We start from the raw sequence: 72,089 nt of genomic DNA, 5'->3' as shown, positions 1-72,089 counted from the left end.
ACCGGATTATCAAAAACCCAGCCACAACTTTAGGGCAGGGAACACATTATTTTTGTATTACCTTCTCTTGGGTCTTTTATTGTTCTTTAAGAAGGTTCCTTTTTTTAAATTTTAACTTAGTTTACTTTCTAAAACCCAATTCAAAACCTCCAGAGGGCAAGTGCCAGGGTAACTGATGAACACTGGCAGTTTGAGAGGCTCTTCAGGGGCCTGAGAGAAATTAGTTGTTCCTAAGTTTTTGTTTGCTTGCTTGGGTGTTTTTTTTTTCCCCCCTTTTTTTCCTTCTTTCTCCCCCACCCCACTTTTTAAAGTTAGATGTTGCTGGCTTGTTTCTTTTTTGCTGTGTTTCCCTCTTCCTTTGTTTCCCCCTCTTTTTTTGGTATACTAATTTTATCTACCTACATTATTGCTTTACCTTCAACTTCCTATCTTCTGCTTTCTGTTTTTCTTGTTACAATACACCTCTCTTTGTTTAGTCTTCAATTTTTCTTGTTTTTATTTCAACTGCATCTAATCTCTGTTTCCTTTTTTGTTTGTTTTCTTTTTTTTTAAATTTATTGAAATATATCACTCATACATAAACATAAATAAATAATGAGTGTATAATAGTTCTGAACTTACAAACCAAACATATATAACATCAAATGTACATATTTAACATCTCACCCTACCACCAATAACTTGAATTGTTTTTAAACTTTTCTCACTAAAGATTAAAGAGAATTGTCAAAATATTACTACTAAACAAAGTAGTTTTCCCCTAACCAATTCGATTGTTGTTATTATTATAATATTTATATATGTACATACATAAACAATTAAGTGTATAGTAAAAGTTGTGAACTTACAAGCAAACATGCATAACATCATACAGGGGTCCCACACATCAACCCTACACCTTGCATTGCCATGAGATGTTTGTTATAAACTATGAAAGAACACCATCAAAATCTTACTACTAATCATAGTTCTTATCTTACATTTGGTGTGTTTTTCCCCCAACCCACCCTATTATTATTTTTTAAATATATTTTTTATGACAGAAGTAGTAAACTTATAAAACAATCATGCACATGTGCAGAATTCCCAAACAACATCCCTCCATCAACACACCACAATGTGGTGTGTCATTTGCTACAGACAAAATACTATCACCTGATTATTGCCATGTCCATAGTGTACATTTGGCTCACATTTTCCATACTGCTTCAGTATCAACACAGTATATCTTTTGCATGGATGCAAGAATACTATATTATTACTACTAACCATAGTCCATAGGTCACTCTAGCTGTATTTTTCCCATGCTTTCCATGTTCCCATCACCCTGCAGTAGTGATATACATTTGTTCTAGCTAACAAAGGACACTCTTGCATCTGTACCATCAACCACAATTCTCACCCACCTCTTGGTTTACTGTGCTATCCAGTTCCTAGATTATTCTCAAGCATTCTATGAATTGCAATTTGCATAACTAGACTACCATTTTCAGTCACATCCCCATTTATAAACTAGCTCTTACTTACTATGTTATCATCTACTCTAAACATTTCCACAATTTTACAGTAAAGCTAATTATAAAACTTCTACATATTTTAAACATCGGTAGTCGACTCAGTCCTTCTCTTATCTTATTCATATTAAAGAATCCACCACCTACCACCAGGTCTTGAAGATATTTTCCAATCATTTCTTCTAGAAGTTTTATGGTTTTTGCTTTTAGTTTTAGTTTTTTGATCCATGTTGAGTTAGTTTTTGGGAATTGTGTGAGATTGGGGTCCTCTTTCCTTCTTTCAGCTATGGATGTTCAATATTTTCAGCACCATTTGTGGAATGGACTGTTCTGCCTGAGCTGTGTGAATTTGACAGGCTAGTCAAAAATCACTTGACCATACCTGTGAGGGTCTGTTTCTGAACCATGATTTTGGTTCCATTGGTCTATTGTGTCTGTGTTTAGGCCAGTACCATGTTGTTATTACCACTATAGGTAGGTAGGTAGATATTATGATTTAAAGTCTGGAGATGAGGGTACACTTTTCCTTTTTATGTTTCTGGCTATTCAGGACTCCTTACCATTCCAAATAAATAAAATGATCGTGTTTTCAATTTCTTTTTAATGCTGGTGTTATTTTTATCAAAGTTGCATTAAATCTGTATATCAATTTGAGTAGAATTGACATCTTAATGATATTTAGCCTTCCAATCCATGGGCATAGATTGTTCTTCCAGTTATTTTTTATTTCTTTTAACATTGAATTGCAGTTTTCTGAATACAAGTGCTTTACATTGTTGGTTAAGTTTATCCCTGACTACTGGAGTTTTATCTGTTATATTTTATTTTCACCCCTCTTTTGACACTTCTAGTTATTTTTATTGATATAATCTTCATTTCTGGACTCTCTTCCAGGCCTCTCTCTCCTGTCTTTTCTTTTCAGGATCTGGCACGACCTTTAGTATTCCCTGAAATTCTGGTCTCTTGCTTACAAATTCTCTCAGTTTCTGTTTATCTGTGAATATTCTAATCTTGCCTTCATTTTTGAAAGACAGTCTTGCTGGATATAAGATTCTTGGCTGGAAGTTTTTCTCTTGCAGTATCTTAAATATATCAGATCACTGTCTTCTTGCCTCCATGGTTTCCTGTGAAAAATCAGCACTTAAATTTATTGGATATTCCTTAAATGCTATGCTTTGTTTTTCTATTGCTGCTCTCAGAATTCTCTTTTTGTCTTTGGTATTTGACATTCTGATGGGTATGTGTCTTGGAGTTGGTCTATTTGCATTTTTTTCTGATGGGAGTATGTTGTGCTTCTTGGACATGGATATGTATGTCCTTCAACAGAGTTGGGAAATTTTCTACCATTATTTCTTTAAATATTCCTTCTGCCCCTATTCCCTTCTCTTCTCCTTCTGGGACACCCATGACGCATATGTTTGCATGTCTTTGTTGTCATTTAGTTCCCAGAGAACGTGTTCATTTTTTTTCCCTTTCTTTTCTTCATCTGTTCTTTTGTATGTGCACTTTCAGAGGCCATTTCTTCAAGCTCACCAATCCTTTCTTCTGCCTCCTCAAATCTATTATATGATTTCAATGGTTTTTTTTTAATTTCATTGATTGCACCTTTCATTCCCATAAGATCTGCTATTTTTCTACTCACACTTTCAAATTCTTCTTTGTGCTCATTCAATGTCTTCTTAATATCCTTAATCTCTTTAGCCATCTCAGTGAATTTATTAAGGAGATTTGTTTGAACATTTATGATTAGTTGTCTCCACTCCTTTATGTCATCTGGAGGCTTATCTTGTTCATTTAACTGGGCCATAGCTTCCTATTTCTTGGTGTGGATTACAATTTTTTGTTAATAAACATCTGGCTTACTAGAGTATTTCTTCTGGGTACAGTTTTTCTTTATAGTTTGGGGCTTCCTATTATTTCTCCCTTGCTGGTTGAGCAGTAGGAGCCAAGCATGTAGTTGGTGCTGTAAGTTGTGGAGGCTCAAGCTGTCCCCATTTAACCAGGGACCAATGAAGCTTCTTCCAACTTCCTTCTTTTCCAGGGATAGGGACAGATTCACACTATGTGGAATAATCCACGTACAGGCCTAGACTATAGTTGCCCAGAGAGAATGATGAAGATTCACATCCCCTTCTTCCCTGCCTGGGGCAGGAATTGGGCTGGAGGTGTGGGCAGCAATCTATGCAGTGTGGGTCCAAGATGACCACAGTTGTCCTGGTAGACTTCTGATTTTCAGTCTATGCCAGTCTGAAGATGTTCCTGCAGTTACCTGTACAGTCTGGGTCATGGCTTCTCAGGCTCCTCCCTGCCAGATGCTGGTCTGAATCCTAGGCTAGGGCTGCACACTGATCTGGATGAAAGAAACTGGTTCCTGCCAACACTGAGAGTTTTAGTCAGTCCCACTTCCCCTCCAACTGGAGGTGGAGTCAGAATTGTGGCTATTGGTTCTAACCCCAGCTGTTCCCAGAGTTATCTCTTAGTCTGCTTAGTCTATCAATCAGTAGCTGAAATTAGCAGCCAACTGTCTCCTCCTCCCCTGGTTCTGGGAAATGGAGCTTCCATTTCCCATCACAGAACAACTCCTGGGGTGACTCATGCCGCCAGAGGACAGTCACTGGCCTCCACAGCTTGACCAGTAATTTCCCAGAGAGGCTGGTACAGGTCCCCACAGCTTCCTCCCTGCTGGACATGGCACTAGGGCCTAGGCTAGACCTGCAATATGATCTGGATGGGAAGAAACCAGTCCCCACCAGCACTGGGATTTTCAGTCTGCTCCACTTCCCCTCATGCCAGGTGTGGAGTTAAGACCACTCCTCCCTGCCTTTTTCTGACTTGGACAGACTCAGACTTTAGCTGTTCTCAAGATTATACTGTAGCCCACTGAGTTTACTCATCAATTGCTGAAATTGTTGCACAATCATCTCTTCCTCTCCTGTTTTGGAGAAGTGGAGCTTTTGATTACAGCCACAGAACAGCTCCCAAAGTGGCTTGTGCTCAGGGGAGGATGGGCACAGTCCTCTGGGGAATGGAGCCTTTACTTATGAGTCTTCTCTGCAGAGGAGCAGTCTCATCCACTCCCGCAAGGACATTACAAGATGCTCTTCTGGTATCCTGGAGCCCCCAAACAGGTGCTTCAGCTAGCTCCAGAGAGCTCTAGGTGTTTGCTAACTGCCCTGTAGCAGTATCTGACTGGAGGAGTTCCTTCCTCTGCTGCCATCTTGTTAGTTGTTACTTTCTTTGCTTTTTAGCCTTTTTTTTCTTAATGTCTTCTCTTTCCCTCTTTTCTTATCATCCTGGACTTTCAATTCATTCAAGATATTTTTCTCTATTTGCCTTTTCATTTCTTTGTTAGGGCCCCACTTTTTCACTCTTATTCCTCTGCACTTCTTACATGAATTAATTATTCATATTCCTAGGTCTTATACAGTTCCTCTTCTCCTTTTTACTACCAATATTAATATTAACCTTTTCCTCTCCTTACATCTTTCCCTTTCTCTGGCCCTAATCTTTTCCTTTCAAGGGAACATAGACAAAAGAAAGGAAAAAGAATAAGAGGAGCAAAGTGGCAAAGAGAAAATTTCCCCCCCACACAAAAAACAGCAACTAAATAAAACCTTACAGCAGAGAGGGAAAATAATTAACTGAATAAAACTACCATGTTAAAGAGATGCTTAAACACCAACAAAAAATTATAAACCATACTACGAAACAAGAAGACATGGCTGAGAACAATGGAAAAAAAACACACAGGAGTAGATGCAGAACATTGAACAACTAATCAGAGCTGACCAGATAAGTATCATGAACCAATTTAATGAAGTGAAGGAAGAGATTAAGGATATTAAGATAACACTGTGAGTACATATTGAAGAAACTGTAAACATACATAAAGAACTAATAGATATGATGGTGATGAAAGCCACAATCTAAGAAGTCAAAAATACACTGGAAGCACATAACAACACATTTGAACAGGCAGAGGAAAGAATTAGCAATATGGAAGATGATACATCGGAAATCAAGAGATAGTAGAAGAGATAGATAAAAAGATAGAAAAAAATCCAACAGGGACTTAAGGATATGGATGAAAACACAAAATGCACAAACATACACATTACAGGCATCCCAGAGGGAGAAGAGAAGGGAAATGGGGACAGAAGGAATATTGGATGAAATAATACCTGAAAATTTCCCAACTCAAATAAGGGAGATGGATATACATGTCCAGGAAGTGCAGTGAATCACAAACAGTATTAATCCCAACAGGTGTACTCCAAGACATATATTTTTCAAATTGTCCAATGCTCAAGACAAAGAGAAAATACTGAAAACACCTAAAGAAAAGAGAACAATCACATATGAGGGAAGCTCAATACAATTAAGTACTTATCACACATCTGAAACCATGGAAGAAGAAGGCCATGGATTGATATAATTAAGGTGCTAAAAGCAAAAAAATTCTCTATCCAACAAAGCTGGCATTCGAAAATGATGGAGAATTCAATATATTCACAGATAACAGAAATTAAGAATGTATGCCAAGAGGAAGCATGCCCTTCAAAAAAACACTAAAGGGAGAGCTGCAGGTTGAAAGTGAAAAAAGGAGAGAGAGTGAGTTTGAGGAGAGTCTAAGAAAAAAAACAAAAGAAATAAAAATATGACATGCATAAACTCAAAGAAAATATGTCTAATGTAAGTAATTCCTTGACAGTATTAACACTGAATGTTAATGGATTAAACTCACCAGTCAAGAACACAAATAGGCACAATGCATAAGGAATATGAACCATCTATATGCTGTCTACAAGAAACCCACATTAGACCCAGGGATTCAAGGAAGTTGAAAGTAAATGGCTAGAAAATCATTTTACAAGAAAACAACAAACAAAAAAAATCTGAAGTAGCTATACTAATATCAGATGAAACAGACTTTAAATGCAAAAGAGAAAAAGATGGGCACTATATATCAGTAAAAGGGGCAATCTTTGAAGAAGAAAGAACAATCATCTGCACCTAACCAGAGTGCCTCAAAATACATGAGACAAACACTGTGGTGAAATAGATGCCTAAGTGGAGAAATAGATGCCTCCATAATTATAGTGGGTGACTTTGATACACTATTGTCAACTTTAGAACGTATCAACAGAGAATCAATAAAGAAACAAAGACTTTGAATAATACATTAGAGTAGCTGGACCTAATAGACCTATACAGAACACTACACCCAAACAAAACATGATATAGTTTATTTTCAAGTACAGATGGAACATTCTCCAAGATCGACTACCTGCTAGATCACAGAACAACTTTCAATTAATTTGGAAAACTGAAATTATACACAATAATTTCTCTGACTACAATGGAATTAAGCCAGAAACCAGTAAGACCCAGAGAAACAAATTAAGCACAAAAATATGGAAGATAAACAACATGCTCATAGACAAATAGTGGGTCAAGGAGGAAATTGCAAAAGATCAGAACTACCTTGAAATGAAAGAAAATGAAAACATAACATAAAAAAAAAACCTATGGGTGCAGTTAAAGCTTTACTGAGAGGAAAATTCATTGCCATAAATGCACATATCAAAAAAGAAAAAAGAGATAAAATTGAAGACTTAACTGCACACCTTGAGGAATTAGAAAAAGAACAATGAACTAACCCCAAAGGAAGTAGTAAGAAGGACATAAGAAAGTTTAGAACATATCTAAAGGAAAGAGAAAATAAAAAAGCACTAGAAAAAATAAACAAAATCAGAAGCTGGTCTATGAGATTAATAAAATTGACAAACCCTTAGTTTGACTAACAAAGAAAAAAAAGAGAAAAGATGCAAATACAGAAAATAAGAAATGAGAAAGGGAGTATCACCATTGACCCCTTAGAAATAGAGTATCATCAGAGGATACTTTGAAAAATTATATTCCAGAAGAAGGATCATTTTGAAGAGACTACACTGAAAGAAGAAATTAATAAACTCAGCAGACAAATCATAAGTAACAAGATTGAATTAGTCATCAAAAACCTCCCAAATAAGAAGAACCGAGGACCAGATGGCTTCACAGGTGAATTCTACAAAACATTCCAGAAAGAAATAACACCAATTCTGCTTAAACATTTCCAAACATTAGATGTAGAAAGAACTTTGCCTAACTCACTCTGTGATGCCAACATTACCCTAATACCAAAGCCAACCAAAGATGCCACAAGGTAGGAAAATTATAGACCAATCACTCTAATGAAGCTAGATGCTAAAATTCTCAGCAAAATATTGCTAATTGTATTCAAGAATTATTATCTTGCAATGAATTATACACTATGATAAAGTGGATTTCATCCCTGATAGGCAAGGATAGATCAGCATAAGGAAATCAAGCTCTTGCCTTCACCATGCCCTGGTGCCAGTCTGTGTGCTTGTTCCTGCCTTCTGTGTCATTCTTTTGCCATGTCCCCCCACTGGATCAACATGTCAACCCACAGGTGGCAGTAATTTCTCAGCCACATACAGTGTAGAATGCCCCCAGCCTCCCAGTGGTATTTGCAATCCCTTCTTCTCTTCATATCCAGGAACTACTGTGGCCTGCATGCCTGTATCCAAAAGCATCATAAATGCCACATCAATGCTGACTAATTTAAATGAGATAATGAATCTTCATCCCAAAGCCATATAACTCAACTCTGCCTCATCTTGTATGGCCACATGACTTGTGATAAGTGCACTGCTCTGACTGAAAGCTCACTAGGTGCATGCATCCCTGAAGGTGCTTGAGAACTTACCTTACTCTCTCTAAACCTGACTAACATTATCAGGAACCACTTCCCCCCATTTCATGAAACAAGAGAAGATGTGAAGACTATATTCTGATAAGACTGACTTGTTTTATCAAAGATCATCTCACTTAAAACAAGAAGCTAATTTGTTAACAAGTCTGAAAAAAAAATTATTGAATCTCAATTAGGAGTCATATCAACAAAAAGAGGCTTTGTTAATCTAGGTTAAATAGATTTTAAGTATTCATTTATGGAAAGAGATATTATTTTATAATATATAAAATTTTGCCTATTAATAATATCCATCAATATAATACACCACATAAACAGATCAAAAGAAAAAAAAATCACACAAACACCTTTATAGATGCAGAAAAATTATTTGACACCATATAGCACCCTTGCCTGATAAAAGCATTATAAAGAATAAGAATAAAAGGAAACTTCCTAAACAAGATAAAGAGTATAATTTTAAAAACCACAGCTAACGTCATATAAAATGGTGAAATCCTGAAAGCTTTCCCTCTAAGATTGGGAACAAGAAAAGGATGAGCACTATCACCACTCCAGTTTCATATTGTGTTCAAAGTACTTGCTCATGCACTTAGGTAAGACAAAATATAAGAAGTATCCAAACTGGAAAGCAAGAAGTGAAAATTTCACTATTTACAGACAAAAAAATACTATACATAGAAAGCCCTGAGAAATCTTCAACAGAGCTTCTACAGCTTGTAAATGTGTTAAGTAAAGTGACAAGTCATAGGATCAATGCACAAAAATCAGTAACATTTCTGTACACCAATAATCAATCTGAGGAGGAAATCAAGACAAAAAACACATTTAAAATAGCAACTAAATGAAACAATCACCTATGAATAAATTTAATTACAGATGTAAACAACTGATACACAGAGAACTACACAACACTCTTGATGAAATCAGAGAAGACTTACATAAATGAAAGAATATTCCTTGCTCATGGCTGGGAAGAATAAGCATCATTGAGATATATATACTACACAAACTGATCTACAGATTCAATGCAATCCCAATAAAAATCAACAGTTTATTTTTAATGACTTGGAAGAACTATGAAATTTTTTTTCAAGGGCAAGAGGTCCTCAATAGCCAAAGACATATTGAAAAAGAAAAACGAAATAGGAGGAATCATATTACCTAAATTTAAAACACACTACAAACTATAGTGGTCAAAATGGCGTGCTATTAGCACAAGGATAGACATATTGACCAATGGAACCAAATTGAGAGTTCAGATATAGATCATACATATACAGTCTTATATTTGACAAGGCAGCAAAGCCCACGCAACTGGGAGAAAATGGCCTCTTCAACAAATGGTACTTGCAGGACTGGATATCCATATGCAAAAGAATGAGAGAGGAATACCATCTCACATCTTACACAAAAATCAACTCAAGATGGATCAAAGATCTAAATATAAGAGCCAAGACCATAAAAACCTTGGAACACAATGGAAGGAAGCATCTACAGGATCTTGTAATAGAAAATCACTTCATAAACTTCACACCCAAAGCATGAGCAATGAAAGAGAAATAGATAATTGGACCTCCTCAAAATTAAAGTCTTTTGTACCTCAAAGGAGTTTATCAAGTAAGTGAAAAGACAGACTATGGGAGAAAATATTTGGTAACCATATATCCAATAAGGGCATAATATCCACCATATATAAAGAAATTCTATATCTCAAAAACAGAAAAACAAACAACTCATTTGAAAATGGGCAAGAGATTTGAACAAATGCTTCTCCAAAAGGCAAAAGACACATGAAGAAATGCTCAACATAACTAACTATTAGGGAAATGCAAATCAAAACCACGAAGAGATACCATCTTACACCCATTAGACTGGTAGCTATTAAAAAAAGAGAGGAAGAACCAGCAATATGGCAGTGCAGTAAGGAGCCCCTAGAGTCAGCTCCTGCTATGAGGCAGTTAGTAAATGCCCAGAGCTCTCTGGAGCTAGCTGAAGCACCTGTTTGGGGGCTTTGAGTATCCTGCCACATCCTTAAGACTCATAAGTAGAGCACTCCACACCATAGAGGCTGGTACCCATTATCTACTGGAGCTACAAGCCACCTCAGGAACTGTTCTGTGGCTGGAATTGAAAGATCCACTTCCCAAAAACAGGGGAGGAAAAGATGGTTGGACACCAACTTCAGCTACTGATGAATAAATTCAACAGGCTAAAGTATAATCCTGAAAACAGCTAAAGTTTGAGTCTGAACAATTCAGAAAGAGGCTGGTAGCCACCATTTTCTCTCTGTGCCTGGCATGGGTGGCCTGAAAATTACAATTCTGGTGGGAACCAGCTTCTTTACATCCAGGTCAGACTGCAGCTCCAGCCTAGGACCCAGCCCTGCTTGGGCAGGGAGGAAACTACAGGTACCTGCTCCAACCTCTCCAGGAAATTACCAGCCCAGTCATGGAAGCTGGTTATTATCCTACTCTGGCAGCACAAGCCACCCCAGGAGCTATTCTGTGGTTGGAATTGGAAGCTCCATTTCCCAAAAACAGGAAAGAAGAAGACAGTTGGCTGTCAAATTTGGCTACTGATTGGTAGACTCTGCTGGTTAAGATATAACCTGGGAACAGTTCAAGTCAGAAATAGGCTGGTGGCTGTCATTTTGACTCCTCCCCCAACCTGAGTGGAAGCCAGGCTGACTGAAAATCTCAGTGATGGTAGGAAGCAGTTTCTTTCACCCAGAAAAGCCTGCAGCCCTAAGCTAGGTATCAGATCTGCCTCTGGCAAGGAGGAGACTGGTGGGCCCTGCACCAGCCTATCCAGGTAACTACAGGCAACTTTGAATGGAACAGACTGAAAATTGGAAGTCTACTGGGGCAACTGCAGTGATCTTGGACCTGTACCGCATAGATTGGTGCCCACATCTGTAGCTCCACACCCACTGCAAGCAGGGGAGAAAGGGGCATGAAGCTTCTTCAGTCTCTCTGGGCAACTACAGTCTAGGCCTGCAGGACTTAGATTATTCCACACAGCTGTGACTCTGTCCCTACCCCTGGCAAAGGAGAAAGTTGGAAGAAGCTTCATTGGTCCCTGGTGCAATGAAGGCAGATTGAGCTTCCACAGCTTACAGCACCAACTATATGCTTGGCTCTTACTACACAACAAGCAAGGGAGAAAAGGCAGGAACCCCAAAACCCCAAATTAAAGATAAAAACTGCACAGAATAAATACTCTAGTAAGCCAGATGTGAAGACGCCAACAAAAAATTGCAATTCACACCAAGAAACAGGAAGCTATGGCCCAGTTAAATGAACAAGATAAGCCCCCAGATGACATAAAGGAGTGGAGACAACTAATAATAGATGTTCAAACAAATCTCCTTAATAAATTCAAAGAGCTTAAGGATATTAAGAAGACACTAGATGAGCACAAAGAAGAATTTGAAAGCAGGAGTAGAAAAATAGCAGATCTTATGGGAATGAAAAGTGCAATCAATGAAATTAAAAAAAAAACATTGAAATCATATAATAGCAGATTTGAGGAGGCAGGAGAAAGAACTGGTGCACTTGAAGAAATGGCCTCTGAAACTGGCCAGATGAAGAAAAGAAAGGAAAAAAATGAACACGTTCTCTGGGAATTAAATGACAACAAAGACATGAAAACATATCTGTCATGGGTGTCCCAGAAGGAGAAGAGAATGGAAAAGGGCAGAAGGAATATTTAAAGAAATAATGGTAGAAAATTTCCCAACCCTATCGAAGGACATACATATCCATGTCCAAGAAGCACAATGTACTCCCATTGGGAAAAAATGCAAATAGACCATCTCTAAGACACATACCCATCAGAATATCAAATGTCAAAGACAAAAAGAGAATTCTGAGAGCAACAAGAGAAAAACAAAGCATAACATTTAAGGGATATCCAATAAGATTAAGTGCTGATTTCTCACCAGAAACCATGGAGGCAAGAAGTCAGTGGTCTGATATATTTAAGATATTACAAGAGAAAAACTTCCAGTCAAGAATCTTATATCCAGCAAGACTGTCTTTCAAAAATGAAGGCAAGATTAGAATATTCACAGATAAACAGAAACTGAGAATTTCTAAGCAAGAGATCAGAATTTCAGGGAATACTAAAGGTTGTGCCAGACCCTGAAAAGAAAAGACAGGAGAGAGACCTGAAAGAGCATCTAGAAATGAAGATTATATCAGTAAAAGTAACTAAAAATGTCAAAAGAATGGAGAAAATAAAATATGACTGATAAAACTCAAATAGGAATAAACTTAACCAATGATATAAAGCACTTGTATTCAGAAAATTGTAACTCAATGTTAAAAGAAATCAAAAAGTCCTGAATAACTAAAATAACATTCCATGCTCATGGACTGGAAGGCTAAATATTGTTAAGATATCTGTAGCAGTTTAATATTATTGATAAATTCAAAAAAGAAATATTGGATTATGCTTGTAATCTGATCTGTACCTGTGTATGATTTAGTTATGAATAGGGCAGATAAAAGGCATGGCAAAGAACAGAGTTGAAGCTTTCTCATTTTGGAATTTTGATGTTGGACTTTGATGCTGAAGACCCAGGAAGTAAGCTCACAGAGGAAAGAGAAGCCAACCCCAGGAAGAAAGGAACCTTGAACCCAGAGGAAAGCAAGCCCCAGGAATGTAGGAACCCAGGAAGCCTGAATGCTCACAGACATTGGCAGTCATCTTACTCCAAATAGACTCTGGTGAGGGAAGTAACTCATGCTTTATGGCCTGGTATCTGTAAGCTCCTTCCCCAAATATATACCCTTTTATAAAAACTAACCAATTTCTGGTATTTTGCATCATGACCCTTTTGGCTAATACAATGTCATGCTACTCAAATTGATGTATAGATTTAATGCAATCCTGATACAAAATCCACCAGTATTAAAGAAAAAATTGAAAACCCAATCATCAAATTTATTTGGAAGGATAAGCATTCATGAATAGTCAGAAACATCATAAAAAGTAATAGCGAACCCTCATCACCATGCTTTAAATCATATTACTTAGCTATAGTGGTAAAAAACAGCATTGTACTGGCCTAAAGGAAGACACAATAGACCAATGGAATCAGATTTATGGCAAAGAAACAGACCCTAACATATATGGTCAAGTGATTTTTTAAAAAGATTTATTTATTTATTTATTTCTCTCCCCTTCCCCTTTCCACCCCAGTTGTCTGTTCTCTGTGTCTATTTGCTGCATCTTCTTCTTTGTCCACTTCTGTTGTCAGCGGCATGGGAATCTGTGTTTCTTTTTGCTGTATCATCTTGTTGTATCAGCTCTCCATGTGGGCAGCACACTTCTTAGGCAGACTGCGCTTTCTTTCACCCTGGGCAGCTCTCCTTACAGGGTGCACTCTTTGCATGTGGGGCTCCCCTATGTGGGGGACACTGCTGTGTGGCACAGCACTCCTTGCACACATCAGCACTGTGTGTGAGCCAGCTCCACATGGGTCAAGGAGGCCCAATGTTTGAACTGTGGACTTCCCATGTGGTAGAGAGACGCTCTAACCACTGGGCCAAGTCTGCTTCCCAGGTCAAGTGATTTTTGACAGGCCTGTCAAGCTCACACATCTTGGGCAGAAAAATCCATTCAACAAATGGTGCTGAAAAAATTGGACATCCATAGCTGAAAGAAGGAAAGAGGACCCATATCTCACACCTTATCCAACAATTAACTGAAAATGGGTCAAAAACCTAAAAGTAAAAGCAAGAACCATAAAACTTCTAGAAGAAATGTTTGGAAAATATCTTCAAGACCTGATGGTAGGTGGTGGAATCTTAAAGGAGATAAGAGGAGGACTCAGTGGACTATTGATATTTAATGTATGTTGAAGTTTTAATTCAATTTCCTGTAAAAGTGTGGAGATGTATAGAGTGGATGGTAACACTCAGTGAGTAATAGGTAGTTTATAAATGGGGATGTGATTGAAAATAGTAGTCTAGGTATGTAAATGCCAATTGACAAAAAGCTAGAGAATAACCTAGGAACCAAATAGCACAGTAAAACAAGAGGTGGATGGAAATTGTGGTTGATGGTACAGATGCAAGAGTGTCCTTAGGGAGCTAGAGCAAATGTATATCACTACTGCAGGGTGTTGGAATTGTGGAGAAGTATGGGAAAAATACAGCTGGAATTTCTTGCATCTATGTGAAAGATGTACTGTGTTGGTAATGAGGCAGTATGGAAAATGTGAGTCAAATGTATACTCTGGACCTGGTAACAATCAGATGATATTATCTTATCTGTGGCAAATGTTCCACCACAGTGTGGTGCATTGATGGAGGGGTGTTGTTTGGGAAATCTGTACAAGTGCATGATTGTTTTATAAGTTTGCAACTTCTGTCATAAAAAATATATCTGAAAAATAATAATAGGGTGGGCTGGGGAAAAACACACCAAATGCAAGATAAGGACTATAATTCATAGTAATATTTTGACAATATTCTTTCATAATTTGTAACAAACATCTCACACAAATGCAAAGTGTTGTTGGAGGGTAGATGTATGGGACCCCTGTAGGATGTTATGCATGTTTTCTTTGTAAGTTCACAACTCTTACTATACACTTAATTGTTTATGTTTGTCATATACAAATGATATAAAGATAATAATTGGTTTGGTTGGAGGAAAATACATTGGTTAGTATTAATATTTTGACAATGCTCTTTAATTATTGAAAATGGTTTAACAACAAAGAAAGTTATTGGTGATAGGGTGAGTTATGAGAGTCTTGTATAAATTATATGCATTTGCTTTGTAAGTTCACAACAATTATTATACACTTATTTTTTATGTTTATGTATGAATAGTATACTTCAATAAATCAATTAAAAACAAAAAAAAACACAGATGACTACAAGTGTTGGAGAGGATGTGGAGGAATGGCAAATCAAATCCACTGCTGGTGGGAATGTAGAAGGATTCAGCCATTTGGAGGACAAAAGAAAACTAGCTATAGATTTGCCATATGACCCAGCAATTCCACTACTGGGTATATACCCAGAAGAACTGAAAACAAGAACTTGAAATGATATATGCACACCAATATTCATAGCAGCATTATTCACTAATGTCAAACATTGGAATCAACCCAAATGTCCATCAACAGATGAATGGATAAACAAAATGTGGTATGTACATAGAATGTAATACTACTCATGGGTAAAAGGGAATACAGTACTAACACATGGAAAAATTTGGATAAATCTTGAGGACCTTATGTTGAGTGAAGCAAGCCAGGCATGGAAGGACAAATACTGCATGGCCTCTCTGATATGAATTAGACAAACAAAGCTGTTTCAGAGAGCCAGAGACTGGAAGATGAGCTTACATGATATAAGGGTGAAGAGGAAGGAGGTGAACCAAGGCCCACATGGGTGAAATCTATGATAAAGTGGAGGTAAGTAGTAGTTCAATAAAGTGAGAACACTGGAATATAGGGATACATTTGGGTTGGGCTTTGCAGGCTTGAGGGGGCTAAGGTTGGGAGGATGAAGCAGCAACAATCACCCACATACAAGGGCAAAGACCAATGAAGAATATGGTCCAATGATGGGCCCTGGATACTGATGACTATGCTTAGGAGCCTGTGTGCTAGAAATTTCAACTAGGCCTAGAGCTGCAGGGTGCCTAAGAGTTACCTCCTAAAAACCTCCATGGTGCTGCTCTCTAAGCCAAACTCAGCATGTAAATGTATTACCTTCTCCCCAGTGTGGGGCCTAACTCCCGCGGATGAGCCTCCCTCGTGCAGAGGAATTTCTACCAAGCACCATCAGGTGATGCAACTAAGAAAATACACTGATTTAAAGTGGGAAATGGTAAGGACAAATATGTTTATATGAGTAAGAGACTTAAAAGTGATTTGGGAGTGCATCAGAGGGGTTGCACTTATGCACATCTCAGCAGGATCTCAGAGACAGCCAAAGTAGATACAACCCCAAATAGTGGTGCTCCTGAGGGCCTACAGTCATGACAGACAGCTCTGAAGTTCAGTGCCTTGCCAGCGGGCCCTAATTTGGAATTTGTCCTATTTAATATGATGGAGTTGGACTCAGATGTGAACTCTCTACACATGCCTCTTCCGTCACTTTTACTGAATGTGTGGTTGGCACTGGGGTTGGTGCATGCTTGGGAGACTTGAATCTCTGGAATGACTGTGCTCTAACTTGGCCCTGATCCTCAGCAGAGTTGCCACACATATTCTCCAGTTCATCGGACTTGCCCATGTCGGCTAATAGGGAAGTGGGGATAGTCAACCACCACATCTTGGAAATGAGAGCATCTACAATTGCAAGCAGAATAATTCCATCCATCAACCATGTGGGATCTAAGTTCTCTCTCGAGTTAGAGGCAGAGTGGGCAACACCATCCCAGGGGCCTCAGGATGGAGGAATAAAATATGGATTAGAGCGGACTTACTGGTATTCTACTACAGAATTATTGAAACTCTAACATTGGAAGACATTGTATCATTGATGTGGATACAGTGGCCATGGGAGTTGCTGAGTGCAGGGAAAGGGCAGAAGAGGTGTGATGTGGGGGTATTTTTAGGACTTGGAGCTGTCCTGAATGATATTGCAGGGACAGATGTAGGACAACATAGATCCTGTCAAAACCCACAGAATGACCTAGGAGAGAGTGTAAACTACAATGTGAACTACACTCTATGCTGTGTAGCAGTTCTCCAAAAACTATTCATTAAATGCAATAAATGTGCCACACCTATGAAATAATTTACTGATGTAGGAGTAGTGGGGGATGGGAGGTGGAAGTATATGGAATCCTCTTGTATTTTTAATGTAAAATTTTGTATAATCTATATATCTTCAAAAATTTTTAAAAATCAATTAGTGAAAAAAAGAAAAGGAGGGAAAAAAATCACTACAAAGCCACAGTGGTCAAAACTGCATAATAGCACAAAGATAGACATTCCAATCAATGGAACTGAATTGAGAGTTCTGCTATAGATCCTCATGTATATAGTCATCTGATATACAACAAGGCAACCAAGCCCATTCAACTGGAATGAACGACCTCCAACAAACGGTGCTTGGAGAACTTGATATCCATATCCAAAAGAATGAGAGAGGAGTACCATCTCACACCTTATAGGAAAATTGACTCAAGATGGACTGAAGATCTAAATGTAAGAGCCAAGACCATAAAGACCTTGGAAGATAATGTAAGCAAGTATGTACAGGACCTTGTAATAGGAAATGGTTTCATGAACTTCATACCCAAAGCACAAGAAATAACAACAACAACAAAAAGATAAATGGGACCTCCTCATAATTAAAAATTTTTGCCCCTCAAAGTAGTTTGTCAAGAAAATGAGAAGACAGCCTACCCAATTGGAGAAAATGCTTGGTAACAATATATCTGATAGGGGCCTAATATACAGCTTATATAAAAAAAATCCTATATCTTGAAAATAGAAAGAAAAACAATCCATTTAAGAAATAGGCAAGTAATTTGAACAGATGCTTCTCCAAAGAGGACATGCAAATGACTAAAAAGCACATCAATAGGTACTCAACATCACTAGCTATTAGGGAAGTGAAAATCAAAATTACAGTGAAACATCATCTTACACCCATTAGACTGGTGGCCATTAAAAAAATCAGAGGACTACAAGTGTTGGAGAGGCTGGGAAGGAATGGGAACCCTCATCCACTGCTGGTGTGAATGTTAAGTGTTCCAGCCATTGTGGAAATCGATTTGACATTTCCTCAAAAAACTAACCATAAATCTTCCATACTATCCATCAATTCCACTACTGAGTATATACCCAGAAGAACTTAAAGCAAGAGCATGAATTACCTATGCACAACAATGTTCAAAGTGGCATTATTCACTATTGGCAAATCAGTTCAAATGCCCATCAACTGATGAATGAATAAACAAAATGTGGTAAATACATATAATGGAATATTATTCATTCATAAGAAGGAATACATTACTAACATATGGGATAACATGGATGAATCTTGAGGACATTATGTTGAGTGAAGAAAGCCAGGCATTGAAGGACAAATATTACGCGAGCTCACTGATATGAATTAAGCAAATCAAAAGGACTCAGAGAGCTAGAGTTGGATTATAGGTATACAGAAAGGGTATATAAGGTTATATAAGGGTAAATAAGGTTGTGAGAAAACACCCATATGGAAGAAATCTATGATAATGTGAAAATAAATAGTTGTGCAGTGACAGTATATGACAGGGGTGTAGTGATATTATTGGGTTGGGTGGTCCATGGAACTGGGAGAGGGTTGGGGGAGGAGGCAGGTGGACACTGGGGATTGGCAAGTATGTGGTTGAAACTATAATGTTGGGAAAGCTCTTTTGGCAATGTGACAAGGAAAGGTTGCTTGTTTATGGTGTTGGATGGGAGGGGGCATTTGGGAAAGGGCACACCTGGAGTGGGCTTCTGAGGAGTGTGTGGTAAGTGTTCATTATGCCATAATGTTATATCAGTGGGTGGAGATCCACATAATTAACAGGAAGGAATATGACTGCCTTCCAGGGAAGGCCTAATAAGTTCTCAGATAAATGGATGGGTATCTCTCGAGACCATAAGTGGTTCATAATAGGGGAGGAAGACCAGTGTGTCAAGCCCTCAGTGTTGTTGCAAGTAACTATGAATTTTGTCCTTCAAGGAGTGAAGCCTGTTACTTGAAATTGACCCTGAAGGGAGGAGAAAGGAGAAATAGAGTAGATGGAAGAGAGGGAATTTAGGGGGCAGTGGAAGTGTTCTGCATGATCTTGCAATGATGGATACAGGCCATGTTGCATTTCCTCAAAATTTATAAATCTGTTTGGTCTACATTGTAGACCATAATGTAAACCATTCATTATGGTTAGTGGCTATGTTTCAATATCTGTACATCAGTTGTAACCAATGTACCATCCACATATAAAAAGTTATTGATAATGGAAGGGGGAAAAGGGGAGGACATTGGGTATATGGGAGTCCTCTTGATATTGACTTTGCTTAAGAGCCTTTGCTCTTGAAATTGCAAATTAGTCTAGTTCTGTGGTGTGCCTAAGAATTACCTTCTGAGAGCCTCCATGTTGCTCAAATGTGGATCTTTCTAACCAAACCCAGCATATAAATGCATTACTTTCCTCCCACCTTGGGTATGACTCCTAGGGATGATCCTCCCTGAAACCAAGGGATGACTCCAAGCACCAACTAGCAATTCAACTGGAAAAAGTCCTTGAATAAAAGGAGGAAAAGGTAAAGACAAATTAATTTATATTGCTAAGAGACTTCAAAGTGTATTGAGAGTCATCCCAGATGTAATGCTTATGCATGTCACAGAAGGATCTCATAGACTACCAAAGTAGATAATATCCCAAACTGTGGGGCTCCTGAAGACTCTGGAGACACCCAGGTCCAATGGTCATGGCAGATTGCTAAAGATTGTTGCCTTCCCAGTGGGCCTTTCCTTGGAGTGTGTGTTCCTGAATGTGACAGAGTTGGACTCAGTTGTTGTTTCTCTGTGCATGCTTCTTCTCTCCATTTGAGCCTGTGTGTGGTGCTGGGGTTGGTGGGTGTGCAGCCAAGGGACTTGAGTCTTTGGACTGTCCAATTGTAAGCTGGGCCCTAAGCCTCAGCTGAATTGCAAAACCTACTCTCCATTTCACTGGACTCACCCAGGGCAACCAACAAGGAGGTTAGGATGGACAACCATCATAACAAGTAATTGAGAAAGTCCACAACTGCAAGTAAGAGAGTCTCATCTCTGATTGGGGAATAAAATGTGGACCAGAGTGGATGTACTGGTATTTTTTACTATAAAACTTTTGTGATTCTGACAGTGGAAGAAATTGTGTCATTGGTGTGGAGACAATGGCCACTAGGGGTTCTGGGGGTAGGAAGAGGGAAAAAGGTATAATGCAAGGGCATTTGCAGGACTTGGGAATTGTTCTGGGTGGCATTGTGGCAACAGATAGCTGGCAGAGTTGAGTGAAAGAGTAGACTGCAATGCGGACTGTAATCCATACTTAGTGGCAATGATCTAGGTGTGTTTATCATTTGGAATGAATATATCACACTAATGAAAGAAGTTGTTAATGTGGGGAGGGTGGAGGGTGTGGGGAGTGGGGCATATGGGAATCCCTTATATTCTTTTGTATAAAATTTTGTGTGATCTAAGTATCTTTAAAATATAAAAAAAATTTAAAAATGGAAATCTTTGGCTGCCAGACTACCTGGTTCACTTTGGTGCTCTGTCAACTTTTTCGAAAAGTTGCTTCATGCATCTGTGCTCCAATCTCTTCCTCTGTAAAAAGAGATGTTGTAGGTAATTGTACCACCTACTTACAGTTGTTCAGAGGATTAAATGTATATAAAGAGTATACAACAAGACTTTGAAAAGTTAGTACTCTTGTGCTTAATGGCATCATCAAAATAAGCAGAGTAAAAATTTCTGAGGCTAACCTATTTCTGCAATAATCACAATTTTAAAAATCCTTCCTCATTTTTCTTGTGTTTTCTTAATTTTCTTAATACCTGAACTTTACTATGTTTGGTTTCTGACTTTCTTAGTTTCTTTACCATATGAATGTATAATAATACTTTATACCAGTCACCTGCCCTCCTGCCATATAACTAACTTGCAAAGATCTTGAGGAGACTTTGAGTCCAAATCCTAAATTAATTGCTAATGAAGGGCCTAAGACTTTTCCATATTATTATTATTAGGAGAAACTGTGTGAGAGTGTAAACAGAGAATCAAGTTTTCTGCAAAGATCAAAACCTACTCTACATTAGGCAGTGAGTGGTCCATTCTAAAAGTGTATCCTTCTGGGACAACAAGGCACCAAAAATCAAGACACAACAAAAACCTGGGTGAGAAGATACTCTGCCATTTTCTAACTTTATAAAATGTCTGAATTTCTGTTACCTTTTTAATTTTTTTTCAACCTTATTCATATAAGGTATAAAATGAGCAGAATAAATATCTCACAGAGGAAACTTTAAAAGTACAGACAACACAAAAATCCTTACTACATTGCTTGTAGTGCAATGTTAAATAAATTATAATTAGCAAGTAATTGTATGTAATTCCACAATTATTATTTATCTATTCATCAGCTGATGAACTTCTGGGTTGTTTCCAACTTTTGACTATCATGAATACCACTGTTATGAACATTGGTGTATAGATGTCTATTTGTATCACTGCTATCAGTATTTTTGAGTATATCTCTAGCAATGGTATTGCTCAGTCCAATATCAAGTCTATATTTGACTTCCTTAAAAACTGTCAAACAGTTCTGCACAGTGACTATACCAATCTACGTTCCCATCGACAGTGAATAAACATTCCTATCTCTCTGCATTCTCTCCAACATTCATTATAGTTTTCCAACTTTTTAATAGTGGCCAATCTAATAGGTGTGAAATGATAACTCACTGTAATTTTGATTTTTCCCTAGTTGCTAGTAATATGGAACATTAGTTCATGTGTTGCTTCACCAATTGTGTTTTTTCTTTAGACAATTGGCTTTTCAATTTTTTTGCCCATTTTTAATCAGTTTATCTTTACATTGATTTCCTAATATATCATGAATATTAAACCGTTATCAAATATGTGATTGCCAATTTTTTCCATTGAATTGGCTGCCTTTTCTCATTTTTGATAAGTCCTTTGAGATATTCAGTATTCCAATTCATGAACAAAGAATGTTCTTAGATTTATTTAAGGCATCTTCAGTTTTTTTTTAGCAATGTATTGTTGTTTCCTGAATACCTCTCCTTTATATCCTTGGTTAAATTTATTCCTAAGTGTTTAATTGTTTTAGTCACTATTATAAAGGAATTTTTTTCTGGTTTTCTTCTCAGATTGCACATTAGTAGTGTATAGAAACACTATTGATTTTTGTGTATTAATCTTGTATCCCATCACTTTGCTAAACTCATCTATTATTTCTCGTAGCATTGTGGATTTTTCAGGAGATTCTAGATATAGTATCACATCATCAGTGAATAGTGAAAGCTTTACTTCTTCTTTCCCTATTTTGGAGCCTTTTATTTCTTTATATAGTTTAAATACTCTAGTTAGAACCTCTAGTACAAAAATTGAATAACAATGGTGACAATGGGCATCCTTGTCTTGTTCATCATAACAGCGGGAAAGCTTTCGGTCTTTCAACATTGAGTACAATGCTAACTGTAGGTTTTTTATATATGCACTTTACCATGTTGAGAAGGCTTCCTTCTATTCCTATGTTTGGGATGCTTTTTTTTATCAAGAAAGTGTGCTGTATTTTGTCAAATGCCTTTTCTGCATCAGTCAAAAGGATCACGTGATTTTTCTTCTTCAATTTATCAACAATATTTTTACTTGTGATTGATTTGTAGAGGCCTTTCATTTCTTCTAAGGTCATTGTAGGTGGTTTGTATGTTTCAAGGAATTTGTCTATCTCCTGTACATTGTCTAGTTTTTTTGCACACAATTATTCATATTATCCTCTTATGAACACTCTTATTTCTGTGTGGCAGTGGTAATGTCCCCCATTGCATTTCTGATTTTATTTGTGCTTCTCTCTTTTTTTCATTGTCAATCTAGCCAAGGGTGTGTCATTTTTTTTTTTCACTTTTCTCAAAGAACCAACTTTTGGTTGATTCTATTGTTTTTTGGTTTTTTCCCCCCCTTTCTCTTTGCTATTTCTTTTTTTCAGTTTGGTTTGGGATTAGTTTGCTGTTCTTTTTTCTAATTCGTCCTGGTATGCAGTTAGATCTTCAATTTTAGCTGTTTTTTTTTTCTTTTTTAATATAAGTATTGAGGGCTATAAATTTCCCCCTTAACATTGCCTTTGTAGTATCGCATAGGTTTTAACATGTTGTGTTCGCATTTTCATTCATTTCAAGGTATCTGCCAAATTCTCTTGCAATTTCTTCTTTGACTAAATATTTGAGTGTGTTTACTCATATATATATTTATGAATTCCCTCTTTTTCTGTCCATTATTGATTTCTAGCTTCACTTCATTTTGATCAAAGAAAGTGTTTTGTACCATTTTAATCCTTTTAAATTTATTGAGACTTGTCTTGTGATCCAACACATGATCTATCTTGTACAAGGTTTCATGGGCACTTGAAAAGAATGTGCCCCTGATGTTTGGGGGTGCAATGTTCTATAGATGTCTGTTAGATCTCTTTGATTTATCGTATTATTCAAGTTCTCAGTTACTTTATTTATCCACTATCTAGATGTTCTATTCAATTCTGATTGTGGTCTATTGAAGTTTCCAACTATAATTGAAGAGACTTCTATTTCTCCCTTCAGTTTTGCCAAAGTTTGCCTCATGTATCTTGAGGCACAATGATTAAGTAATTAAATATTTAATAAACTTATTTCTTCTTTCTGCATTGGCCATTATATTAATATATATAGAACTTCTTTGTCCCTTAAAGAGTTTTGCATTTAAAATCTATTTTGTTCCATGTTAGTATCACTACTCCAGCTCTTTTTTATTACTATGTGCATAGAATATCTTTTTCCAACCTTTAAATTTTAACCTGGCTGTGTCCTTACACTGAGGTGAGTTTCTGGTAGACAACATATAGATGACTCATATTTTTTCTTTACCCATTCTATTAGTCTGTGTCTTTTGATTGGGGAGTTCAAGTCATTAACATTCAATGTTCTTCTGCAAAGACATTATTTACTTCATCTATCTCTGACTTTGGTTTTCTGTTGACATATTGTACTATTGTCTATTTTTTTACCCTTTAATTTACCCTTTTTAATAACCTTCTTTTCTACACTCTTTTCCAGGTCACTTTCCCTTGTATTTCCCTTTCAAGCTCCAGAACTCCTTCAGTATCTCTTATAATTATAATATTTTAGGAATATATTCTATCAGTTTTTGTATGTGAAAACTTTGAACTCCCCTTTATTCTTGAAGGACTGCTTTGCCAGGTACAGAATTCCTGGCTGGCAGATTTTCTCTTTTAGCACCTTAAATACATTATACCACTTTCTTCTCTCCTCCTCCATGGTTTCAAGAAAGGGCTGCACTTAATCTTGCCAAGAATCCCTGGTATACGATGCTTTACTTTTTTCTTACTACTTTCAGAAACTTCTCTTTGTCTCTGGTATTTGTTATACTGAATATTAGGTGTATCAGGGTAGGTCTATTTGGATTTAATCTATTTGGGATGCATAGACCTCCTTCAATATTGGTATTTATGTCTATCATAAGGGTTTGGAAGTTTTTTATCATTATTTCCTCAAATAGTCTTTCTGTCCCTTTTTCATTTCTTCTCCCTCTGCCATACTGATAATGCATATATTATTGTGTTTCACATTGTCATTCAATTCCCTGAGCCCATGTTCCATTTTTTTCCATTTTCTTCTCTTTCTGTTCTCCTGTCTTTTCCAGTTCATTTGTTCTGTCTTTGAAATCACTAATTTTGTCTTTGAACAATTCAGTTCTGCTCTTTATGTGCATCTAATATTCTCCTAAGGTCTGTTACTATTCTTTGCAGATTTTCAAATTCCCTTTTTCTCACTCTTATTTTCTTAATATCTTTTATCTCTTTAGTCGTATTTTCTTTCAATTCTTTTCATTGACTTAGGAGAGTTGTGAGTTTATCTTTGATTAATTATCTGAAATTGTATGTTTCTTCTGGATATTCGGTTTGTTCCTTTGGCTTGGCCATCTTATTCTGTTTCCTAGTAGGGATTGTAATTTCTTGTTGATGTCTAGGCATCTGAAAATGCTGGTGAATTTAGTCTGATGGCTAATTTTTCTCTCTTGCCTATAGTTATTAATTTTTCACAGCTTTTCTTTAGTATTTGGTTCCACTTATGATAAATCTTTAAACTCGCCCATCTTATTATCAAAATCAAGGTCTAGAAACAGTCCATACAATTTCTAGACCAGTCAGAAGATGACACTCACTGGTGCACCTTTTCTAGAAAGTTTTATGTTTCAGTTCTTTGTCTTTCTGCCCCTCAGCCTCCTGGGAGTTATGAAATTCTGCCCCCAAAGCAGGTCCCTTGGGCAGCTTTTGGTTCCTTCACCATTGTTTGTGTGAGAAAGCTGAACCATGTTTACTTTATCCAATGCCATCTTTCATAATCTCACCGAGATTTTTTTCAGGAAATGGTTTTGTATTTTTTACATTAAAAGCACAAGCATCAACAGGACAGATAAATGGGACCTCATCAAAATTAAAACAAAAATTTTGTTCCTCAAAGGACTTTCTCATGAAAGTAAAACAACAATATACTCAATGGAAAAAATATTTGGAAGCTTTGAATTCAATAAGTGTTTAATATCCAGAAATTATAAATAAATCATATAACTCAATAATAAAAACACAATCCATTTAAAATATACACAAAATATTTAATAGATATTTCCCCAAAGAAGATAAAGTAATGACCAAAGAGCATATTAAAAGATGCACAACATCACTAGCTATATAGAAATGCAAAGAAAACCACAATGAGATATCATTTCATACCCACTAAAATGGTTACCATTAAAAAAACACTATCAAATTTAAGATAGGATGCAGAGAAATAGATACACTCATTAATTTTTGGAGGATTTGTAAAATGGTATAGCTGCTATGGAAGACTATGTGGGACCCCCTCCAGAAAGTTATTTATAGAGCTACCATACACCCCAGTAATCACAAATCTAGGTATATAAACAAAAGATTTGAAAGTAGGAAATAGAAAAGATATTTGGACATCAATGTCCTAAGACTATTATTTACACTTGAAAAAGATGAAAGCCATCCAAATATCCATCAACTGATGAATGAATAATTAAAATGTACAACACACACATACATACATACACACCATGGAATATTTTTCAAGTATAAAAGCAATAAATCTTGATAAATGCTATACAACATGTAATAACATTGAAGACATCATATTAAGTGAAATAAAGAAATAAGCCACACAGAAAAGGACAAATATTATTTTATTTCATTCACTTGACATAATTAGACAAAACAAACTCATAGAGTCAGAATTGAGATACAGGTTACCATGGGATGGGGTGGGGAAAGGAAATGGGAGTGGGAAGTTAAGGCTTTATTTTAAGAGGGTTTTTATTTGGAGTGATGGAAACATTTTATTAATGAATAGTGGTGATGATAGCACAACACTGTGAAAATAACAACACTGAAATACATATCTGAACATTCTTTCCATAGGAATATTAAATTGTTTTTATGGTAACAGAATAAATTTTTTTAAAAATCCATGGTACTACCTTACTCAGTGAACTCTAAATTACACCAATAAAATTAAAAGTATGATTATAAAAATGTCCTATACCAATATAAGATGTTAATATGGTAAAGTATTGGGATCCTGTATTTTACGCATGATATTTCTGTAAATGTACAACTTCTTTAAGGGGGAAAAGCCAAATACAAAAAATGGTAATTGCTACTGATAAATATCTGTGACGGTTTGAAGTTCTTGTATGAATCCATAAAAGAAAAAAAAAAAGTATTTTAATTAATCTACTCCTGGGGGTGTGAAACCCTTTTGATTGGTTGGACCACGTCAGTGAGGTATGACTCAGGTTGACTCTTCTCCCTCTTACTGGAGCTTATATGAATGGAGACACAGAGCGTGTCAGGACAAAGAAAGAAAGAAGCCATCATTTTGATCCAGCCATGTCAGAAAAAGGACTGCAGGAAAACAGAGGCCATGAGAGGCTGAGAGAGGGCCCAGAGTCTGGAACCAGGGAGCACAGAGACATGCTAAAAGGACCCAGAGGGCCTTCAGCCCAAAAAGCAGCTAAGGAGATGAGCCCAGGCTGAAGATACTTGTGATATGTATTATAGCTCACAGATAATCTCAGGAATAAAGTGGAGCACCCGTGACTGAGAGAGGAGACCCGATAGGAAACAAGCCCTATGCCTGGTTGCCTCCAGCTGAGTTCTGAAGATGGTAGATTCTGGAAGGGTAGGCCAAGACCTCAGCAGAGACTGATAGTCATCCTTGCCACATTGCAGGAACCCAGAATAAACAATAGCTGAGTTTAGTGGGAAATCATCGCAGATAGTGTTTGATTTGGACATTTCACGACTTCAGAACTGGAACATTTTACCTGAAATAAATACCCTTTATAAAGGCCAACAAATTTTTGGTACTTTGCATTGGCAAGCCTTTGGGTAACTAAGACACTGTCTAATAAACCATTTTTTTTAATTTATTTTTTTTATTATTGATTCTGTAAAAATATTACATTAAAAAAAATATATATGAGGACCCATTCAACCCCACCACCCCCACCCCACCCCACCACTGCCCCCCCAGCAACACTCATTCCCATCATCATGACACATCCATTGCATTTGGTAAGTACATCTCTGGGCACCTCTGCACCTCATGGTCAATGGTCCACATCATGGCCCATACTCTCCCCCATTCCATCCAGTGGGCCCTGTGAGGATTTACAATGTCCAGTGATTGCCCCTGAAGCACCATCTAGGGCAGCTCCAAGTCCCAAAGACGCCTCCACATCTCGTCTCTTCCTGCCATTCTCCATACCCATTAGCCACCATGTCCACTTTTCCCACTCCAATGCCACCTTTTCTCTGTGGACATTGGATTGGTTGTGTCCATTGCACCTCTATGTCAAGAGGAGGCTCAGATTCCTAATAAACCATTTTTAATATTTCATTTTTTTATTTTTAAAGAAGCTTTAGATTACATAAATGTTACATCAAAAATATAGGGGGCACTGTAGCAGGCCCACAATCCTTGTCTCAGATTGTGTACTCTTTTCTTGTTTCTTAATAAACTCTTTACTCCCTTGCCTAAATATACATTTATATGTGTATATAAATATATGATTCCCATCAACACCCCCCCCAATTTTCCCACATTAACAACATCAAAAAGCCATTTTTTAAATAAGAAGAAAGATGGCAACTATTAATTCCTAGGGAAAGACAGAATATTTATTCTAGGATTCAGAAACTCATCATCATTAAAATGGGGTGTAGAGAATTAAAATTCATCTTTAAATTCCCAGATTATTGTATCATTTTCCAAAAGACCAAAACATAAATAAATATAACACAGTTTTAAATAAATGTATGCAGTAAGTTGTTACCCATTAGTAATCTTTACTAAGCAATCACCTTAAACAGTGATTTCTGAAACGTGTTCATGAACGCAAATGACTTTTTGCTGGATAGTCATTGCATTTCACACTTTTACTGACATCAATCATGCAATTGTCTTCATATGCTCTCAGTCACATAAGACAGTTTTAAATGCACACAAATGAGGTATATCATAAATTGAGTATTATTTTTTTTTAAAGATTTTTATTTATTTAATTCACCCCCCCCCCCCCCGGTTGTCTGTTCTCTGTGTCTATTTGCTGCGTCTTGTCTTGTTTCTTTGTCTGCTTCTGTTGTCGTCTGTGGCATGGGAAGTGTGGGCGGCGCCATTCCTGGGCAGGCTGCACTTTCTTTCGCACTGGGCAGCTCTCCTTAAGGGTGCACTCCTTGCGCGTGGGGCTCTCCTACGTGGGGACACCCCTGCGTGGGGCAGCACTCCTTGCGCGCATCAGCACTGCACATGGGCCAGCTCCACATGGGTCAAGGAGGCCCAGGGTTTGAACCGCGGACCTCCCATGTGGTAGATGGACGCCCTAACCACTGGGCCAAGTCCGTTTCCCATAAATTGAGTATTATATAACACCTTTCATATGTAATAATTATATATGTAAATATCTCTATTTTCTCTGTGGTATAGACATATATATATATTTTTTTAATTACAGAAAGAATTTAATGCTGTTCACAAGAATACAATTACACTGTGGTTAAGTTTCACATTTCATACAAGGGCATCTAAATTAGTAATTCATGAAACAAAAACTTCTTCCACTTCCTCTTCTTCACTATCCTTTTAGGTAAAATCTTTGGGACTTTGGGTTGACTGCACAGATACAGGTCAAGAGCTCATCTGGATTTCATCCCTCTCCTGCCCAAAGTCTATTACAGCACAGCTGACTGGTCACACTGACCCTGACACTTGGCCTGAACTCTTCCCCTACTCTTCTGTTTTACATGAGCCTAGGGGCTGGGTTCTTGGTCTGTAGTTGTGGAAAGATGTTCTGGGACTGACTGGTGATGGCTGTGGTGATTTCAAAGCCAAATGAGAAGGCTCAGTGGCTCTGACACACTCTCGGGTACGTTAACCCAACTGACATTTTTTATTTATTTATTTTTTTTTTTTTTAATTTTTATTTTTATTTTTATTTTCCAAATTCTACTCAATTTATTCATTTTTTTAAAAATATTACATTCAAAAAATATGAGGTCCCCATTCACCCCACCGCCCCCACCCCACCACTCCCCCCACAGTAACACTCTCCCCATCATCATGACACCTCCATTGCATCTGATGAGTACATCTTTGGGCATCGCTGCGCCCCATGTCCTGTGAACTATCCTTTACTTGAGTGTGAAAGTGTTACAACCCAGTTCCTGAAGGATGCATTCAGTAGAGGTTTCAAACATGAGCATTATTTAATGGAACTTGTGGACAGGAGAGTGTCTTAGGCAGTGACAGGCCAAAGAGTGAAAGTAGAGCTTGCAGGAGAATGAGGAGCAATATACAGGGTGTCAGTACAAAGATGTTTCATAACAGATTTTTTGCTAGGGCCAAATGAAGCACATAAATGGGACCTGGTAATGTTTCTGTAGGAAGGAATTAAGCAGTCTGGAAAACATTATGCTCTAAGATAACATCTGTACATTGCTCTCTAGTGAGGAGGTTTGTTAGATTTTTTAATTGTGCCCTGGGTTATGCAGGCAGTTGTATATTGTGGGATGAGATTCCCTTAAGAGGGAAAACCAGACCACACTAACCACTGAACCCCCACAGAAGGTTTAATATTTTTTCTATTTAAAAGTAAATATTTCTTGTTGTCTTTTAAAACAATATGCTTATATCTCAAAAAGGTTTGAAATAAAGAAAAAAATATGTTGGAGACAGAAATAAAAAATATGTTGGAGAGAATATTGAAATTATTAGTAAGCATTATGTAGCTTTTATTGTCATTAGTAATCTTTCATTCATGATTCTCAATCAATCTATTCCTAAATGATTTGCTTTCATCACAGATATTTCATTTGTATCAGTACAGAAAACACTAAAGAGGTTACATTCCTGTTATTTACCTGGTTTCCAGAAAATGAATATTTCTTATGGCTGCAGAAACCTGGCGAAACTTCAAACACCTGCTCTTCAGTTTTAACGTAGCTCTTATCACCTCTTTCTTCCTTAAAGTATAGATAACCAGGTTTAAAATGGGAGAAAAGATGGTGTAGAACACAGCAAGAACTTTGTTTACTGAATAATTGTTGAAGGGCCACACATAGATGAAAATGCATGGCCCCAAGTACAATGTGAGCACGTGATGTGGGCAGTCAATGTGGAGCAGGCCTTTGTCATGCTGGCAGAGGAGCATTTCCTCAGTTTATTAAGTATCACAGTATAAGAGATGACCAGAAGAAGAAAGAAATCATAGAAAGAAAGCTGCTGTTTGCAATGATTAGCAGGCTGATAAAGTAAGTGTCTTTGCAAGCAAGAAGGTAGAAGGAGGTCATAGAAAAAGCTGTCTACCTGATTTGGACCACAAAAAGGCAGGTTAACAGCAAATGACATCTGGACAGTAGTATGGATGAGGCCAACACACCAGGAGATGAAGACCAGAATAAAACACATATGGCGGCTCATGATTGTCATGTAGTGGAGCGGTTTGCATATAGCAACATACCGTTCATAGGCCATGGATACAAGGAGCACCATTTCACCACTACCAAATAAATGTAGGAAGAACATCTGAGTCAAGCAGGCTTCAAAAGAAATAGTCTTGTGCTCTACCAGAAAGTCAACAATCATTTTGGGGGTAGTGAAAGAAGCAACACTTATATCTGTAAAAGAGAGGTTTGCAAGGAGAAAGTACATGGGGGTATGAAGGTAGGAATCTGAGGTCACAGTGAGGATGATGAGAATGTTGCCCAGCAGGATTCCTGCATAAAGTGGTAAAAATATGACAAACAAGAAAGGTTGGAGCTCCCGAGAGCTAGAAAGTCCGAGGAACACAAATTTGGATACCCAAGAAATATTTATCTCATTCATCTACTTTGGAAAGACTTATCTTCATTTATCTGACTAGGAAAGAAATACAGATCAATCAGTGAAATGAGCATGGATTGCTATTCCAATTTTACTGCACACTTTAGAACTTCTGCTTCTACTTAAATATATATCTGATTTTTCAGGCATCATTCACAATTTTATAGACAGGATCTCAGCAATTAAAATGAGATAAACAGTGCCAGAGTAGGACAATATATATAAACTCCCAATGAAAGGGGGTGGTTAGTAGTGATTGGTTCGATAGGAGAATTTCAACTAAATAATCTTTCCAGGTATATGACTTTAAGAAGTAAAGTGAGCTAATTTACCTATGAAAATGAAGTCTTCAATGTTGTTTAGATATAGACAAAAATCCAGTCTCTGAATGTAGAGGCAAAATCTATTATTCTTCTTCTGCACTAAAGAAATTAAGAATTCTTAATGAAAAACAATATCAAGCAGTAGCAGGGATTAAAATTTCATAAAACTAAACTGAACTTCAGGTGTTAGATTCAAATATAATGCTGTATTAATTTATTTAAATAAATGTGAAAGGCATAGAGAAGTAGTCTATGCTAATAAGTTCGTATAGAGATATCTTTAAGAGAGGAAATGAACAGGAAGGGTGAAAGAGAAGAGCTTCTTGAATACTCAATATGTTCAGTTTCTTGAAGAGGTTGATAGTTTTGTTGGGTTCACAAAAAGAAGGGACCTTATTTCCACCCTTCATGGCTTCTGAAGACTTCCTGCTGGAAAACTTGATGCAAACCTCTTATTCCTAATAAGACAGTTTTTTTTTTTCTGGTGTTTGTTTTAATAAATATCTTCAGTGGAGGAATGTGTATTCAAATGATTGCTGAGTTTTCAAATACAGTTATTTTTTTTACTAATATTGTGTTGTAGTTCTTTATATTTGGGGGATCCTTCTCTGTCATCAGATATATGCTTTGCTAATACTTTCTTCCATTCTGTGGTTTGTTGTTTCATCTATTAAATGTATCATTTAGCAATCGGTCTGGTTTAATTCTAATGGAATTCAAATTAATCTCGTGTTTCTTTTATCATTTGTGGCTTTTCATATTATAGCTAAGACACCATTGCCTAATCCAAGACCATGGAGAATTACTCTTAAATTTTCTTCAAAGAATTTCATAGCTTTAGCTCTTACATGTAGGTCTATGATCCATTTTGAATTATTGTGTGTAGTTTGAGATAGGGAACCAACTTTTAATGCCTCATTTCCTACTCATACTCAACCCCCGAGTGAATCAATTCTAAATTCTGACTCCATGAGTTTACTTTTCTAATTAGTTTATATCAGTGAGCTCATACAATATTTGCCCTTGGTGGCTGGCTTTGTTCACTTAACATGATTTATTAGATTCATCCAAGTTGCCACATGTATTAGCAATAAATTTATTTTTCATGGCAGGATATTTTGCACAAATAAGTGAGATGTTTCTTGCCTTTTCTTTTTTTTTAAAGATTTATTTTTTTATTTATTTATCTCCCCTTCGCCCCACCTCCACCCCGGTTGTCTGTTGTCTGTGTTCATTTGCTGGGTGTTCTTTGTCCGCTTCTGTTGTTGTCAGTGGCACAGGAATCTGTATCTCTTTTTTGTTCCAACATCTTGTTGTGTCAGCTCTCCATGTGTGGGGTGCCATTCCTGGGCAGGCTGAAATTTCTTTCACGCTGGGTGGATCTTCTCACTGGGCGCACTCCTTGCCTGTGGGGCTTCCCTTGCGCACATCAGCACTGCGCATGCGCCGGCTACATAAGGGTAAAGGAGGTCCAGGGTTTGAACCGCGGACCTCCCATGTGGTAGGCAGACGCCCTAACCACTGGGCCATTCTTGCCTTTTTAAAATATGCCCATTTTCAAGTGGTAGGAATTTTCTTCTAATCCTCTTTTTCTAACTATTTTAATCAATTAAATGTAATTGATTTTATCAAATGCCTATTCTGCATTAATTGATACAATAATATCTTTCCTTTGTTTTGTTAATATTGTGTTTTTGCACATTGATTTTCTTATGTTGAACCACCCTTGCATAGGTAGAATGAATCCCACTTTACCATTATATATGATTCTTTGATGTTGTGTTCGATTTGGTTTGCTAATACACTGTTGAGGATTTTTGCATCTTCATTCAGAAGGAATATTTGTCCTCACTTTTCTTTCCTTGAGGAATCTTTATCTAGTTTTGGTATAAGACAATATTTGCCTCATAGATTGAGTTAGGGTGTATATTTCCTCTTCATTTTTTTTTTTTTTTTGAAGATTTTGAACAGGGTAGGTATTAAATATCTTGCAGTGTTTTGTAAAATTCCCCTGTGAAATCATCCTGTTGGGGGCTAGTCTGTGTTGGGATTGTTTTGATTATTTATTCAAACCCTTTACTAGCTTTTGGTTTGCTAATATCTTCTATTTCCTCTTAAGTCAATGTTTCAGTCTGCTAGGCTGCTGAAAGCAATATACAAAAAATGGGTTGGATTGTAGGATAAGGATTTATCAGCTTACAAGCTTACAGTTCTGAGGACAGGAAAATGTCCAAGTTATTGGGTAATGCTTTCTCCACAAAGACTGGGTGCCAGTGAACCTGGATTCCTCTGTCACATAGCAAGACACAGGGCAGTGTCTGCGGGTCTCTCCCTTATCTTTCTGGTTTCTTTGCTTACAACTTCTGGGTCCCATGACTCTCTCTCTTCATCTAAATTGCACTCTCTTACAAATGATTCCACTAAGAGGATTATGACCCACTTGAATCCATGCCTTACTGAAGTAACCTAATCATAAGAACTTTAAATGAAGTAACTTAATCAAAAGGCCCTACTTTCTATAGGTTTATACCCACAGAAATGGATTAGCGCTAAGCAGATTATTTTATGGAGTCCACATAACTTTAAACCATCACAGTCAGTATTGGAAATTTGTGTATTTCTAGGATTTTGTCCATTTCATTTAGATTATCCAATTTGTTGGTATACAATTATTCACGGTATCCTCTTATAGTCCTTTTTATTTCTGTGGGATCAGTATGAATATCCGTTTTTCATTTCTGATTTTACTTATTTGTGTCCTCCCTCATTTTTCCTTTGCGATTTCAGGTAAAGTATTTTGATGTCTTTGATTTATTTCAAGAATCAATGTTGTTTTCTTAATTCTCTTTGTGTGTGTGTGTTTTTAAAACTATCTATCTAAATTATCTCCACACTAACAGTTATTTCCTTGTGCCCATTTTGGTTTAGTTTGTTCTTCTTTTCATAGATCCTCTAGTTTTGAGGTTAGGTCTCTAATTTAAGATATTCTTTTTTTTAAAATGTAAGCCTTAAGTGGTATAAATTTCCCACTCAGCACTAACTTTTCTACATGTCATATGTTTTATTATGCCATCTTTTCATATTTATTTGCTTCAAGATAATTTCTAGTTTCCCTTGTGATTTCCTCTTTGTTCCAAAGGTTTTTAAGAACATATCATTTAATTTCAATCTTTTTACGTATTTCCTATTTTCCCCATTATTGACTTCTAGCTTCATGTCATTTCTGTAGTGTAAGATTCCTCCTGTGATTTTAATATTTTTGAATTTATTGAGGCTTTTTTCTAACCTATATTGTAGTCTACCCTGGAGAGTGGCCCATGTGCCCTAGAGAAGAATATGTATTATGCTGTTTTTGGGTGAAATTATATATATATCTTAGGTCTAGCAGTTTATAGTACCTTTGAAGTCTTCTATTTACTTACTTATCTTTCTTCTAGATTTTCTAATATTATTGAAAGTGTTGTATTGATATCTCTTATCATTAATATAGAACCATCTATTTCTTCCTTCAAATCTGGCAATATATGTTTCATATATTGGGGCTCTGCTAAGGCCAATATATATAAAAATTGTTGCATAGTTTTAGTGAATTGAACTCTTTACAATCTATAGGACACTTTTTATCCCTCATAAAATTTTTGTGTAAAAACTATTTTATCCAACATTAGAATAACATCCTTAGCTCCACTTTGGTTACTACTTTCATGGTATGTTTTCTTCATATTCTTTCACTTTCAACTGACTTATGTTTCCGAATTTAAGGTGAACCTTTTGCAACTATCATACACTTGGGTCATGCTTTTTAATCCATTATGCCAAACTCTGCCTTTTTACTGGAGTTTTAATTAATTTATATTAAAGTCACAATTGATAGTGCAGGACTTTCTTTTGCTACTGGGCTATTGTTATAAGGCAATTTTGCTATCCTAATAAAAGAGATATTTGTTTTCAGAAAATATCTCTTTCCACAGCTCAGCATTAGAGGAAAGATGATTTTACATTTTATTTACATCCTAAGGATTGATATTTTATTAGTAAAAAGGTATTTATACCATTTCAGTTATTTTCCTAATGCTAAACAGCTATGGGTATTAACTGGAGCAAACTTTAGCTCTCATCATTGCTCCAAAGAATACATGTTTTTATGAATGAAACAATAGATATGATTATGCCCTCTTCTGTCACTGACTAAACTGGTGAAATTGGACAATGCTCCTAACAGCTTAGGCTGCAAGATGTGTTTGGTAACAAAAACTCTAAATTAATTTTTAATATCAAACTTTTTTTTCCATTAAATCTAAAGAATTAAAATCCTACTTTATCTAGGCTACTGAATTAGGTACTGGTGATAGAGCAGTTAGCTTTATCACTTGTTACCTGGTGTTCTTTTACTATTATAATAATCTTTTTTTTCATTTATATAGAAGATAATGTACTTATATTTCCCTTCATCACCATCTTATTTTTTTCCTGGATAAAGTAAGGGTATTTTATCACTTAAAAAAGTTACTGTAGTGTTTTAAGCTGATTAAAATCCCTTTACTTAGGTGGAAACACAAAGCTGTTGAAATAAAAGATTCTAGGATAAATCACAGCTGTGTCATCAGACAGCTATATAAAATTGAACAGTTTATCATTTCAGGACTTGTTATCCTCAAGTACAAAATGTTGAGAATAATAATTCTCTAAAGAGGCATCAAAATTATATACTAAAATCTTTAACAGGTTAGAACTGTTTAATAAATTTTATTAACTGCACATATAAAAATATTCTGTGTGATTTCTTTCAGGAAAGTATTAATTTTTTAAATAATTATACTTTTCAAAGATGGTTTCATCTGACTCACACAGAAATGAGTTTCCTACCGCTGGATGTGCTCACGTAAACTAACTTTTTCATTTCTTGTTATAATTTAAACATTCTTACAGGGATTTGCTAGGTGACTATCAGGTGCTTCCTACAACACCATCATATAAAATCATCTTTTCACAGAACTTCTATCTCTTGAATATTTTAATTGGTGGGTAATACTAATAAAGTGTAGAGAAGTCTTCATATACTACCAGCTCAATATAGAAGGTTTTAGAAACTTTCCTTCGTTGCAAGCTCACTCAAACCTATCTTCCCTCTTTCTTAACTGTATTCGCCATAGAGGACAGTGATTATGCAATGTGCTTAGAAACATAGTGATGAAATTTTTTCATTTGCCCAAGATTAAATGGAGAGAGTTGACATATTAATTATGACCACTAAGGCTTAGAAAGATATTCATAGTTTGGTGGGAATAACACTGACCTGCTGAAAAATTGGGTCATTAAACATATTTCTTTATAACAAAAGGAAATGAGCATGGGTTTCCATAACCAAAATGGGCTTCCTCCCATGAAGTGGTACAGGGCTGAGTGAAGTATCCCAATGGAGGCCCTGTGAATGAGGCAGCACTGGAAACTCACAAGAATCTGACAGAGGAAAGGAGGTTGGTAAAAGATACAGATTAACACTGAAAACAAATTTACCTATATCCCATGTTGCTTGCAATTTAGCATAATTGTTGCAACATTGCTTTTCTGTATAAAAAAGGAAATGCCCAAAATACTAACAATCTAGACCTCTAGAAATTAAACCAATCCTATCTCACTAAGGGCCATGTGAAGAGGAATGATTTCTGCTTCCCATGCTAGCTATATTTTACTAGTGCAGTACTACCTTCTGATTTAACCTCCACAAATATAAATGGAAACTATCAAGGTATTAAAGCATTTACCTGAATGGAGAGATCAACATTTTGAACTATAATTTTAAGAATATAAGTTTTCATTTTTTATCAAAAAGTTATAATAAGAAACATTAAGCAGAAGTCCCGCAAAAATATTTTAGGAATTACTTCCAATTTCCATCATGATTTAGAGTATAAAATCATTGCGATTTCAAGAAATTGAACCATTTTTTCAAACCATGCTTAAAGTCCTTTAGGCTTTTTCTTCCTTGTTGTCTCTTTCCCTTCATTTTATTTTTTATTTTTTTATTTTTTAAGATTTATTTATTTATTTAATTTCCCCCCCTCCCCTGGTTGTCTGTTCTTGGTGTCTATTTGCTGCGTCTTGTTTCTTTGTCCGCTTCTGTTGTCGTCAGCTGCACGGGAAGTGTGGGCGGCGCCATTCCTGGGCAGGCTGCTCTTTCTTTTCATGCTGGGCGGCTTTCCTCACGGGCGCACTCCTTGCGCGTGGGGCTCCCCCACCCGGGGGACACCCTTGCGTGGCAAGGCACTCCTTGCGCGCATCAGCACTGCGCATGGCCAGCTCCACACGGGTCAAGGAGGCCCTGGGTTTGAACCGTGGACCTCCCATGTGGTAGACGGACGCCCTAAGCACTGGGCCAAAGTCCGTTTCCCTTTCCCTTCATTTTAAAGTGAGATAAATCTCTCTCTCCTCTCAGGAAATCAAATATTTGTGATTATCATTTAATTGTTTCAAAAGTTCTTTCTGTAAAAGTGAAAAGGATTTTACTAGAGTAGTGATAACATTCTCAAAGATGGCATAATATATGGGTTATACATTTTCCTTAATTGGACACAGAAAGGCTAATTTTTATTTTCATTAGTTATTTTATATTCATATTGCCTTGTCGCGAAGGAACAGACACCATTCTAAATGTAAAGCTTTGCAAACTGTAAATAAATCATATACCATATCAGGCACTCAGTTTCTCTTCAAATCCAAAAGGCAGGGGGAATTTCTTCCTTCTAAACTAAAATTGTATGATTATCTGGTTTTTGAAAACATGATCACCAAATATTAAATCTATTCCAAGTGATAATTCATTTGCTTGCATTGATGAAAACAGTATATACACTAAAACAGGTAAACAAAGCCTTTTTTTTCAAAGAGGGAGGAATCATTCATCCTCAGAGTTAGGTATCTGGACAATAGAGATAGACAGAATGGCACACCAGAGCAGATTATGGAAGAAGGTGGAGGGAAACAGATTCTCTCTCTATTCTCTCTTCTGACTGAATTGAGATCCTAGGGAAGCACAGCTCCATCCTTGTCCCATGCCTTTTATTATCTGCACTTATTAATGAAACAAAAATTTTCAGTAGCCATGGTTGAGAGGTCAGACTTCAGTGTAACCTCTTATGTTCTTTGGAGTGTCATCCTAACACAGATAAGATAGGAAAAATAATTATGACAAGGGACAGATGCTGGACATTGTGTGTGTTGCCATGGCCCACTGGGTGGACTGGGGGAGAGTGTAGACTACAATGTTGACCACTGACCATGTGGGGCAGCAGTACTCCAAAATGTATTCACCAGGTGCAGTGAATGTGTTATGACGATGGAAAGGGTTGTTGATGCGGAAGGAGTGTGGTGAGTGGGTGCGGTGGTATAAGGGGACCTCATTTTTTAAATGTAACATTTAAAAGAAAATAAAGAAAAAAAAAGAAGGTAACTAGGAATTTGGCATCATAGATTGTAATTCTGAATATGTAATGATAAATATGTGCCTTGGAAAAATAGGTATTCCAATGCAAAGGGAGTTTGAAAGACATTTGAGTGGGAGAGATAGAGACAGAGAGATGAATATGAGATTTTATATCAGGTTAGATACAGAGATGATGCCAATCATGATTCTAATGTGTGTCATTCACTTATTTCTGAAAAATAATGTTTCTGAAAATTCTTCCATAATATATATATATCTTTACAATATATAGTGAGAAATAAAGGTTGTCACTACTCATTTTCAATCTAATGGAAATAATAGAAAATCTTCTACATAATATCTTCTGCTAATCTATTAATAAATTTTTTACAGACCAAGTCAATTCTATACGTGTCCCCTCCCAAATATATGATGTAAAATGTGCTATTTAAAGAATTTAAAAATCTTTCACTTACTAGCTTAGAGAATAGAGCTGGATTATCACCAAAGCTATTTGGATTCTCTATCCGAAATCCAATGGTGATGATGTAATAGGAAAGTGTAGAGTATGGAAAGGTTGCTCAAATTCCCTGGACAATCTCAGAACATCTAGTAGCTCCTTTGGTTAATGCACCATTTACTCTCTCATCGCTAGTGTACTTTAAAAAAAAGTTTTTTTGGGTAACAAAATACACCATAAGGCAATTTTGCCCCTCCCAGTTTAAGAACAAGTTAGATATATGGAAAATTAATCTTACATGAATGTTCAAGGTTAAACTGTGGCAATAGGACTTGAAAAATATAGCATTCATAATTTTTATTTTTCTTACTTTCTCTTAATATTTTTCATTCCCCTAAGTCTAGAATCAGAAAGCAATATCGTATAAATAATAATCATTACTCCTCTTTCTCTGAGTGTTCCATTCTTCTTCAAGTAAGTTTTGACAGTCAAAAAACTTTTGTTTACTGAATGTCTAAATCTCCTCTCAGTAGAAAGAATAAACATGAACAAAGTATATATAGTGTGGTTGTAACATGCTCGCTTCTATTCATCAGAAAATGACCATAATCTTATCAAGTCTTCCCATAATACAGAGCATCAGGGGGTCATAAGAACAGAGAAGAGTAAGGAAATTACATCTTCTAAATAAAGTTCCCACTTTGGCTGAGAAAAACAAAAACTCATCACTCTTTATTGTTATCAAATTTTCATTAAAAGACAGTTTGGGGAGAAGATGTGGCTCAAGCAGTTAAGTGCTTGCTTCCCACATGGGGGCTTCCGGTTAGATCCCTACAGCAAAACCAACTCAAGGCAGCCATGGGGCTAAGGGGTTGAGTGCCCACTTCCTGCATATGAGGTCCAGGGTTCATTCCTGGAATGATATTTGAATAGATGATAGATAGATAGATAGATAGATAGATAGATAGATAGATAGATAGATAGAGAAAGGAAGTTTGCTCATTTCTCATTTCTCAATTTCAGCAAATACATTCAAAAATGCATTTATAAACCTTGCACATTGATTAATCCCCAGGACTTATTTAATCAATCCTGCTAAATTCTCCTTTAACCAGTGATTATTGATTCAAAAAGTTTAACAGTACCCCCTTGACTTAATGCCTTTTATCCAAATTCCAAGGACTAAATTCAGCTAAAGCCAAACCTGCATATTCCATCATGAGGTTGTGAGGGCACTGCTGCTCTGCCTTCAACCGCCATGCAACTGCAGTATCCTAAAGTAGAGCAATACACCTTCTATCCTGATGCCAGTGTGCTGATCTCACAAGAAAGATAAAAATCACTGTTCAAAAAATAGCTGACTACCCTTCAGAGTGAATACTGATATTTAAAAAAATAATAATTTTTCCAGGGAGACAAATAAATGACTATACCTTTTACCAATTACTAATTATGTTAAAGTAAAAGAGTATATGATTTCCTTTTGGGATCTTAGTCTGCAAACAATTTTCAATCTCCAACTTTCGACTGTCAATGCAATATTCATGCAATCTTCCAAGTGATCAGCTATCCTCAGGATCAATCAAAAAAAGACCAGTTTTCACAAGAAAATTGTTAAACTGTTTAATTGGTTTCATCATTTGTGGGTTTTGTAGAACAAATATATTCCCCCTTCAACTCGATGGTTTTTCAAATATTTGTAGGTGCTCTCCTTTAATCCCCATGGCAAATATTCTATAAAACCCACCCCCAAAATATCCCAACACTTTATACAACTAGGTCTTTAAAATATGTTTTCCAGCAGTCTCATACTAACTACCTAAGAGGTATGTTATATAAAAGTTGTCATTTTTAAAGAAATTGAAGATGGATATGTACCATCAGCAAACTCTGTTCTGTGTATATGCCCTACTAAAACTTAAACATGAACAGGATACATGCTTAAGGGTGCTCTTTGCAACACTGCTTGAAAGAAAGAGAGCAAAGGCAACCCAAATATCTAGGACATAAATTATAATATTTTAAAGCAATGGAATTCTATTCAATGGCTGCATTCATGAACTGAATTTTATCTGGGAAAATTAAAAATATAAGAAATAATTTTGTGCAGAAAAGAGAATTAAAATACTATTAGCTTGATTATATTTTTATACACTGATTTTAACAAATAGCAACACACACTAAGGTTGTGAAAACATAAAGGAGATGAATGCATACCAAATTCTAACAGCATTGGAAGGACAACAAGGGAAGGGATCAAGAAGGGTAAGAAGACTTGAATAAAAGGGGGAATTGGCAAAGAAAAATGCGTTGATATGGCAGAGTCTTCCAAAAAGAGTTGGGAGGTTATCAGAGGGGTCACGCTTACGCACACCTCAGCAGGGTCCCAGAAAAAGCCAAAGTAGATACAACCCTAGCTACTGGTTCTCCTATATACCCAGAGATCCACAGGGTATGTAGTCATGGCAGAAGGTTTTGGAGCTCTGTGCCATGTCAGAGAACCCTACTTTGGAATTTGTGCTCCTGAATGTGACAGAGCTGGACTCAGATGCAACTTTTCTACACATGCCTCTTCTGTCACCTTTACTGAACCTGTGATTGGTGCTAGGGATAGTCCATACTCAGGGGACTTGAATCTCTGGACTGCCCATGTGCCAGCTGGGCCTTGAGCTTCAGCAGAGTGGTGACTCTTACTCTCTGGTTCATTGGTCTTACCCAGGTCAGCTTACAGGGAGATGAAGATGGTCAACCACCACACCAGGGAATCAAGAGTGCCTACAACTGTAAGCAGAAGAATTGCATCCAACATCCATGTGGAGTCTAAGCCCCCTCTTGATCTAGAGGTGGAGAGGATATTGCCATCCTAGGATCCACAGAATGGAGGAATAAAATATGGACTAGAGTGGACTTACTGATATTCTACTATAAAACTATTGTGACGAGTAATAGAAGAAATTTTAGCATCGAGGTGGAGAAAGTGGCCACAGTAGTTGCTGAGGGCAGGGAGAGGGTAGAAGAGATGTGATGTGGGGGAATTTTTGAGATTTTGAGTTGTCCTTAATGATATTGCAGGGTCAGATGCTGGACCTTATATATCCTGCCATAATCCACTGAATGTACTGGGGGAGAGTACGAATTACAGGATAAACTATTATCTGTGTAGAGCAGCAGTGCCCCAAAATGTGTTCACTGAGTGCGGTGAGTGTGTGGCAATGATGAGGGAGGTTGTTGGGGTGGGAGTGTGGGGGCTATACCGGAACCTCTTATAATTTTAGTGTAACTTTTTTTTTTTTGCGATGTATGTATTCTCAAAAAAGTAAAATTTACAAAAATGATGTGGTGAGGATGTGGGAGTGGGTTATATGGGAACCTCTTATGTTTCTTTTTTATGTTTTTTAATGTAACATTTCTTGTGATCTATTAACTTTAATAAAAGCAAAAAACAAAAAAAAAGGGTAAGAAGAGGTCTTTAACTATATTAGTAGTATTGCATGTAATTGTGCAGATCTGAAATGCTATGGTAAAATAATATTATTTCCTATATATGACCAGTGGGTAATAGTATCTTAAAATTTCCATATGCTTTTCTTTAAGCCTTGAAAATGTTGCATTACAATTGACCCTCATATTTTTCTGTAAGGTACAAGGTGGATGGATATTTGAATATATGCATTTTGGAACCCATAGAAATATACCTTGGAAACCTTTGCTTTAAACCTTTCCAAACAGACAAGCAAAGTACCAACTGGGGTGTCAGGACATCCCCGGATAAAGTGCAGAATCTGATGTAAAAATAAATGTTATACAAATATATTGCATAACTGCACTAATACAGTGAGAGGAAAAAAGGAAATACCTTAAGTGACTTTAGAACATTCCAATTTTTACTAGAAAGTGTAGGTAAAGACATTTCACTGTATATTATCATTGTATGTGGGTCATAAATTTGTTTGTCATTGGAATATAGCTTAACAACTGTAAAATTGTTTTGCATTTATACAGGCAATGACAAATAAGTAAATGGATGGCTGCGAGTGGGAACCAGACTTCCACTGTTGATGAGAGAGGTTACAGATAAATGAAAGAGGAAAGCTTAAACGAAGCCTTTGATATTGGCTTAGAGTTGGTGACATCAGTATGAACTTACACTAAACTTAATATAAGTATGAAAACAATTATCAATATGTGTATACATGAATTAATTTCCATTCATATATTGCCTATGTCTGCTGAGAGGGCCTAGAAGCAATGACAGAGCAAAGGCAAGGATCACACACAGTGTCCAGAACTTGGTTTCTAAAAACCATTCCCAAGTAAAAGTAGCCAGGGATCCTTTGAGAAATGACATGAAAACTTATAGAAAACATATAAAATCCAAATAAGTACTGATATTTACTTGAAAGTAATTTAATGGTGTTGATTTTTTTCTTGTGACATTTTCACCAAAATAACGTAAGCTGTATACAATAGAAGATTGTGGTAAAGGAACTTTTGTATTATCTTTGAAACTCTGAATAAATCTAAAACAATGATAAAAATAAAAGTTAAATTAAAGTTAAAATTATACTTAAAGTTAGAATTTAAGGCAAGGTTTAAGATTAGAGGGCTTATTGTGTATAGAGCTTGATTGGGGATGGAAATCACACAATATGGGTGGTTAGGGTGTTATAAAAGCTCTTTCCCCCTTTCCCATCAAACTACATCTTGTGAATTCTACCCATGCAATAAAAGAGTGGAATGATCACTTCAGTTGGAGCTTATTGCTATTTATTGCTGTTTTATAGCTATTTCCTCCTAAGGTTTTATTGTCTGTCCAGTTTATTATTGACTACAGTGCATTTCTCTCCTTAAATCATACCTGTGGGCTCACATGCACCTATATATTTTCAATGATGCAAACAAAATCATAGAGTGGTTATTTGTGAAATTCAGTGATGCTTTTGACTATCCTAACAAACTGGCTAAAAAGAAACTACTTATATGGAATAAAAATAAGCCATTCTTGTGTTAGTATGTGCTTGTGTATTTTATCCATTTCCTTGTAAGCAATGGTTAGAAGGTGCTCCTGTGTGAAATGAAATGGGTGATGATCTACTGAGAGAGAACCCAGGGATCTTCTAATAGCTCCAATTTTTTCAATCCCCCACCCCTCCTACCACACAATGAACAACATTTTGAGTATTAAGACAAAATTAATATTTTAAAGTTTAGGTATTGGAGAATTTTCTTCATCTTATTATCATTTATGCCTCTTTAAACTATGAACTATGTAATTTAATTGAAACAAATCAACAAGAAGAAAAGTTTTTCAAAAGAAAATTAATTTACATTAAATAAAATTTAGTTTAAATACAACTGAATAAAATTTGCATGTCCTTTATGAAATTATGTAAATATAAATGTGATTTTAATTATAAGCTCTTTAACAATTGGAGATATTAAGAAATCATGTGAAAATATACATTAAATTTAAACACCTTTTTACTAAAATGAGGTTTATAACAAACTTCATTAATATAAGAAAATGTTGAGTAGTAAAGTACAACTCTGGAATGCAAACTAAATTTAAGTTATTATAAAATTTTACTCAGACAAATTAAGCATTGTAAGAATTAGATTCATGATTAAGACAAAATACATATTTGTCAATTTGAGATTTGGAATTTACCTTTTTGAGAGTTTCAGGTTTTTACAATGAACTAAATTGCATTTATAATGAATATAAACATTTCTGTGAAATTACATGGCAATATATATTTACAGTGTTTATGAATTACCATTTTGTGTTCATAAAATTTTTTGAGTGTTAGTAACTGGTTTTCTTATCGCAATTTGGTTTTTATTTACTTACAGTAGTTAAATTTCAAGTAATATATCACTTAATTATAATTATGTAAGTTCTTTTCTGAATAATATAGCTCACTATTGTCCAGGTATAATATTAAACAACCTGAGATTTTTAAAAACAAAATATTTATCAAGCTGAATTTGTTTCACAAAACCTATTGCACTATATGTTTAATATTTTAAGTTTTTAATTTTTTCTGTCTACCAAATTAATGCATGATTATTGTTAAAATTTGAAAGCAAAACATCATGAAAAAATAATCACTTTCAGATGCCAAGAGGCTAATCCTATCAGTTAAATATTCCTAAAGACCTTTTAAAATGCATTATTTGATTTATATACTTGATATAATATTGTATATGCAATTTGATGTGATAATGATAAATTCCATAATCATCATTAAAAACTGATCCTAAGGTAGTGAGGATTGATAAATCAAGTGGATACATATAGATGACCTGAGAATGAAGAAAGACATTCAGTTTAACAGACTTTAAATCAAATTACACACCTTTTCTTTGTAGAGCATACATTCTTACAATCTGTAGTAACAGATGTCTGTCACACTAACACTATAGAATTAACCTAGATAGGAGGATAAATAAAATAGATGGAAACTTTTTGCTATACTAGCCATCATTAGGAAATGTTGGTGTTCAGGGATTTAAGGATTCAGGTACTGACACTCAAATCACAGGGGGACTCATTAGCAAAAAATGTTCATAACCTTTGCCAGAAGGAATGGAACACAAAAATGCATGTGTGATGGGTGATAGTGGGATGCCATATTAAAAAAAATATATGGATAGTAGAAGACAACAAAAAATAGATATGATAGCTTCAATATTGTCAATTGGATTTTAATGAAATGAGGGAAAAGCTCCCTGATCCACAGATCTGAGGATGGCAGGAAGGATAATGGGACAAGAAGGGAATTTCTCCTGCACCATGTCTTGCTTTTCTCCTACTATTGTACTTTGCTTTTGCTAAAATCTCCTTCTGAACTAACAAGTGGTTTTGACTTGAGATTTTATTAGGTCTACATTTAGGTCTACATTAGATATAAGGATTTTCCATATCCTTACTGATTTTCTGGTAACTATTGCCTTAAGGATATTTGAGTCTCTAACTACACTTGTGGATTTGTCTATTTTGCCTCAAAATTTCATCCATTTTTGCCTTACATATTTTGAAGCTTTATCGTTATGAGAATACACATTAGGATTGTTTTATATTCTTAGCAACCTTTTTCATTATTATGCAATGCCCTTCTCTCTCATAATATTTCATGTTGTAAAGTATGCTTTTATCAAAGTAATGTAGGTTCTCTGTTTTCCTTTTGGTTAGGGTGTCCATGGTAAGTCTTTTCTGTTTTTTAGTTTTACATAACATTGTATTCAAACTGGAATTATTATAGACAGTATTTTACAGTAATTTTTCTTACCCAATCCAACAATCTCTTTTAAACAATATGTTTAGGACATTCACATTTAATATGACTTTTGGTAGGTTTGAATTAAAATCTTCCATATTATTAGCTCCTTAAATTTTTTCCATCTATTCTTTATTTATTTTTCCTCCTTTTCTGCCTTTTCTTATTTTAATTGAGATACCTTTTGTTCTAGTTTATTTCTTTTTTTGCTATTTTATTTATACTCTATCTAAAATATTTTAGTGGATGACTAGAGTCTACAATATACATCTTTAAATGTTTAGTTTCTACCTTCATATAAGTTTATACCACTTAATCAGTAAGTATCTTTCAAATAACTATTTCTTATTTCTTCATCTTCTTCCTGCCATCTGCATTGCACCCTTTATGCTTATGTATGATATAGAGACTACTTTTCTATTATTGCAAGATCTGTTTTACATCACAATAAATAAAGTAAGAAAAATGATTTCAATTTAATCTTAATTTGTATCATTTTATTACTCTTTGTTTCTCTGTGGAGATTCAGGATTCAGTCTATTTTATTTTTTCTGATTGAAGAAATTGCTTTAACTATTTTCAAAGAGTAAAATTGGAAATCAATTCCTTCAGATTTTCTTTTCTTGAAAAGAATATTTCTTTCTCATTTCATTTTAAATATCATAATCACTGGGTGCTTATTTCTGAGTTGACGTTCTTTTTTATTTCAGAATTATAAATAAGCCACTCCCATTTTTCTTGTTTAAATGGTGACATATACTATATGCCTATAAACAGATGTTTAATTCCCATCAAATCCCTGGAACAATGAATGTGACCCTCTTTGGAAATAGGATCTTTGGAGATGGTAGTTTATGATGAGGCGAAACTAGTTTTGGGTGGGAGTTAATCTAATACGACTAGTGTCCATATAAGAAGAAATTTGTACACACTCAGTAGGAGACAGAGGGATGACGGCACAAGTTGAAGGTACAGATTGAATTATGCCACAAATTGCTGGCAATATACCTTTAGAAACCAACTGACCTCAAACAAATCATGGCTTCCTCATGACTTCAGATTTCTAGTCTGCAAAACTGTGAGACAATCTATTGCTATTATTTTAAGCCACCAAGTTTGTGGTACTTTTTAAAGGCTATTGTAGCAAACCAAAATACATGCCAATATTTATTTCTTCTATGGTTACTTTAATGACTTTCTCTTTCTTGTTTCTGCAGTTTCAGTGGAATATGTCTATGACTGTAACATACATTTCTTTGCTTTATTATTTGTCCTGCTTTGTGTTCTTTAAACCTGTTGATTCTTTGGTTTTGAGGTTTGTTATGAATTTTGGAAAATTCTTATCCATTGTTCTTCAAATATTGTTTCTGCCTAGTTTCTGCTCTCTCTTTCTCTGGGATTCCACCTATTCATTTTATACGCTCCCTCAGTTTTGGATGTTTTGCTGCATTTTCTCTTATTTGATTGGTGTGTTTCATTTGCTTTATTTCTACTGACCTTCCTTCAACTTCTCTGATTCTTTTAACAACTGTGATTATCCAACTGCTCAAACTGTTGAAGGCACTTTTCTTCTCTGCTACTGTGCAGTTCCTTTATATTTCATTAGCATTGTTTACCTCTCTGCCAAAATCACCTGTGTGATTTTACCTGATACCCATATTTTCAGGTAGAACCTTTAACTTATTAATGAAAATTATTTTAAATTCCTGGTCACATAGTTGTAATCTGTGTCATATCTGAGTCTGATTCCAGTAAGTGCTTTATCTCCTGGCAGCTAGTTAATTTTGTTGTTTTTCATACCACCTCATATTTTTATTGTAGAATGTTGAACATATTTTGTAGAATATGAGAGATTGAAGTAAATAGATGTTATATCTGAAAATGGATATGCCTTTCCTCCTGGTAGGCAAACAGTGCAGGGATTTCAATTAATCAGCTTAGTAGTTAGGCTGAATAAAGTAGTGGTTTTTATTACAATGATTATCTTCAGCATACCACTGGCTTAATGTAATGCCTTATGTCTAGGGTGTGGATTAGTATACCAAAGCAGTATCTGGTTGGCTTGAGTTCTAGTATTTTCTTTGAGCTGTGTCTCAGAATGTTTCTTCATATGTTCATGTTCCTCATCTACTGTTCTGCTGTTACTTGTTATTTGAATATTTTTAGCTTGCAGATGTGGGGTAAGGGGTTGGGTGAGGTAATGTGTCATTTAGGCTCTTTTTCTGATTAAGTCTCATTTGAAGTCTGCACTGTGTCTCTGGTCCTAAGTAGTATATTTGTCTCAGTTCCCATGGCCTTCCCCAGTTGTATTGGTGGGGCCAGCATGTAATTCTGCTCTTCATCCAGAAATAGAGTTCTTGCCCCCTCCCTGTTCCCTTTTCACTGTTGCAAAGAATTGCCATGATTGCCTGAAGAGCAGTTGTGCTTACTGTCCTTACCCTTACAATTTTAGGTTTTAACAGTGGAGATGGAGGAGAAGGATCAGGTGGAATTTGTTGCAGCTTCTGCATGGCTTCTGTTTCCCTCTCCCAGGTCTGAACCACAATGACCATTCCCTATTGCTCTTCCCCTTCTTTTGTGAGGACCACCCTGTGTTTTTGGAGAAAAGCCTGAGAAAATGTGTGGATTCCCCAATTTCTTCACCCCTAGTGGTTACCTGCACCTATTCAGCCTTAATCATTTATATCTATTCTGGCTGAACTCCTCCTATTTGGGTTCAATTGTATATACCTCAGATGAGTTAGTTTTTATGTCCCATTCATCCCTGTAACCACTGTCTTTCCTCAAACTCTGGGGCAATTTATTTCTCTGTGAACTCAGTTCTCAGATAGGCTCAAAAATTATTAATCTGAAGTTAAACTTTTTTGTAAATTTGGGATTGTCTTTCCTGCTTTCTACATCCCTTGGAAGAGCTAGCTTATTTTGCACATTGCTCTCTTCTCTTTGCTACTACTTTTGAGGGATAATATCATATACTTTGCTTAGTAACATCCTTCTCAGAAAATTAGAATCATGATGTTTTGACTACATAAATGTACAGCAAGTGTTTTCTCCTTATCTTGTATCTAAAAGATTTTACATAAGATTGGTATTCCTTTATTCCTTGAATATTCAAAAGCATTCACCAATGAAGCAATTTAGGTCTGGAGTGTTTAGGGATGGGTTTTAATTACAGATTTGATTTTAACAATAGATGTAATAGTATTCAAATTTCTACTTTAATGGTTGTAGTTTTGGAGATTTTGACATTTCAAGTAATTTGACCCTTTCAAAAAATTATAATTTATTGGATAAAGTGTTTAGTGATATTCTCTTGTTAACCTTTTAATATCTGTAGGATTTATAGTGACTCACTTGTTTAAAGCCTGTCATTTTAAAGTGGGTATTTCCTTTTTTTTCCTTTGTCAGCATTGTTGGATTTAATCAGTTTTATAATCTCTTTGTAGAAGTAGATTCTACAGTGATTGTTTGCTAAATTTCAAGTTTATGCTCTTAAATTTCTTTCTCTCCTTTCCTATGGCTTAATATTTTACCTTGCTGTCATGTAGGTTTGGTCATAGGTATATACCTTCATTTTAATATGTGAATTTTAATCCAATATCTGTGTTGCATGTTCTAGTGGCATTTCACAAGATTGAGATGCCATGTTCTCATTTATCATTAAGCTGATTATGTTTTCTCATTTCTTGTGATTTCCTCCTTTACTCACAAGTTTTTTTGTATTTTTATAATTGTGTGATACACATTTGTTAAATATTTGGATATATGCCAGCTACATTTATCTTATTGAGCTCCAAATCAATTTCATTGTGGTCTGGAAACATGCAATTTATGATTTCAATTCTTTGTTAAGAATTTTTTTTTTTTTTTTTTGCATCACTGCATTACCTATTTTGGTAAATGTTCCTTTGCCTTTGCAAAATGATGTGAATTCCAGAATGATTGCCCAAAATTTCTTTAATTTTATACATTATGATTTTAATGCAGTTAGTTATGTTACTTAATATCATTAAATACTTACTGGTTTTGTATCTACTTGTTTTCCCAATTACTGAGAGATTTATAATCTGCCATGATTGCACTCCTGTGTATCTGTAAACTTTTACTTTATTTGCTTTGAAATTACTTACTTACACATGAGGGATACTTACATCTTCCTAAATAACTGACAATTGCATTTTTTAAGAAATACCTAAATCTTTTATATAGTACTTGCATTTGATTTATTTTTCCATCCTTTTACACTCAAAATTTCTGTGTCATTATGTTTTATATATGTCTCTTTAAACAAAATATAGTTTTTTTCTTTATTTCTTATCAGAAATTTTGCATTTTAATTGGGATGTGCAGAACAGTTACAATTAATGTAATTGCTGAAATAGCTGGCTTTAAATTACAATTATGCTATCTGCTTTTATTTTTCCATCTGTTCTTTATTTGTTTCCTTCCCCTTTCTGCTTGCTTTTCCTTTACCAATTATTCTTTATTATTTAATTTTCCTTCTATTACATTATTATTTGTAAATACTTTGTCTATTCATCCATAATATATTTATAAATGTTTACTTGTAATATGGTTTAAAACTTCATAAGAAATTGGAAAAAAGGAATATTTTAACTCCATTTTCCCACTCATCCTTATTTTAATGTTTTCCATTAGTTTAGTTTTACATTAATTATAAAACATGCAATACATTTATTCTTGTTTTGAACAGCAAAAATATATTTACGTAATATTTACAACTTCTGGCTGTCCTCCATTCTTACTGCAATTTTGTATTTTATATGGGATCATTTAATTCATCCTTAAAATTTATGTATTTGATTATTTTTAGTGAAAGAAATCTTCTGGCAACAAATTCTTTCAGCCATTTTTTTCTGTAAATATTTTCAATTACCTTCATTTATGAAATACATTTTGATGCATATAGAAATCTAAGCTGGCAAGTTTTCTTTCATCACAATATGGACACCATTTATTTAATTCTGGATTCAATTTTTCCTGTTGAAGAACTGCCATCATTTTTATTATTTCTCCTTTGAAAATAATATGACTTTTTCCTTTGGTTGCTCTAAAATGGTCTCCTTGTCATTGATATTTTTTTTTTTTTTTTGTAATTTCCTGATTGTGATTTTACTTATATCCTGCTGAACTTCACTGCATCTTTTGAATGTGTGGGTTGATGTATTTTATCATTTGGGAAAATATCAGCCACTCTTTCATAACATTGATTATTTATTTTATATCTGAGTCTCCACTTACACCTATCTGAATTTTTTACTGTGTCCAATATTTCTGTTATGTTTTGGCTGTATAAGTGAAAATAGATCTCAAACTTCCAGGAGAGATGCATTTGAACTTTGTTAGGGGCTATTTCTTTCATTTATTCTTAACCTTGTAGGTTTCTTTTTGGTATTGAGTTTGAGCATCACTCTTAGAACTGGTTATTATAAGAACTGAACTGAAAACCAGGGTCTCTACATTTAGACAACCCATAATGTTGACTTTGAAATGTTTTCTCAGTTCTTTAGTTTACTAACAATTTTCTCGTAGGCATCTTGCAGTCTTGTTCTGTGCAGCCATAGTTTAGAAGTCAAAGGGGAATCTGAGAAAAAAATTACAATAAGTAGTGAGCTCTGTTTATTAAGTTATGTCCTCTTAAGGATCCATCTACATAAATGCCAGCCACCTGAGTAGTGTCAAAATCTTTTATATTTTCTCTTTGCCATTAAAAAAGCCATGCTAGGAAGCAGATGTGGCTCAAACAATTGGGCTCCCATCTACTATGTGGGAGGCCCTGGGTTCGATTCCCAGGGCCTCCTTATAAAGGCAAGCTGTCCCATGCCCATGGAGAGCTGACGACCTGTGCCCCACGGAGAGTTGGAGCAGCAAGATGGTGCAACAGAGGGAGACAAGCAGACACGAAAGAACGCTTAGCGAAAGGACACAGAGCAGAAATCAAGCAAGCAGCAAGGGGGAGAGCAGATAATTAATTAAAATAAATCTTAAAAAAAAAAAGCCACTACCTAGCAAAATAGTAAATCACCAATACGGCATTCCTGGAGGGAATTCAGAGATCAGTGTCACCATTAAATTTCTTGAAGGATGCAGGGGTGGCGATTCCCTACACATCCCCATTCAACTCTCTTTTTTGGACTCTATGGAAAAAAGGTGAAACTTAGAGGATGACAGTAGATTATCAGAAATTTAACCAGGTCATGATTCCAATTGTAGCTGCTGTTCCTGATGTGGTATCATTACGTGAGAAAATCAACACATTCCCTGGTATCTGGTATGCAGTAGTTCATCTGGCATGTGGTTTATTCCCCCTAATTTGCTATTAGTAAAGACCACCAGAAACAGTTTGCTTTCAGATGGCAAGGTCAGAAATATAGCTGCCCTGGTCTACTTCAAGGGTATATCAATTTGCCAACCCTATTTCATAAACTAGTCTTCAGGGACTTTAATCATCATTTCCTCCCACAAACATCACATTGGTTCATCATATTGATGATATCATGTTTTTGGGACCTTGAGAGTAAGAAGCAGCAACTACTCTAGACTTAAGGCATTTGCATGTCAGAGGATGGGAGATAAATCCAACAAAAATATAGGGGTCTTCCACCTCAGTGAAATTTCTAGGTGTACCTTGGTGTGGGGTATGTTGAGATATCCATTCTAAGATGAATGGTAAACTGCTGCATCTGGCCCCTCCTATGACCAAAACATGAGACACAATGCCTAGTTGGCCTCTTTGGATTTTGGAGATAATATATTCCTCATTTGGATGTGCTACACCAGTCCATTTAAAAAGTAACCAGAAAAGTTGCTAGTTTTCTGTGGGAACCTCAAGAAGAGGTCTAAGAGTTCCAGACTGCTATTTATGCTCCACTGACACTTGGTCATATGATCCAGTAGATCCAATGGTGCTGGAAGGGTAAGTGACAAATAGAGATAGTGCCTGGAAGCTTTGGTTGTCCCCAAAGGAGAGGAAAGTCAAAATACAAACACTTAGGATTTTGAGCAAAGCCTTGTCATCCACTGCGTATAACTACCATCCTTTTGAGAAACAGCTTTTTGCCTGCTACTGGGTCTTAGTAGACTAAGCCATGACTCACCAAGTTACCATGAGTTATAAGTCATCTCTCTGCAAGTGGGTGTTGTTACTCATTAAGCAATAAAGTTGTACATACAGCAGTACTTCATCATAAAATATATGAATTAGGGCTCGAGATCCTCCTGAAACTATAATAAAGTTACATGAAGAAGTGGCCTAAATGTCTATGGCTTCCACACCTGCTACATTGCCTTCTCTTTCCCAGCCAACAGGAATGGCCTTTTTAGGAATTCCTTACAATTAGTTGACAGAGGAAGAGAAAACTTAGGCCTGGTTTATAGACTCTTCTTTATGGAATATAGGTTACACCTAAAAGTAGGCAGCTGTAGTACCAGATGTCTTTTCTGGAATGTCTGTGAAGGACAGTGGTGAGAGTAAATCCTCCCACAAGCAAAACTATAAGCAGTGCATCTTGTTATTCATTTTGCTTGGAAGGAGAAATGGCCAGAGATATATTTGTATACTGATTCAAGGATTATTACCAATGGTTTGTCTGCATAATCAAGGACTTGGAAGAAACATGGTTGGAAAATTGGTGACATAGAAATATGCAGAACAGATTTATGGATAGACTTGTCTGATTGGCAAACATACATGAAAATGGGAAGTGGCTGTGGCTCAATTGATTGAGCTCCTGTCTGCCATGTGGGGGGCTCTGGGTTCATGTCCCAGGGCCTCCTCATGAGGGCAAGCTGGCCCACACCCATGGAGAGCTGATGACCCATGCCTGCAGAGAACTGATGGTCCATGCCTGTGGAGAGCTGGTGCAGCAAGATGATGCAGCAAAGGGAGACAAGCAGACACAGAAGAATGTGCAATGAAAGGACACAGAGAACAGACAGCAAGCAAGCTGCAAGGTGAGATGGATAAATAAATTAAAAAATAAATCTTAAAAAAAATGAAGATATTTTTGTTCCATGTGAATGCTCAGGAGAGGGTGAAACCAACAGAAAATATTAGTAATCAAGTTGATAAGATGGCCCATTCTATGAATATCAGTAGACCTCTTTCCCTAGGTACTTCTGTCATTACCCAGTGGTCAATTTCAGAAAGGATGGAGGCTACGCAGCATAGACATCTACTCACCCAATCTGCCAGCAACAGAGACCCACATGCAGTCTTCAAAATGGCACTTTCCCCTGAGGTGATCTGACTGCTACCTGGTAGCATGTTGATTACATTGTACCACATTCATCATGAAAGGAATAGAAAATTATTCTGTTATAGACACATACTCTAGGTACTGGTTTGCCTTCCCTGGATGCAATGCTTCTTCCAAAACTACAAAAGATGTGGCCTTACAGAATCCCTTATCTACTATCATGGTGTTCTACTCATCATTGTTTCAGAAAAAGGAACCCACTTCACAGGAAATGCTGTGTAGAAATGGGCACATGCTCATGGGATTCACCAGTCTTATTTTTTTCCCATCAACCTGAAGCAGGTGGATTGCTAGAAGAGTGGAATGGTCTTTTCAAGACTCACTTGTTGTACCAAAGCTCTGTTGGCTTTTATAAAGACTATTTATTTGGGGTACAAACTTATAGTTACTAGGCCTTAAAAAGTCCAACTAAAAGTACCTTAAGAGGCACTTTCTCATCCAAACTCTGTTGCCATGTGTTGAAGTAAGGTGGCAGGTGATGTCTGCCAGGGTTCTGCCTTCCTTCTTCCTCTTAAGTCTCCATGGCTCCACCTTCTTCCAATCTCAACTGTAGGCTGGTTTAAGGTTTATCACTCTCCACAGGGCTCATTTCTTTCTGGGCTCAACTGCTCTTTGCTTTCCACAAAGTCAGCTGTAGACTTTCAGGTTCATCTCTTTTCCTAGGATCTGTCTATGGAGTACTGTCTCTTCCTGCAAATTTGCTTTTCTATGGGTTTGCTTCCATGTGAGAGTCTATTTTATCAACACAAGGGAGCTGGGACTCAATGCTGAGTAGCATCAGAGCCCTAATCTTAACATAATTTAATCAGACTTCTCAGCTAAATCAAATACAATCAAAGGGTTATCATGCCAGAGGAACCGACCAGTTTACAAACAAAATCTATATTTCTTTCTGGAATTCATAAATAATATCGAACTGCTACAAGGGTATTGTTGACCTCATAGAATGAGTTTAGAAGTGTTTCCTTCTCTTCAGTTTAATTCATGGGTATTGTTGACCTCATAGAATGAGTTTAGAAGTGTTTCCTTCTCTTCAGTTTAATTCATGGGTCATAATTTGCAAGGAAGTTTAGAAGGATAGTTAATAAATAAATATATGCATACCCAAAATTAGTAATGAATATTATGAAAAACATGATAAAATATTGTATTAAATGAAAAAGCAAGATATAAAGAAGTATAAGAATGGATATGATTATGACTGCAAATAACACACCAGCATATAAAAAATGACAAAATAAAATCAGCTGTAGTTACAGTGGAACAGTAGGACAGAAAAGGGATGACTTCATCTTTTTGCAATATTTCAGTTTTTATTTGGTCTGTTTAGTTTTATAATAAAGTTTTTTTAAAAAAATACAGTGGCAAATCTTTACTTTTCATAGAAAATTATACATCATTTCCTTCCCCAGATAATGAGTCACTTTCCTTGTTTTAATGATCTCATTCTGAGAGTCCCAGAATTCTAATGCATCATTCAATTACCAACTTCTACTCTAATTGCCTTTTTCAAAATGGCAGTGCTTTATATTACTTCTTGTCCTTGGTGTGGTGAGTGGTGGAAGGGGGAGAATGTTTATGCACAGGAGAAAATTCAGTACTCCCTCACCATGATGTCATCTGAGTCTTTTGATAGATTAGGTATGTGGTGGTGGTAGTGGTGGTGCAGAGGGATGAAAGAGGTGGTAAACTGTACTCTAACATAAGAATAACCCTCTCCTCTGGCTTCTATGACTCCAGAGAGGCAGAATGTAAAAAAAAGGAAGAGAAGGGCAGAAATTTCACAGGAAGGGAGAGTTAGGGCAATTGTATGGAGAAAGGCATATGGAAGCAAATGGTTAATTTAAAATATATATGTATAGAGACAGAGAGAAGTTTATCATTTATATATGGAGATATATAGACAATAAGTGTATAGTAAAAGTTACAAACTTACAAAACAAATATGCATATCATTATAGAGGGCTCTCATGTATCAGCCCACCACCAACACTCTGCATTGTTGGAAATACTTGTTACAAACTATGAAAGAACATCATCAATTGCAGGGCATTATATATCCTACCATAACCCACCAAATGGAATGAGAGAGAGTGTAAGCTACAATGGAAACTATAGTCCATGCTGTATAACAGTGCTCTAAAACATATTCATCAAATGCAAGGAATGTACCATACTAAGGAAAAAAGTAGTTGATGTGGGAAAAGTGGGGAGTGTGGGGATTGGGGCATATGGGAATCTCATATTTTTAATATACTATTTTGTGTGATCTATGTACCTTTTAAACATAAATAAAAATATGCATTTTTTATAAAAAGAAAGAGCATCATAAAAATATTATTACAAACCATAGCCCATATCTTACATTTGGTATATTTTTACCCGAACTCACCCAATTAAAAACACCCTGCATTAGTATTATATATTTGTTATAGTTCATGTGAGAACATTCTCATATTCTGTTAACAATAGCCTATCTACCATCACATGATTCATTGTGTTTTACAATACCATGCTTTGTACAATCCATTCGAAGTATACACTCAGTGGCTCTTGTTTTCATCAGAGTTATGCTGTCATCACCTCAGGTAATTTTAGAAAGTAATTTTTATTCTGAAAGGAAAAATCCCATACCCTTTTACACCCCCTAATATTGTCCCTTAGATTTGGTATAATATCTGCTTTGCCATTGATGCAAAAATATTACAATATTACTCTTAACTATTGTCCATAAATTACATTAGTTTTAATTTCCGTATGCGCCACCATAGCCGTAACATTGTCTGAAAGAAAAACATTCTTATGTACATATACTATTAACCACAATCTTCATCCACCACTGAAATCACTGTTATACAGTCCCTAGATTATTCATTAGCTTCCTTTCAACTGACATTTATGTTCACAGACTACCCTTTTCAACCACCATCACATTTTATAAATCAGTTGTGTTAATCCTACCCACTATAATGTGTCACAATCAACTCTACTCATTTCCACAATTTTATAATAGAATTTACTGAAAATTCTACACACATTAAGCATGAGCTCCCTTTCTCAACCCACATTTTACCTTCTAGTAACCTATACTGTAGAGTTTATCTCTAGGAGTTTACATGTTTTATTTACTTCATACTAGTGAAACTATACAATATCTTTCCTTTTGTATCTGGCTTATTTTACTGAACATAATATCTTTAAGGTTCATCCATATTGTTATATACATCCTGATTTCATTTCTTCTTACAGCTGAATAGTATTCCATTGTATGCATATATCACATTTTGTTTATCCATTCATCTGTTGATGAACACTTGGCATGGTTCCATATTTTAGCAAGCGTGAATAATGCTGCTGTGAACATTGGTGTACAAATATCAGTTCATGTTCTTGCTATCAGTCCTTCTGAACATATTCCTAGCAACAGGATTGCAAGATCATATGGCAGCTCTATATTCAGCTCATTGAGATATTGCAAAGCTGTCTTCCACCGAGGCTGCACCATTCCATTCTCCAACAGTGAAGGTTTATTCTTATTTCTTCACATCCTCTCCAGCACTTGCAATTTTCTGTGTTGTTTTTCTTAATATATTGGCCATTCTATAAGGAGTAAAATGATATCTCATAATAGTTTTGATCTGCATTTCCCTAATAGCTAGCGATGTTAAACATTTTCCACATGCTTTTTGGCCATTTGTGTTTCCTCTTTGGAGAAATGCCTACTTAAGTTTGGTGCCCATGTTTAAATTGGGTTACCTGTCTTTTTTATCATTGAGTTTGTATATACAAACCCTTGCTGAATATGTGCTTTCCAAATTTTTTCTCCCATTGAGTAGGCTACCATTTTACTTTCTTGACAGTCTTTAGAAGAAGAAAAGTATTTATTTTGTGGAGGTCCCATTTATTAATTTTTCATTCATTGTTCATGCTGTGGGTGTAGGTTTAAGTAACTGCCATCTATGACAAGATCTTGAAGATGTTTCCTAAATTTTCTTCTGGGAGTTTTATAGTTGTAGCTTTTATATTTAGGTCCTTGATGCACTTTGAGTTAATTTTTGTATAAAGTGTGAGACAGGTATCCTCTTTCTTTCTTTTGGATACAGATATCCAGTTTTCCCAGGACTGTTTTTGAATAGACTGTTCTGACCCAGCTGGATGGGCTTTACAGCCTTGTGAAAAATTAGTTGCTTGTAGATGTGAAGGTCTGTTTTTGAGTTCTCAATTCAGCTTCATTGGTCTATCTGACAATATGTAGTACTCTGTGTCTGGTCTCCACTTAGTATAATGTTGTTGTTGTGTTTTCAAGGAGATATTGAGGATTGAATCCAGGATCTCATACATGAAAAGTAGGTGCTCAATCCAAGAGCTACACCTGTTCGAAATATGCTTTGGATCCAGTTTGCAAGTATTTTGTTGAGGATTTTTGCATCTATGTTCATCAGAAATACTGTTCTGTGATTTTCTTTTTTAATGTTATCTTTATCTGGTTTTGGATTGGATGATGGTTTCATAGAATGAGTTTGCTAGGAATTCTTCCTGTTCAATTTTTTTTGGAAGAACTTGAGTAAGATTGGTATTAGATCATATATGAATAATTCATAGAATTCATTTTTTGGATTTTTTCCTCATAGGAATTAGACTTTATTGCACTCAGTTGGGGTTAGGCAGGAAAACTGATGGTGTCTGTTCCAGGGTTTAATTGTTTAGGAGCTTGACTTCAGCCACCCCACAGGGATTTCAGAAGACATTTGGGGTGGGACTTTCTTGTCTCATATGCACTTTTTTTTAACAAATCAATTTTATTGATACATATTATTAATATATGAATCCATCCAAAGTGTACAACCAAAGGTATTTGGTATAAGCATACAGTTGTGCATTCTCCCTTTCAATCATTATTAGAGCATTTTCATTATTCCAATAATAATAATAATAATTAAATAGACAACTCACCTTTCCCAATCTCTCTCTGCTTCCATTGCCAAACATAGCTGCTATTCTGTTTCCATCTCTCTAGGTTGTGTTTATATTTTGTAAAAACAGACATATATGCAAAAATATCCATATTCATATTTCATGTGAGGTTTCACTATGTTATACTATCCCATGTTACATTTTGTAGCTTCCCTTCTAGTAATATACATGTCCTTAGATTTTCCCTTTCAACCAGTAATACCTATATAATAGCTCTGTTCACCACAAACACCATGATGGTCTCTCACCATTTCCACTCATTTCCAAAGGTTTACAAACAACCCTTTACCAATTCTGTACTGATTAACCCTCAGCTTTCCATGATCTATCCACATTCCTATTTTCTGGTGATCTATATTCTAATTATTAACTCCATGAGTTTACACAATATATAGCACAATCATACAGTATTTGACCTTTTGCATCTAGTTTGTTTCACTAAACATAATGTCCTCCAGATTCATCCATATTGTCATATGCTTCACTACTTTATTTCTTTTTACCACTGCATAATATTACATTATGTGTATACATCCCAGTTTGCTTATCCATTCGTTGGTTGATGGACACCTGGATTCTTTTCACTTTTCAGAAATTACAGATAATGCCACCTTGAGCATCAGTGTGCAGATGATATGTTATACAGTCCCATGTTACATTTTTTTAGCTTTCCTTCTAGTAATATACATGTCCTTAGACTTTTCCTTTGAACCACTGTCGTATTCATAGACTAATTCTGTTATTTATGAACACTATGATGTGCTCTTACCATTTCCATTCATTTCCAAAGATTTACAAACAACATTTCAACCAATTATGCACAGATTAACCATAGCTTTCCATTCTTTACCTTCATTCTATTTTCTGGTGGCCTATTTCTTAATTATTAATTCCATGAATTTCCACAATATATTTAGTTCATAATAATACAATCATACAGTATTTGTCCTTTTCTGTCTTTGCTTCACTCAACATAATGTCCTACAGATTCATCCATGTTGTCCTATACTTCAGGACTTCATTTCTTCTTAACCTTGCATTATATTCCATCATGTGTACATACCACAATTTGTTTATCCATTCATCAGTTGATGGGCACTTGGGTTGTTTCCAACTTTTGGCAATTGTGAATAATGCCTCTTTGAACATCAGTTTGTGGATGTCTATTTGTGTCACAGCATTTATATTCCTTAGAGATATAGGTCTGTAATTTACTTTTTTGGTAGTATCTTTTTCTGGTTTCGGTATTAGGGTGATTTGGCTTCATAGAATGAGTTTGGTGGTTTTCTTTCCTGTTCAATTTTTTGGATGAGATTGAGCAAGATTGGAATTAGATCATATCTGAATGACTGGCAGAATTAACCTGTGAAACCTTCTGGTTGGTCCTTGGTTTTTCATCTTGGTGCTTTTTTAAATTGCTTTAATTTTTAAAGGAAATTTAGTTTACATAAATGTTACATAAAAAAATGTAAGGGATTCCCATATGCCCCACTCCCTCCCCTCCCACTTTCCCACATTAACAACTTCTTTCATTAGTATGGTACATTTGTTACAATGATGAACATATATTAAAGCATTGCTACTAACCATGGATTATAATTTACATCATAGTTTACACTCTGTCCTGCACAATTTTGTATGTTATAACAAAATATACAGTGGCCGATATCTGTCACTGCAGTTTCATGCAGGACAACTGAAATGTCCCAAAAATGTCTCATTATACCTATTCTTCCCTCTCGCATCCCTCAAAACCTCTGATGGCACTGCTTTTATATCAATGGCAAGAGTTCTTCCATTACTAGAAGAATAAGTTTATAGTAGAATAATAATGTCTACTTTGGTTCATTGTTCATTCCCCAATCTTGAGAATTTGGTGATGGTGATGCTCACTCTGCTTCTAATTGAGAGGGGTCTTAGATCCTATATTCTCTATGTGGCTTTTCTGTATCCTAAAGCTTCTTTGAAGATAAAATGAAAAGATTAAGACACTGGGGGAATATATGGTAGAAAATGTCACTGTACATACAAGACAACAGATAGTACAGTAATGAGACATAATGTCTAAAAAATCTTTTATTAATTTAATTTTAATTTTTTTAAAATTTTATTTTCAAAATTATTATTTTATTTTCTATTAACTTTATTTGGTTATTTTGTTGGCTTCATTTTTGGAGAAGTTTTGGATCACAACAGTGGCAGGGGAGGGTCACAACAGTGGCAGGGGAGGATCACTAGTGCAATGTGTCAGTGATGGGGAGATGAATGGGGAGGGGTTCACCTGCAGTGTGCCTCTAAGTCACATGAATATGTTCAAGTGTTAATGGGACATTATCTCAGTGGGTGGAAATCCACATAATAACTGAAAGAATATTGAATTCCCATCCTGAGGAGTTCTGCTACATTCTCTAATAAGACAGCAAGGATCCCCTGAGTGCAAGGACAGTGCCTACTGAAGGAGGATAGACCATTGTGCCAGGTCCTTGATACTGATCACTGTATATATGAACCTTTTCTTGTGAAATTGAAACTTAGTCTAGTATTATATTTTGCTTAAGAGTTATCTCCTGAAAGCCTCCTTGTTGCTCAAAGGTGACCTCTCTCTAACCAAACTCAGAGTATAAATGCAGTACCTTCTCTCTGACATGGACAGGGCTCCCAAGGATGAGCCTCCCTGGCACCAAAGTATTACTACCATGTGCCAACTAACAATACATCTGGAAAAAGACCTTGACCAAAAATGGGAAGTGGGAAATGGTTAAGAGACATCAAAGTGAGTTGGGAGATCATTCCAGAGGTTATACTTATGGATGTCTCAGCAAGATCTCATTGACTGCCACAGTAAACAGTGCCTGAAATAGTGAGGCTCCTGAGAGCTCTAGAGGCATCCAGTGACTTTAAGCAAGGCAGACAGCTCAGGAATTTGGCACCCCATCAGTGGGCCTTTGGAATTTTTGCTACCCAGTGTAACAGAGCTAGACTCATTTCTAGGTTCTCTACCATAGCTCTTTTATCCCACCCACCCCCTTTTTTTGAACCTATATATAATTAGCATTGTACTTGATAAATATATGTCCCAGTGACTTAAATCTTTGGTCCATCCATATGCCAATTTAGGCATGAATATCAGCAGAGTTGAAACACCTACTCTCCAGTTCACTGGACTCACCTAGGACAACACCCATCCAAAGGAACTGAGTGTCTACAACTGCAAGCAAGATAGTTCCATTCATTTAGGAGGTTTTTGATGACTGTTTACTTGTGATTGGTTGGATAAGGTCTTCTCTCCTAGTGTCAGTGAAGGTTGTTCATGTGTTTCTAGGATTACGTGTATTTTCTCTATTGTGTCTTCTTTTTTGGTGTACAATTGCTCACAGTATCCTCTTATGATCTCTCTTATTTCTGCAGTTTCAGTGGTAATGTTCTTCTCATTTCTGATTTTATTTATATGCATGTTCTTTATGTTTTTCTTTGCGAGTCTAGGTAAGGGTTTGTTGATTTTCTTGACCCTGAAGAATCAACTTCCGATTTTGTTAATTCTCTCTCTCTTTTTTTTTTTTTTTTGTTCTCAATTTCATTTGTTTCTGCTCTGATCTTTATTATTTCATCCACTTGGTTTGGGATTATTTTGCTGTTCTTTTACTAGTTCCTCCAGGTATTCAGTTAAGTGTTCGATTTCAGTTCTTTATTCTAGTATAAATTAACCTCTCACCACTCCCTTTGCTGAATTCCATAAGTTTTCATATGTTGTGATCTCATTATCATTCATTTCAAGCTATGTCCTAATTTCTCTTGCAATTTCTTCTTTGATCCACACATTGTTTAAAAGTGTGTTGTTTAGTCTCAATATATTTGTGAATTTTCCAGTTCTTCACTTGATATTGATTTCTAGTTTCATTCTATTTTAGTCAGAGAAAATGTTTTGTATATCTCAATCTTTAAACAAATTTTGAGACCTATCTTGTGACCCAATATGTGGTCTATTCTAGGGAAGGATCCATGAGCTCCTCAAAAGAATGCATATTGTGCTCTTGTGGTGTAATGCTCTAAAAATATTGTAATAGTGAGCAAAAAGAGTGCTGATACAAAATATCAGAATCTGTTGGCTCTTATAAAGCATATTTATTTGGGCTACAAGCTTACAGTTACCAGGCCATAACGTGTAAGCTACTTCCCTCACCCAAGTCTGTTATGTGTTGGAGCAAGTTGGCTGTCAATGTCTTCAAGGGTTCAGGCTTTCTCTTATTCTTAGGGCTCTGTGATCCCAGCTTCTTCCAACATCAGCTGTAGGTTGGGATAAGTCATGTCTCTCTCCAAGGGCTCATCCACCTCTGGGCTCATCTGCTCTCCTCTCTCCTCAAGATCAACTGTAAACTACCAAAGTCTCTTGCTCCTTGGGGCATTTGCCATGTCTATGGAGTCATCTCTATTCCTCTGTGTTCTTCTTCTGTGTGTTTACTTCCTGGGGTTCCAGCATCCAAAACTCTAACTAACTCAAATGCCTTGTTTTCTCTGTGAATTTCTGCCCACTAAGGGGGTGGGAACTCAACATCCTATTGATGTGACCCAACAAAGTCTTAATCATAATTTAATCAAGTAAGAGTGAAACCTCTCAATCCAATACACTCTAATGTACCCAGAAGAACAGGCCAATTTATAAACATAATCCAATATCTATTTTTGGAATTCACAAACAATATCAAACTGCCTACAAATGTCTCTTAGGTCTAGTTCATAGATCATATTACTCAAGGTCTCTTTATTTATTTATTCTGCATTCAGATGTTCTATCCAATGCTGAGAGTGGTATATTAAAGTCTTTATTATTGTAGTGGAATCTATTTCTCCCATTAATTTTTCCATTGAGTGCCTCCTTTATCTTGGAGTACCCAGATTAGTTGCTTAAATATTTATTATAGTTTTTTCTTCTTGGTTAGTTGCCCCTTTTATTATTATATAATGACCTTCTTCATCTCTTATAATAATTTTACATTTAAAGTTTATATCATCCAATATTAGTATCACTACTACAGATCTTTTTTCATTACTATTGCAAGGAATTTATTTTTCCAGACTTTCACATTCAACCTGATTGTGTGCTTTTGCTTGGTGTAAGTCTTTTGTAGACAGTATATAGATGGCTCAAATTTTTCTATTCATTCTGTTAGTCTATGTCTTTTAATTGGAAAATTCAAATAATTAATGTCAATGCTATTACTGTTTAGACATTACTTTCTTCCATTTTATCCTTGGGCTTTCTCTTGTCATATCTTACTATTGTCTGTCTTTTTGCTCTTTAAGTTACCCTTAGAATAATCCTCATTCTTAAATTTTTTCTCCTACATTTTCACACTTTTCTTTTCAGTCTGTTACACTGTTTTTAGTATCTTTTGTAAATCTGATTTTTTTGGTAACATACTTTGTTTCCATCTGTGAAGACTTAAACTCACCTCATTTTTGATGGACAGTTTTGCAAATAAAGAATTATTGGCTGACAGATTTTCTCTTTCAAGTACTTTAACTATATCATACCATTTTCTTCTTACCTCCATGGTTTCTGATGAAAGTTTAGTACTTAGTCTTTTTGAGGTTCCTCTTTATGTGAGGCATTGCTTTTCTCTTGTTACTTTCAGAATCCTCTCTTTATCTTTGGTATTTGTGACTTTTTTATAGTAAATTTCTCAGAGTAGGTCTATTCAGATTTATTGTTTGGGGTGAATTGTCCTTCTTGGATATTGATATTTATGTCTTTCATAAGTGTTGGGACATTTTCATACATTACTTCTTCAAATATTCTTTCTGTCCCTTTTCTGTTCCCTTTTGCTTTGGGACACCAATAACTTGCATGTTTGTGTGTTTCACTTTATCATTCAATTCCCTGAGACCCCGTTCCATTTTTCCATTCTTTTTCTTTCTGTTTTCCTGTTCTTTTTAAGTTCAGATGCCCGTTCCTTTAATTCACTAATTCTGTCCTCCCTCTATTCAAATCTGCTCTTACATGCCTCTAGGGTATTTTTTTTTTAAGATTTATTTTTATTTATTTAATTCCCCTCCCCTCCCCCAGTTGTCTGTTTTCTGTGTCTTTTTGCTGCGTCTTGTTTCTTTGTCCGCTTCTGTTGTCGTCAGCGGCACGGGAAGTGTGGGCGGTGCCATTCCTCGTCAGGCTGCTCCCTCCTTCGCGCTGGGCGGCTCTCCTTAGGGGTGCACTCCTTGCGCGTGGGGCTCCCCTACGCGGGGGACACCCCTATGTAGCAGGGCACTCCTTGCACGCATCAGCACTGCCCATGGGCCAGCTCCACACGGGTCAAGGAGGCCCGGGGCTTGAACTGTGGACCTCCCATGTGGTAGATGGACGCCCTAACCACTGGGCCGAAGTCCCTTTCCCTCTAGCGTATTTTCAATCTCATCTATTGAGTCTTTCATTCTCATAAACTGTTACTTTTCTTTGCAGACTTCCAATTTTTTTCTTTGTAGTTACCCAATATTGCATTGGGAAAAAATTTAATGAGTATTGTTCAAACCTAAAAATGAAATTATCATGCATGAAGTTTTGTTAATCAACACACCAATGCCTTAGTGGTCAGCACTTTTCACATTTCGGGAGAAGTGATAAGAACTAGAGCAGTGGGAATATTGGGGATGCTTTGCAAACAAAAAGAACAGGTAGGGTGCATTCTGGGGAGTACTGTGTTACTCTTTGGGAAGGCTGACCACTTTCTCAAGAACTGATGCATGAACCTTGTGAAGTACTGCCCAGGGAGTGTTGTGTTCCTTTGTGAGGATGTTGGCCAATTCCTTGGCATTTGACACAGTATGTGCAAGTTGGCATCTATAGTATCAAGTTCATTGATAATGAGCTTAATAAAAGGCAAAGTCCCTGGTCAGGCCAGTTGAAGTCCCACCCAGGGAGAGGGTGCTCTGCACAGTGTTGTTTTCAATCAAGATTCTGATATCAGCTGCTGATTTGGAACTTCCCAGCCATGAGTTAGATGTTGGTGAGTTTGTATGTAAGACTGTTCTATTTCTGTTATTTTGTGACTCTGATCAGTATTGATTTAATCTTTAGACTAGATATATTATTCTCGTTTCTCTATTTGTCAAGATAGACTTATTAAACTAGATATGCATATTTATATTTATATTGCTTCCAATTGGGAATCTGGCCAGAGGTGGGTCAGGTATGCCAGTGTGTCCATTTGATGAGCTTATATCTAAAGTAAATACATCATAAAGAATTACGATGCAGCAGTTGGACCCCTGGTTGTAGACAATTCATTGCTTATTTTATATTCTCCCAATTATTAACAGAAGTTTAATAAAATAAATAAATGTCTGTGTATTGCTTTCTTATGCTTTAGTTAATTGAGTTGTTAATATCAGTCTGTCTCTCTCTATATATATATAGCAAAGCATTAGCAAGACATTTTATCTAGCAGAACAAGTGTTTTCCTAATATCCTTTATCTAGGTTATATTTTCTTTCAACTCCTTGAATTCATTTTAGAAGTTTGTGTGATTAACCTGCTTAGTTGTCTTAAATCCTCTGTCTCTTCAGGATTTTTCGTTTGATACTTCAGCTAGACTACCTCTTCCTGTTTTTTAGGATAGCTTGTAGTGTTTTGCTGATGTCTTGGCATTGGAATATGTTGATGTATTTACTCTGATGATCAATTTTACAGGTGTTCTTTGATTTTTGGCTCAACTTATTCTAAGTCTTTAACACTGTCTATCTTCTGCTATGAAAATAGGGCCAGGGACTCATTAATGGGGCTTAGACCTGATCCAAAGAGTCTGGGATGAGAGACTCTAAAACATTTTATTCTCCTTGTAGTTCCCCAAATGGCCAGCAGATGGCAGCATAAGCGAATCTTTCCACAGATGTTTCTCTTTCAACCTTCCCTTGCCTATGAATCTGGTCTGGCTAGATCTGTGATTAAAAGCAGGCTTTGTTCCACACCATAGCCCACACTCTCCCACGTTCCATCCAGTGGGCCATGGGAGGACATACAACATCCGGCAATTGTCCCTGGGGCACCACCCAGGACAACTCCAAGTCCCGAGAATGCCTCCACATCACTTCTCTTCCTCCCCTTTCTGATGCCATCTTCCAAGAAGTCCTCAAGTGTGGTTGATTTTTAAAGGGGTTCCAGATTTGAGAACAGAGATATGGGAGAAATAAAGAATAATCTCCATAAATAATAATTAATCCTAGTTTTAAGTTCTCTGTTGCCTCTTGTTCTTGTTTTCTCTGCATATCAGATCATTTTTTCCTTACTTGTTATATTGCCCAGTTATAATCTTGTTAAACAATTTCAGTGTGACCCCAGGATATTTGTGCTTTTGTGATACTCTATTCTATTGATTTACTAAACAAACATGCTACTATAAAATTCTAAGTATCATGTCTGTGAACATTTCTGAATGGTATCACAAAATTTGTACAGCTAGCTTTTCTTCCAAGCACATGATATTCATCTTCAAGAGAATTCTCAAAGATTCTTGGAAATATTTTTATTTATTCCAAGTATACATAAAGAGTTTTAACTGCTTTTAAATATTTATATCATGATTTGCAATAATCTTTTCTCTTATATTATTGAAATTATCATTTATAATCTTGTTGTCTATACTTTGTCAACATTCACTACCTTTCTATAATCTCGGTTCTCTCTCTACTGTTTGATTCCAGGTGCTCTCTTTTTTACAGTTACAGTACTAAATTCATTCTTTTCCCTTTTTTTTTTTTAGTATTTTTATTTTCTTTTACTCTGTAGCATGTGAGAGTGGTAGTGGTGGATATAAGCTGAGCTTTTTAAAGGAAAGTAGTGTGATGATGATGATGATAAATACTGTGCAGTTGTATATTTAGCTACTTATGCCTCCTTTATTACCTTTATTCTTTTAACTGTTATTCTTTAAGAATGCCTTTCTTCAAATTTGGATGTCAACTCAACTTTATCTCTAAGTCTGATCTCTCTTGCTTGTTACACATACAGGTAATTATGTGGATCAAATATGATAACCTAATTGGTATATATCATGCCAATTCTAAAATTCCATCATGAACTATTTCAGAAACCTTTAAAATCTGGTGAAAGAGCATATGTATTTTCTTCTCTGCCTTTAAGAATGCCATCAGATATTACGGTTAACAATCTCATGAAGGCTGGAAGATAGAGCCTAAATACCTTGCCATGCTGCTGTTTGAACTATGGTTCTCTTTCCCTTTTTTTGTCTGTCATTGTCTGTCTTTCTCTCTGTTCTCTCTGTGTGTCTCTCTACCTCCTCCAATTTCTGCTTCTCTTTATCTCACACTCTTTGTATTAAATACTTAACTTTAGTCTCTAAGACTTCATCAAGATAAACAAAGGACCAATAAAAAACCTGAGTAGAGGTATCCCAATTCCCTAGTTGGAAATTTATAACAAGAAATTCAGGGATTCTCTTGTTGGAAGTGATAAGGAAATGTGTTAACACTCATGTTGAATTTGGAGACTTCCTTCCCATTGCTGGACTTAACAAAAAAAAAAAAGATAGAATAGACAAGAGGAAGTACGGATAATAAAGTAATTATGGGAAATTGGCTTAGTTCAGAAAAGTCTTATTAACCAAATACAAAATATTTAATATTTTTTCCACTCTGTATTCTAGGAAAAACTGGGACAAGAAAACATAGTCCTTATCCTCCTGAAAATGAGAATATATTTGTGAAGTTAGAATCTATAAAAAGGAAAGCACTACAGATTAGTTAGCAAAGGACTTCCTCTAATTAAGGAGTACAATTTTTCTCTTTTCTCAGAATGCCTTCCCTTTTCTCTCAGCTTATTAAATTGCATTACTTTTCAAAACTAATTTCAAATCCTTTCTCCTTATACCCTGTATTAGGGTTCTCTAGGGAAACAGAACTGAAAAGAAGAGATATCTGCAAACAGTATAAGATTTTACAAAATTCTCTCACATTACTGTGAGGGTGCACAAGTCCAGATTCCATAGGGCAGACTGCAAATCAAGGGTTTTGATGAAGGTCCTTGATGAGTTCCCAGGAGATCCTGGCTGCCTGAAGTAGAGATGGGAATTCTCTCTCTGAGTGCTGAAATTACTTCCCCTTTTAAGGTCTTCAACTGATTAGATAAGACATCACTTACTGCTAGCAGCAATCTCCTTAGTTGACTGTAGATGTAATCAGCCATGTGTGCCATCAACTCATGGATGATTATAAAGTCCGTGTAATGCCCTTGTATAACAATTACCCCAGTGCTTGCTTGACCAATCAACTGGCACCATTACCTGACTGAGTTGACACATTAGCCTAACCATCACACACCCTTTCTCTAAATTGCCTATTAGATATTTATGTTTCTTTCCTTGCCAACAACAAATATTTGGAACTTCTTTTATAGTGCTTTATATTGTGACTTATTTTTTATATGGGAAATTATTACTTTTCCAGCTATATTTTAAATTTACTAACTTATAGGTATAAGGTGGAAGATATTAATATGAACGGGAAATACTGGGGACATTTTTATTCAGAAAATGGGATTTTGGTTAACTTTTAAAGAATGGGTAATGTTCACAGTTATTCTATATCATATTGTCCAATACATAATTGCTAGCCACATGTGGCTATTGAGCATTTCAAATATGCTAATTTAATTGAAGGAATGGATTTTAAATTTCATTTAATAACACATGTATCTAGTGGTTACCATATTGGATTGACCAGATCTAGTGTTTGGATTAGCTTTTCTTATCTTCTTATTTTTTTAAATATGTAGATTTCAAAGATATAACTGGACTAAGAAACCTAGTTTTTCTGTCTATGATTATATACAATATAAACTTTTACATCATCACCACTCCCAAGCATACAATTTAGTCATATTAATCACATTCACAGTGTTATAGTACCCTTATCACAATCTGTGATGGTTAGGTGATTGTGACTACTCAGCCAGGTAATTGTGCCCAGTTGTTTGGTCAAGCAAGCACTGGGCTAACTGTAATACAAGGGCATTTATTGAGTTTAGTCACTATTGACTTTACTGCAATGGTAAATCATAGATAACTGGTTATAATTACATCAGTCAGGGAGATTGCCATCAGCAATGAGTGAAGCCTAACCCAAACAATTGAACGGAGAAGTGATTCCAGCATTGAGTGAGAATTTCCCAGCTCATCTTGGACAGCCAAAATCTCCCAGAACTCATCAAAAACCTTCATTGGACTTTCATTGCATCCCCTGGTTGCAGCGTGCCTGCAGAACCTGGACTTGAGCATCCCCACAGCTGTGTGAGAGAGTCTTACAGAATCACATACTATTGAAAGATATCTCTTGCTGATTCTGTCTCCCTGACTAATACAGCTTGGTACTGGGAGTGATTCCTGAGTAAAAGAGTCTTTTTTTTTTTTTTTAAAGATTTTTTATTTTTTATTTTTATTTCTTTAATTCCCCTCCCCTCCCCCGGTTGTCTGTTTTCTGTGTCTTTTTGCTGCGTCTTGTTTCTTGTTTCTTTGTCCGCTTCTGTTGTCGTCAGCGGCACGGGAAGTGTGGGCGGCGCCATTCCTGGGCAGGCTGCTCCCTCCTTCGCGCTGGGCGGCTCTCCTTATGGGTGCACTCCTTGCGCGTGGGGCTCCCCTACGCGGGAGACACCCTGCGTGGCACGGCACTCCTTGCGCGCATCAGCACTGCGCATGGGCCAGCTCCACACGGGTCAAGGAGGCCCGGGGCTTGAACCGCGGGCCTCCCATGTGGTAGACGGACGCTCTAACCACTGGGCCAAAGTCCGTTTCCCTGGAAAAGAGTCTTAAACATAGAATGTCTGAGGTGGTTCTGGGAGTTTAGCAATTGTCTCTCTACTC

General features: G+C 36.1%; 1 pseudogene; it reads right to left on the bottom strand.

Annotated features, from left to right (window-relative positions):
• Positions 1–30,524: 30,524 nt before the first annotated feature.
• LOC101439266 (olfactory receptor 4K15-like) lies at positions 30,525–31,492 on the bottom strand (annotated as a pseudogene).
• Between the last annotated feature and the right edge of the window lie 40,597 nt (positions 31,493–72,089).

Source organism: Dasypus novemcinctus, chromosome 3 (assembly GCF_030445035.2).
Source record: "Dasypus novemcinctus isolate mDasNov1 chromosome 3, mDasNov1.1.hap2, whole genome shotgun sequence".
NCBI lineage: Eukaryota > Metazoa > Chordata > Mammalia > Cingulata > Dasypodidae > Dasypus > Dasypus novemcinctus.
This window is presented reverse-complemented; position numbering and strand designations above follow the sequence as displayed.